Raw genomic sequence first — 72,089 nt, forward strand, 5'->3', positions numbered from 1 at the left:
AAGGTAGTCAGCAAGAGAGGCTGCGTATGAGGAGAAGGAGGGCTGCTCCGCAAACCAGTGCGTTACAGCCAGGAAACCATGAAAATCACGGGGCATTCTTTATGGATCCAAAGTGAGAAGCAACTGGCATGTGCCAGGGTGCTATGTTTTATAGCTAAATTCTGGGGCAGGCTGACTCACTGGGCATGTGCGCAGTGGGGCATAAAGGTAAGATTGCTTTGTGAGTGGGGAAAGATTGGGGGGTGAAAGGATGGGAGCTAGGGTGATCGGAATATGAAAGGATTATTGATGACTGTCAAGTACCGATTGATTGCAATATTGACAGCTGGCAGGAACTGGGAGGAGAGAGGGGAAGGAGAGTGAATGGGAAAATGGGATTAGTCTGCACTCAGACTACCCCAGATAAGGAATGCAAGGTGTAGAAGGGTTCTGAGTCTTTTGTTCTGAGTCTGAAGCCATTAGGCAGATCTTGATATGCTGGCCACCTTCTTGGGTATGCAAAAGTGTCCAGTAAGGCAGCCGTTCCAGAGGCGAGTTACATGCAGGAGGATACAGGAGGAATGTCCAAAAGTCGTTGTTTTATTGTGAAACCACATCCAAGATGGAGTTCAGGCCACTTCGTTTTTCTGGGTCCAAGTGCTGCTTGCCATATGCAGGGTGCTGCTGGCTCCCTACAGCGGGGTCCAGTGGGGTGTCTGAGGTGCTCCTATGTAGTGGAGTGTGGTGCGATGTGTCTCTCTGCATCCTATTAGGTCAGATAGCTTGGCCAGGTCTGCCAATAGTCCATATATGAAGGGGAACCGCCACAGGTAGATCTTGATGTTACAAGTAAAGGAGCTATAGCTAAACTGAATCTTAGTAAAGGGCCTGTTGCGCTCCTCCTCATTCCCTGATGGAGTTTATGGAAGTGCTGTTAGGGCTGGTCTATGGAGACAGTGAATGAGATGGCAAAGGGCCTTCGTGCGCTGTACCACGGCAGGAAGTAGTGGTGAAGGTAAACTCTTTGAATTCTTTCCCCTGAAAATAATCTACCATGCACAGAAACCAGGAAGAAGACCAGTCTGAAATTCTGTTCTAAGTTATCCAGTTTTTGTACATACAAGAATAGGGTATCCAGCTCTGGGTCGGGAAATTCCTGGAAATGTGAGGGCAGAGCCTTGGGAGAGTGGGCTTTGGCAGGGGAGCAACCTCGCTGAGGTATAATGCCGCAGAGTCCATCCTCCAAAGCAGCCATTTTCTCCAGGGAAACTGATCTCTATAGTCTGGAGACTAGATGTAAAATTACCGGTATTTTACTTGCATGCTAAAACTGCAGTCCAAGCTCTGCTCACGACCTGAGTTCAATCCCGACGGAAGTTGGTTTCAGGTAGCCGGCTCAAGGTTGACTCAGCCTTCCATCCTCCTGAGGTCGGTAAAATGAGTACCCAGCTTTCTGGGGGTAAAGGGGAGATGACTGGGGAAGGCACTGGCAAACCACCCCGTAAACAAAGTCTGCCTAGGAAACGTTGGGATGTGATGTCTCCCCATGGGTCAGAAATGACCCGGTGCTTGCACAGGGGACCTTTACCTTTTTAAAACTGGGCTAGAAAACAGTTGGGGACTGGTGGGGAAGGTAGAGAGAGTAAACCCTGGGGGCCTGATCCTCTATACCAGAGGTTCCCAAACTTTTCAGGCCACCGCCCCCTTGGTTCCACAAACTCAACCCCAGCGCCCCCTACCCTATCCTATAAACAGCATTATTCAAAATAGGGGTTTGCATGACTCACTAAAGAAGATAATGACAAAAAAATTTCAATTGCACATCTATTCAAAATCAATTGTTTATTAGTTGAAATTTATTCAACAAAACTGATGAACTTGATCCAGTGGTACCAGCTCTTCAAAGTCTGGGGAAATTTTTTTTTGATGGTTTCCACCAAATTTACCAGCATGGTGCCATAGCTTATTGTAAATTAGTGAACAACACAGTTGAAGGGGCCCACCACTAGCACCCCCCTGCTGCCCCCTTGCCTCTTAGTGCCCCCCTAGGTAATCCCTCTGCCCCCCCAGGGAGTGGTACTGCCCACTTTGGGAACCATTGCTCTACACTCTGGAAACAAAGGGCTGGATCCATTTAGCTTTTCCATAGGTGAAAAGGGAGACCTTTGACTACACACACAAAAAGCTGTGCTTGGGATCACGGAACCTGCATGAACAGAAAGCATGTGCGATGGGGGCTGTAGTAAGGAAGGAAATGAGGTCAGACTGAGTGAAAAGTCTGGCCGGGTCCAACCCAAAGCTCTGATTCCTGGGGCTGGCAGACATTTAGATCATCACTGTGATTACCAGTCACCTTCTGCTAGCGCCAGATTGTTGAACCAAAGGCAAAGCCTCTGCCTCAAATCAATCTTCAATTGATTACATTTGCTGACATCACTGTAATTGAAAAGGAGACAAACACACTAGCTATCAGAAACAAGGAACTAACTGGCTGGAAAGATTAGAGTGGACCAGCTTGAGAAATGGAAAATATTCCGGGCAAGCCCAGGGAGAATATATTCTCATCAGTGTTAGGGGGCGTGGCTGGGCTCTACTTTAAGGAAAGCTACAGGACATTCCAGTAGGTTGGTTCCCAGTTCATTCCAGCCCTGTAGTACTCTGTGGAACAGGCAAAACAGTAATGGAACAGAAAATTCCTTGTTTTCTTTAACCCTGACAAACTTAGTATACATCTGCACAGCCAGCAAGAAGAGAAGATGCAAAGAGGATTCTCAAGTGTTTATATGGCTGTGCTCCCAAAATCGGCATTTTTTCCCAAGCTGATCAACACAACAAACCTGCTTTTTAAAAATGTAAAGACAGCGTGAAAACTGGCTTTTCCTTAAATCCGACTGTAATGGAATGTGAAGCCTGCATTAACTCGAAAAGCAGTAGCCAATTTTTGTTTTCAAGCCTACGGGATGAGAGAGTGTCAGTGCAGCACATTATCCAGTGCTTTAGCCTCCAGGGGCCAGCTGGGAAGTCAAAATGGCCCTGGAGCAAGCCGAGGAGCCCGTATGGCAGGGTTGCCAACCTCCAGGTACTAGCTGGAGATCTCCTGCTATTACAACTGATCTCCAGCTGACAGATCAGTTCACCTGGAGAAAATGGCTGCTGTGGCAATTGGACTCGATGGCAATGAAGCCCCTCCCCTTCCCAAACCCCATCCTCCTCAGGCTCCACCCCAAAAATCTCCCACCGGGGGTGAAGAAGGACCTGGCAACCTATGGTGTCGCAAGCCAGCACTGCAGGGCTACTCAGCTCAAGGGTACCTGCAATGGGCATTGGCTCACCCACTGCTTCCTTTTGCACACTGGGGGCAATATGTAGGGTTGCCAGGTCCCTCTTTGCTATTGGCAGGAGGTTTTGGGGGCAGAGCCTGAGTAGGGCTGGGTTTGGAGAGGGGAGGGACTTCAATGCCATAGAGTCCAATTGCCCAAGCGGCCATTTTCTCCAGGTGAATTGATCTCTATCGGCTGGAGATCAGTTGTAATAGAAGGAGATCTCCAGCTAGTACCTCTAGGTTGGAAACCCTAGTAATATGGAAGGTGGCAAATGAAGAGTTGACCCCAATCCCCACTGCTGCTGAAGGGTCCAAGTAGGGCTATCATTACAACCTTCAGGTGGGGCCTGGAGTTCTCCCAGAATTGAAGCTGATGTACAGACTACAGAGATCCATTCCCCTGGAGAAAATGGCTGCTTCGGGGAGCGGACTGTATGGTGTACTACAGAGTCTAGGAAAAAACAAAGTACCTCTCCAAGCATCGCCTCCGCATCTCCAGGAATTTCCCAAATCAGAGTTAGCAACCCTAGGTCCATGCCACGTGGGGTGAAACGAGGCATGCTGGCAGCAGATCTATGTGTTTAAATATGGATTAGGCACAAACATGCAAAAAGGAAGGCAGGAGTTCATTTCTTAAATCAAAAATTGATATTTGAGTGAGGAGCACAGGGCCTCAAATGTGGGAAACAAAATAGAATCAAGCATGGTTGGAACATTTGGGCTAGGAGCATGAAATGAAGCAGGAGAGCAACTCACACAATTATGTAGAGACAACAAGTTGTTCATGGCAAGCACAGGTTTCAGGCAGCTGAGCAGATGATTGCATCTGTGGATATCACTGGATGGCCAATACAGAAATCAAATAGATTACGTAATTGGAAGCATCTACTCTGTATGGTCAGTTTCTATTTTATCTGGCATATTAGCCACAAATAAAATTTATTTAATCGGAAGCAGATGATTGAAAAGTTCTATTCTCTCCACTAAAACAAGATCAGGAGCTGATTGTGATACAGACCATGAACTGTTAATATCATGTGTGTGTTAAATGCCGTCAAGTTGCTTCCGACTCATGGCGACCCTATGAATTAATGTCCTCCAAAATGTCCTATCTTTGACAGCCTTGCTCAGGTCTTGCAAATTGAGGGCTGTGGCTTCCTTTATTGAGTCAATCCATCTCTTGTTACTATCATAAATCAGAATAAACCCGAAGAAAAACACCAAAACATTCATAGTGTCATAATGCAATCTAAACATTCCTGTAGAGTTTAAAGACCACATGAAGAACAGATTTGTATTACTAATTGGTTCTTGTAGGTTATCCGGGCTGTGTAACCGTGGTCTTGGAATTTTCTTTCCTGACGTTTCGCCAGCAACTGTGGCAGGCATCTTCAGAGTAGTAACACTGAAGGACAGTGTCTCTCAGTGTTAAGGGTGTAGGAAGAGTAATATATAGTCAGAAAGGGGTTGGGTTTGAGCTGAGTATTGTCCTGCAAAAGTATTGTCCTGTAAGTATCAAGATAATGTGCTAATGAGGGTATGGTATGTTAATATGGAACCATTGTATCCTGAAGTGATCTGTTAATGTGTGTAATCCAAAACTAATCTGTATGGCTATTGTTGAATGTTGTCTTTGTCTGGAGGTTTTTCAGGGCAGGAAGCCAAGCCTTATTCATTCTTAAACTCTCCTCTTTTCTGTTAAAGTTGTGCTGATGTTTATGAATTTCAATGGCTTCTCTGTGCAATCTGACAAAATAGTTGGTAGAATTGTCCAGTCTTTCAGTGTCTTATATTACTCTTCCTACACCCTTAACACTGAGAGACACTGTCCTTCAGTGTTACTACTCTGAAGATGCCTGCCACAGTTGCTGGCGAAACGTCAGGAAAGAAAATTCCAAGACCACGGTTACAGAGCCCGGATAACCTACAAGAACCAATGAACTCTGACCGTGAAAGCCTTCGACAATATTTTGTATTACTAAGTTCAAGTGAATGGGAAAGGAAACAATGAGGGGGGCCACAGAGTCGGCTGCTGCTGTTCAAGAAGGTATGAGTGCTCGTTTCCGGGTGCAGCTTCAGTCTTGCTCACCACGGGCTGCTGGCTTGCTACACACCACCTCCACCACCTCAGAGATTCATTGTGAGTTCGGCTGGGCACCAGGCAAGGAGGGGAAGGGGAACAGCCGCCATAAGCCTACAAGAGCTCACAACCCACTTCTGCAGCCTTTGTTTTTTGTTAAAAAAAACTTTCATTTTATTTTATTTGAGGGATACTGAAGGAAAAAAGGAATAAGGAACGGGGTAAACATTGGATATGTCTGTCTGTGGATCAGAATAATAAAAGAGAAAATTATAGCGTAAACCCAATAACTAATTTGTTAGTTAATTCAACAGACAATCTAACATAGCTTTGAATATATGGCAAAACATTTAATTTTCCATTCTACAATGTATATCATCCTGTAAATATTTTTGGCAATGCGTTCTTAATGTTTTGTCAACCTCGACCTCAAGCCTCTATGTACCTATAGAACAAATTCCCTTTGTCATTAAACAGATCAAGGGTCTCTTCATCTATGACATTCATCGTATGAGTCATTTTGGCCATGGTGGCATATTCCATCATTTTATCTCTCCACTCATCTATTTCTGGTAGAGATGTTTGCTTCCACCTTCTAGCTAGGATAACTCTGCTTCTGCAGGCTTTGCAATCCCTTTTGGGTCCTGACCCATAGGTTGGGAAATACTGCTCTAGATCACAAGGGGTGTTCCACGTCCCAACAGTTCCCTCAAACACAACAGGTACCCCTGACTGCTCTGAAGCATCCCTAGATCCTGACATTTGATCAGGCAACCTGAGTCAGGGCATTAGTCATTGATGTCTGTATTTGCAGTGCCAGCTCCTCGGGCTAAGTGATATTAGACTGTCCAGCCGGGCGAATTAACTTCACCATCTTCATTATCCCTGTTACAAATGCTTCCTTTGACAGCAGAAGCAACAGCAACATTCACTGGTCAATTTGATACAAACTTGATTTACACTGGAGAACTCAAGAGTCTGCAATGTTCCCTTGGCCCAGGTCGATGCCCTGATGGGTGCGAAAGCAGACAGCAATGCCACTCATTCATCATGCGTACTCCATTAGCCTTGGCGGGTTGCTTAATGGGAGCCAGACCTTTTTTCAGGGGCAGAATTCCACCTTAAAACCTGGAGGGAAATAATGTTTAAAGGAGTCTCTTTCTAGGCAAAGGAGTCTCTTTCTAGGCAAAGGGGGGTCACTTCGGATACTTGTAGTTTTCAGAGCACTTGCATTTGAGGCTTTCTACCAAGAAAGTCTCAATCAATGTTGTGTAGTAATTAGAGTGGTAGACTAGGGTCTGAGAGGCCCAGGTTCAAATGTCCCCTCAGCCATGGAAGCTTGCTGCATGACCTTGGACCAGTCCCTATCTCAGCCAAACCTGCCACACAGGGCTGTTATTGTGAGGATAAAACAGAGAAGGGGAGAATGATGTCATAAACTTCTGAATAAATAAATAATGCCTGGCAAATGGAAAGGCTAGGAAAGGCCTCTGCTGGAGATTCTGAAGCAAAATCATCAGGCATCACTTCTTAGCAGCCTTTCCTGGCCTTGCAGTACAAACCCACCTGAGCCTCTCTGCCATCTTCAGCCCCAGTTTTGCAGCGTTCCAATAAGAAGGATGTAGCTTCTGCCAGGCCAATCAGTTCATCCTGCTTCGAGCCCTTTAACTCTGCCTGGAATTTAGTTTGTCATCCTTCTGGTTTGTCCGCCCCCGGCACTTCCTGAATCCTGCCCTCCCTTTTGATCTTGCTACCTTACCCACCTCTTGGCTTACCCTGACACGTTGCCAGTCAGTCTTGCTTGACTAAGAATATATAAAGCAACTTTTAAAACAGGCTAACTGGCCCTGCCCTCTGCACCAATCTCTTTCTTTCTCTACTCCCAAGTAGATAGGGTTGCCAGGTCCCTCTTCACCACCAGCAGGAGGTTTTTGGGGCAGAGCCTGAGGAGGGTGGGGTTTGGGGGAGGGACTTCAGTGCCATAGAGTCCAATTGCCAAAGCAGCCCTTTTCTCCAGGTGAACTGATCTCTATCGGCTGGAGATCAGTTGTAATAGCGGGAGATCTCCAGATACTACCTTGAGGTTGGCAACCCTAAAAGTAGAGTGCATAGCTGAATCTGCAGGGCAGCCCTTTAGGGAATGTGTATGCCTCCTGATGGAGTTCAGGAGTGGTGGAGATTCACCCATTAGGCCCTGAAGATAAGTGGAAATATGGGACATCATCAGAGGAGCCTTGCTTTGTTCGCCTATTGTTTCCCCTACTCAGCATTGAGAATAGGGTGGTGGCCTTTGGAAATGAAGGAACCATAGCAAAGTCTGGAGCGCAGTATCAGCTATGTGACAGTGATTATTTGTTTGTTCTATCCATTTGTACTCCACCTTTCAGGGATGTGGAATGGTACAGCTTGATCTCGTCATAAGGTAAGCTTGATCAGTACTTGGAAGGGAGACCTCCAAGGAAGACTCTGCAGAGGAAGGCAATGGAAAACCACCTCTGCTTAATCACTAGCCTTGAAAGCCCCTTACTGGGGTCGCTATAAGTCAGCTGCGACTTGACGGTACTTTACATGCGCGCACACACCCCTTTCTCCCTTACGGGAACCCACATTGTTCTCCTCCATTTTATCCTCACAACAACCCTGTGAGGTAGGTTAGGCTGAGCGAGTGTGACTAGCCCAAGGTCATCCAGCAAGCTTCTGTGGCACTAATGGGGATTTCAACCTGGGTCTCCCAGACACTAGTCAGACACTCTTAACCACTACACCACACCGGCTTATTACATAATGAGCATTATTTAGAGCAGATACTACTTTAATTCTGTGGACCTACTTTTGCTTAAAAAGCACGTGACGCCTGCGATCCTCTGCATTTCCTTTCACCCCTTTTTAACATAGCAGGGCTGATTTCTGAGCAAACCACCCATGCTTAGCATCAGGGTATAAATATCTAAATTCTTGCCAACCTGCCTTTCACTATGAAGGTTTGTGGCAGAAGTGTTTCGCCATGCCAGTGCCCTTGTTGTTCTCCTACTTTTTCATGCACGGAAAAGAATTTGGTATGGAAATGTAAAGGGCCACAATTGAATTGCAATGCAAGAATCACTTTGGTTATACTCCCAGAGGAGAAAGTTTTGCAAAAGTATAAGAAGTTCCTCATGATGTAACCTAATTATAACTGTCCTTTAGAGTTTTCTTTCCCATAAGAACTTAACGTCTGTGAATAAAAATAGCGCTTGAAATCACTCCAGCCTCCCATAGAAGTCTTCAGAATAACTTTGGGTTGATACCTCTTTTCAGTGTTGTTTAAATTTCTCTCCTTCACAAAGGCTATTTTTGCATGGTCAGTTTTGATGCTCGCTTAAAGCTCTTTTTTAAAATGCGACTTTAAAAATGCCTATTCACGTTCCCGATGCAAAAGGAGAAATTCCACACACCCCACTCGCCTGCTCCTTGGTTCCTGTTTGCATAGCCATTAGCATGAGCATAGCTTACGCGCCTCTGTTGTTTTGCATGGTTCCTTGAGGGGGATTCTTCACGGCAAACACCAAAGGTCACATTAAATGGGCTCTTTAGTAATGTGAAGCCGGTATGTGCCAGCTTTGCAGTTGCTTCTGGAATGACAGTTCAGGTGAAAAATTTAAAAAAAATAAGCGGGGCAATTCAGCCTGGAACGCCCTGCTAATTACCATGCAAAAATAGAAAAGGCACTGTTTCTATGGCGCAAACAAGGATGCTGCTGCAGCTTTCTCTGCTGGTCTCCTTCCCGCCAGTCTTAACGCCCACTGTCTCCTGCCTTCTGTGGGACAAGACAAAAGACTCATTTGCTTCAGTCATTGGAGAAGAGGTCAGAGAGGAGGCACAGCTCTTGCATTATACGCAGAATCTCCCAGGTTCAATCCCCAGCCTCTCCCATACAGAGAATCTCAAGTAGCAGCAATTGGGAAAGGCTGTTCCTTATGTAAAGCTTTTAGGCAGTCTGTATCAGTTCATTCCATATAAGTAGTCATGTTTATTATTTATTTGTTTATCACTTTTATAGCCCACCCTCCCCGGCAAAGCTGGGCTCAGGGCAGCTCTCAACAAAATCATTTAACAATATAAGACATATAAGCAATTTAAAACAAATCATACAAATAATTGGTTAAAAACAGATTTAAAGCAGCCCCACAATCCTCATTAAATATAGAATGATAAAATAGCATATCAATGCCCAGACGTCTGGTATCTGAGCATAAACATACTGATGGCACCCATTGTGTGGTAAAATCTGGGTTTAGTAGGGCCTGTGGCCAGTCAGGCTGCCCTCTATAAAAAAGATAAAGGTCCCCTGTGCAAGCACCAGATCATTCCTGACCCATGGGGTGACATCACATCCTGATGTTTCCTAGGCAGACTTTGTTAATGGGGTGGTTTGCCAGTGCCTTCCCCAGTCATCTTCCCTTTACCCCCAGCAAGCTGGGTACTCATTTTACCAACCTCGGAAGGATGGAAGGCTGAGTCAACCTTGAGCCGGCCACCTGAAACCGACTTCCGTCGGGATCGAACTCAAGTCATGAGCAAAGATTGGACTGCAGGACTGCAGCTTACCACTCTGCACCATGGGGCCCTATATAATAAATAAAATAAGAAGATGGTAGAGATAGAAAAGCGGAGGGGTGGGGAGAGGTAGGGAGGGCAGCATAAACCGTAGCTGTCCTCAACCATATGCCTGGCCCTGAGGTCCAGAACTCCCTGTTGGTATCTAACAGCAAAATGAAATGGAAGTCCAAGGACACCTTAGAAACTAACAAAAAATATTCCGTAATAATAAGAATAGTAACAATAATATGTTTTATGTATACCCCACCCTCCCCCAGTTTATGAAGGAGGAATGTTTATGGAGGAATATGTTTTGTTAGATGCTAAGGAGCCACTGGATCCTGCTTTATTGTGCCAAAAGACAGCACTGAGACAGAAGGACCAACACCTTGGCTCAATGTAAACAGGTACATCTGTACAATGGAATGTGTGTGTGGGGGGGGAAAGAGTATGGTCACTTGATCCTCTGCTGCAGTGCAGTTAAAGAGACAGGGCAGTTCTCTGACTTGCAGCCTTAGCATAAATAAACTCACCACTGAATCAAGATCAGAGGCTATAAGATTTTATATAAATAGCCCAGTTACTTTGATATATAATATCCTTTCCTAAGGATTCTGAGATAAAGGGAACTAATTTTTCCCCATTTTCGGTAAGCTTTCCTGTCACTGTTGAGACATGGAATGTAGGGCCCTTATTTTTAATCTGGGCTATGACTGTGGGTAAAGCTCATTTGCTTATCTTGAATGAAATCTCTTAAGGCCTCACTTTAAATCCTTCCGAATTGTTGAGCGAAGAGAACCAAGCCCAGGATATGGGTAAAAGCTGGAAGGTTATAGTCTCTCTCTCTCTGGCTTTAAAATCTACGCAACAAACTGAATTGATAATTGCCCAGCTGTTCTGCTCAGAGGTTCTGAAAGACTTAAATGTCACACTATCCAATGGGGACTAGCTCGGAAGAAGAAATCTGTGCAGGATTTCAAGTCAATGAAATTGCAGGTTTCTTGCTGGCTGATAGCAGAATTTCACTAGCTGGCAATGATCATATCTGGGGCACTTTGTTTCGATAATTCATAATATTACCGTTGTCACCAAAGGAAGCTAATGTTTACCTGCAATATTATAGTTGCATTCTGGAAATTATACACTTATACCAGAACAAAGGAGCCCCGTGGTGCAGAGTGTTAAGCTGCAGCACTGCAGTCAAAAGCTCTGCTCACGACCTGAGTTCGATCCCGACGGAAGTCGGTTTCAGGTAGCCGGCTCAAAGTTGACTCAGCCTTCCATCCTTCCGAGGTCGGTCAAATGAGTACCCAGCTTGCTGGGGGTAAAGGGAAGATGACTGGGGAAGGCACTGGCAAACCACCCCGCAAACAAAGTCTGCCTAGAAAACGTGGGGATGTGACGTCTCCCCATGGGTCAGGAATGACCCGGTGCTTGCACAGGGGACCTTTACCTTTACCTTTTTTACCAGAACAAAGCATGGTGAGAGCAGCCCCTGGGTGGCAGATAGGGTTGCCAGGTCTCTCTTTGCCACTGGCAGGAGGTTTTTGGGGTGGAGCCTGAGGAGGGCGGGGTTTGGGGAGGGGAGGGACTTCAATGCCATAGAGCCCAATTGCCAAAGCAGCCATTTTCTCCAGGTGAACTGATCTCTATCGGCTGGAGACCAGTTGTTATAGCAGATCTCCAGCTAGTACCTGGAGGTTGGCAACCCTAGTGGCAGAGCCCCAAAGGATGCATTTCTTACATATAAGGATGTAGGAGACTGAGCATGAGAAAAAAGATCACCATACTCTAGCCCAGGGGTTCCCACCCTTTTTGAGCCTGTGGGCACCTTTGGAATTCTGACACAGGGTGGTGGGTGCAACCTCAAAATGGCTGCTGCAGGAGGCGGGGCCACGTACTCAGAGGAAGCCCAGTGCAGGAGGGGTGAGAGAGAATAAAACAGACACTATGGTGGCAGCTGCCGCTGAAACAATGTTATTTTAATCTGTGTAGCCGATCAGATCTTCAATGACCAACCAGAATTCCTGCTGGGTGAGAGCCCCAACCGCCCCCAACCACTTTCTAAAAACACTTCGATGCCAAAGAAGGTCAGCAGGAGCTATGGCACCCACAGGCACCACATTGAGGACCCTCTGCTCTAGCCCTCCTCATACAGCCTTTGCAGCATTCAGGTACCTGAGCTTCAGGGCCAGATTATGAGATGATGAGGTCCTAACCTGTGTCAGTTCCAAATGTACCACCAGGGAAAGCTGTAGTAGTGTAGCTGATTCAAACCTTGCTGGTTCTCTGTCTCACTCACCCAATCTCAGCTTACCAAGCAACAGGTCATGTGGTTGGTTTGCTGTGAGTAGAAGCCTCCACATGCTACCCTAACGTGGATGAAAATATTGGGTTGGATCCACTCAGGCTCTCTGCTAATGAAAAAAAATTAGGTGGAGGGGTCCCCTTTGACCACCAAAAAAAGCTATGCTGGGTATCCTGGACAATAGACATGTGGGACAGAGGTTGTAGTTAAGAGAGGAAATGAATGATAGCGAGTCAAAAAGCTGGCTGGATCCAACCCATTAAACTTTCAGAGTAGGAATGCTATAGAAGAAGGCTGCATTCAGACACAACGACAAACCATGATTTGTTATTACAGGAGCCTTGGAAGTCCCCTTTCACTGCCAATAGGCATAGTGATGGCCATGAGCATAAATGGCTTTGAAAGAGGGTTAGACAGATTCATGGAGAATAGGTCCATCAATGGCTACAAGCCACGTTGAGCAAAGAGGACCTCCATGTGCAGAGGCAGCATATCCAGTTCTAGGAGGCAACCTCAGCAGAAGGCCTCGGCCTTTATACCCTGTTGTTGGCCCTTCATAGCAACTGGTTGCCCACTGAGTGCAACAAGATGCTGGACCAGAAGAACCCCTAGTCTGATCCAGCAGGACTCTTATTTCAAATATAAGCCAAATAAATCTGTTCGCCTGTAAGGTGCCACAAGACACACTCTCTCTCTCTCTCCACATTTCTAGCTTGACCTTCAGTTTTGTACAAGTTGGGTATCAGCTGCAGACAACCTTTTGTACTCCATGCTTCATTAGTGCCTGACATCTTTTTCTTCCCTTTTCCACGTTCCATTCCACTCTTACCCCACTTATTCCATTCCACTCTTGTCCTCAGCAATTTTTTATGAATGAAATGCACAGGATGCTTACCATAAGAAATATTTTACTGATATTACATTGCAGAGACACTCCTTTCTGAGCCTCCAGGGTGTTGTGCTATGCAAAGTATGATATGTGTTTTCTCCCCCCACCACATTGCATTGTACATTTTTTAGACAAGGAGCCTCTTTGATGATGAAGCAAATGGATCGAGCTGGAAAAGTTGCCAGCTACTCAAACCCCCAACATGTGAGAAATGCTTCTCAATAGCAGTATTGAGAAGCATCAGCTGGCCAGCAAGTGAACACGTCTGCCAGAACAACCTGCAGCCGTCTGTCTTGATTAGGAACTACTTATGCCGTGAAATGGCTTTGTACAAGCTGCCCGGCCACGTGCCACCACTTGGCAAGCCGGCAACCCAAACAGTGGCGCATGATGTCTGCGGTTCAAGACGGTGCTACTGTCCTCATCATTTCAGCTACTGTAATAATCGTTTCACATTTGAGCAAAGATGTCATTATTGTTTGGATCTGATGGTTGTTTTTTTAAGACTACGCAGACGACTCAGTTTTAAAGGGACAAATTGTTGTGACTCAACTTTTGATGAAGGGAGGAGGGATGGACAAAATTAAGCTACCTGCAGCGCAATCACCTCTCATTTTCTTCTTCTTTTCCAAGTGAAAGATCTAATCCTCTGAAATTCATCAAATCAGTTTTAGAGAGAAATGATTGCCTACCTAGATAGTTCAGTTGAAATTCTAAGAGTGGCTTGGATCTTGCAATAAATTTTTGCTAATAGAATAATAGAGGTGGAAGGGATCATCAGGGTCAACTAGTCCAATTTTTTCTGTTGACATTTAATTGTCATTAAGCTGTTTTTTAAAAGTTGAAAAGCAAAGTAAAAACCTAATAAATAATATGATTGCCTCTATTTCCCCTCAAAACTGACTATCTCAACCCTTCACTGAATATTCTTGTAGTAGTTTCTCAGTGGTTTTTCTGAATACCTGGTGTCTGTATAGCTTCTCCATAATCAAAAGAGGAACAAAATTCAAGGATTTTACCATCAACCCTTTAGGCACAGCCTGAGAACTTAATAGCATGAATGTCAAAGGTTGCCAAGTACCGTATGTTTCCATGTATAAGACGCCCCCATGTATAAGACGATCCCTATTTTTTGAACCCAAAATTAAGAAATAAAAAATTTTGCTCCAAAACTGGGGCTCATCTTATACACAGGCAGCAAGTGGCAAACGGCCGGCTGGCGTTCAAACCAGTTGCTGCCCACCCCGCCGGGCTGGCTCTCTTCCCGCCCACCAGCTGTTGGGAGAGGGTGCAGGCCACCCTGCCAGAGTAGCCCCCAAGCCCGAAGGTAGGCCTCGGTCTGCCCAGAGCCCGTGCCCCCCTTACAACCTGCAGCTGGTAAAGAGGTTGCTGGCATCCACGGCCCAGCCGACAGAAGGCGCTGCATTCACCCTGCCTGGGGGGGGAGCGTCGACGCTTCCCCTTCAGGCAGGGTGAATGCAGCGCCTTCCGTCGGCCGGGCCGTGGATGCCAGCAACCTCTTTACCAGCTGCAAGGGCGACGTTTTCCGCGTGCGGTGAGGCCCGGAGGGGGCTGTGGGAGAGGGGAGCCCCGCTGACTGTACTGTTAGTTGCAAGGGGGGCGCGGGCTCTGGGCAGACCGAGGCCTACCTTCGGGCTTGGGGGCTACTCTGGCAGGGTGGCCCGCACCCTCTCCCAACAGCTGACAGGCGGGAAGAGAGCCAGCGGCAAAAGAGGCCTCTGGCCCTGGCTGGCCGGGCTTCAACCAGTTCTGCCCACCCCGCCTGTCAGCTGTCCGTGTATAAGACGACCCCCAATTTTGGATCACATTTTTTGGGGGGGAAAGATCGTCTTATACACGGAAAAATACGGTAGTTTCCAATCTCTGAATACCCAGGTAAGTGTCTGGGGCCTGTCATGTTTAAATACAATTCCTCTGAGATGGACTCCAGGAAAAAGATGGGTATGTTTTCCCACAAGACTCTTCCAATGCCCCCTTAGGTCGCTGAACCTGAAACAAAAGTAAAGCCTTTTTTTTAATGCTCACTTCCCATTCACTCGAAGAGTATTTGATGAGTTTTCGGCTGAGAGGTGCTGCTTCTCATTGACCGCTATTGTTCACACACTCCATGCACGATCCCTCAAGGACTTATTAGCTAAATTCTGTCAATACACTGCAGCCTCTTTCTGGGTCTCTATGGTTTCTGAGCTGCATTTGTGTACATCTTAGACACAAAGCAGAAAAAGAGGGAAGAATGACCTGAAAGGCTCCGTCAAGGAGAAAAAAAGATGGTACATGAAAAGCTCAGAATGTAGAATTCCTCATCTTTCTTTCCTAGCAGACTCTTGAGCAGCTTTGCTCTTATGCTTTACTGGCAACTATTTCCTTTGTACGGCTACCTCGTTTTGCCTTACCAGTTATTTGATCTTCTCCATGCCAGGCCCATGAAAAGCTAGAGGTGTTAAGTCAAGTTACTAGGGTTGCCAGCTCCAGGTTGGGAAATACCTGGAGATTTTGGGGGCGGAGCCTGAGGAGGATGGGGTTTGGGGAGGGGAGGGACTTCAATGCCATAGAGTCCAATTGCCAAAGTGGCCATTTTCTCCAAGGGAACTAATTTCTATCACCTGGAGATTAGTTGTAATAGCGGGAGATCTCCAGCCACCACCTGGAGGTTGGCAACTCTACAAGTAGAGTGCATAGCTGAATCTGCAGGGCAGCCCTTTAGGGAATGTGTATGCCTCCTGATGGAGTTCAGGAGTGGTGGAGATTCACCCATTAGGCCCTGAAGATAAGTGGAAATATGGGACATCATCAGAGGAGCATTGCTTTGTTCGTCTATTGTTTCCCCTACTCAGCATTGAGAAGAGGGTGGTGGCCTTTGGAAATGAAGGAACCATAGCAAAGTCTGGAGCGCAGTATCAGCTATGTGACAGTGATTATTTGTTTGTTTGTTCTATCCATTTGTACTCCACCTTTCTTCTTCCAACCACCTGGAGGTTGGCAACCCTACAGGTTACTCCCCCCAAAAAAATCCAGTCTGGCCTTCAGAAAATATAGCAGTTGCAACACCTATTGGAAGGAGATCAGCCCTGCAGAAGGCAAATAAGTCCTTTCTTAAGTAGTAATCACTTTCTGTTTTGTACCTTGAATCCTCTCTAATGTGGATGGTTTAATGACAAAGATAACCTTAAGGATGCCACTTGACAGCAAAAAATGAGATGTAAGAGTCCAAGAAGGGGAGGGGAGAGGAGAGAGAGAGGAAGGTTAGGCAAAGGGCCTCTCGCTCAACTGCATCACACAGTGGATTTATAAATATGTGCCATTTGGCTTGTCCTGGATTTTAGCTTTCATCATCTCCTGGTTTGTTCCCATAATCTGCCTTCCAGTGCTCTAGGGCTGCACCCTGCTGAGACTCTTGTCATTGTTTAGGGACTATTGCTTGGTGTTAAGATCATTCCCTTTCCTTCTTTGCTGAAAACAATGGGAAATTATTAAAGTGCAGCCACCTGGACAGGCACCTATTATTTATTTAACTGTATAAAAAGAGGAAGGAACTGGCAAACCACCTCTGTTAGTCTCTTGCCATGAAAACCCAAAAAAGGGGGTCGCCATGAGTCGGCTGCGACCTGACGGCACTTCACCCACACACACATAAAAATACTGACTTTCCACTTTAAAACGTCTTCCAAGTAGTTTATTTATTTATTTACTTTATTTACATTCTGCTCTTTCTGCCTTATGGACATGAGATATCGATATGATGACAACAGAACAAATGGCAGAATCAGCAGGAGGAACTCCAGTTGCTGTTCAAATATAATAAAGAAACAAAGGCTAATAACTATGAAAAGTTCAGACAAACAGGCTGGACTTAGCTCGGCCCTGAGGCCAGTCACACCCGGGATGGACTTCCAAAACCAGAGCACCACCACAGAAAGGGCTCTGCCTTTGGATTACTACCAGATGCACTTGCCAAGGGCACTCAGAGAAGGGCCTCAGAAGATCATAGTTTGCAGTAGGGTTGCCGGGTCCCTCTTTGTCACCAGCGGGAGGTTTCTGGGGCGAAGCCTGAGAAGGGCAGGGATTGGGGAGGGGAGGGACTTCAGTGCCAGAGTCCAATTGCCAAAGCAGCCATTTTCTCCAGGGGAACTGATCTCTATCGGCAGAAGATCAGTTGTAATACCAGGAGATCTCCATCTACTACCTGGAGGCTGGCAACCCTAGTTTGCAGGCAAGTCTATGGGAGAGAAGATGGTCTAGATAGCTGGGTCTCATATTGTTTAGAACCTTATAAGGTAAAACCAGCTGTTTGATTTGTACAGAAAGGAAGACAATGAAGAACTTTCAGGTCTGAAGTGATATGGTTACTGCTGCAAGCCCTATAAAACAGCCTAGTACTGTCATATTTTGGATCAAATGAAGTTTGCAAATACTTTGGAAGGGCAGAACCACATATAACAAATTGCAGTGATCAAGCACTAGCAAAGAGACACAAAGAAATAGGTTGCAGGTAGGAATAACTGTAGTAACACAAATTTCCTTTCACTTCAAGAAACGTGTTTATATGCCTGTAGCTAAATACAGGACTTTGGTCTCCTAAACTGCTGATCCATCACTTTTCCTGAACATTGAAATCTCCCAAACAGCTGGCTAACCAATTCTGAAGAATGCAGAGGAATCCTGATATGTGGTTTAATATTTCATCAGGCACCCTTCTTTGGTGAATACTGTGTGCCTACAGAAACTCACTTCATTTAAAAATCCAAAATTTGCAATGGTCATTAAGAAACTGGGCAAGAAATTAACCATTCTTAAACACCACATAATAATTTCCCAAGGGTTTCCCCCCACCCCCAATCTACAGTTCATACAATGGATTGGATCCTGAATTAAAACTCTGCTAACAGAAGAAAAGGGGTCGCTGCGACTTGAAGGCACCTCACACACACACACAACAGAAGGCATTTCTGTCAGTGGAATGGGAGTTCCTCACTCCCTCATCCCCACTGCAGCCCAAAATGATCCCTGCAGTGTGTTCCTGGAAAACAGGAGATATCCCCAGGCATAGCATGGGTGGAAGTTAAAGGTGTCCAGTAGGAGGGGAGAACTGACAAAAATTGGACTAGATGACCCTGATGATCCCTTCCACCTCTATTATTCTATTAGCAAAAACTTATTGCAAGATCCAAGGCACTCTTAGAATTTCAACTGAACTATCTAAGTAGGCAATCATTTCTCTCTAAAACTGATTTGATGAATTTCAGAGAATTAGATCTTTCACTTGGAAAAGAAGAAAAGGAGAGGTGATTTTTTTTAAAAAAGGGGATGTAACCCACATTTGGTCTAGGAGAAGACTGATTTTGCAATTTATCTGTTCAGGATTTTAGTCTGCCTTGTATATTACTGAGATATACATATACATATATATATATATATATATATATATATATATATATATATATATATATATATATATATATATATATATATCTTTCCCCCTTATTTTCACAACAACCTGGGAAGTAAGCTGTTTTATATGCAATGACTTAGTATGAAAACCACATGTAAACGTTCATGCCCAGGGCTCTCAGAACATTTTTCTTTGCTGTGTACACAAATTCATATGCACCAAAAAAAACAAAAAAAAACCATATATTTTTAAAATCAAATATGATATTCCACTTACAAATGTCATAGTGAAATTTCTACCGAAATCCTTGCCATGTAGGTATTTTATGAAATGCCAAATAGCCCTGTGTGGGTCACATCAGCCATGAATGGATTTCCTAAATGCCTAACTCCATTGGATCTTTAAAAAGGTAAGGGCCGCAAGAGAACCCAAGGAAAGTGACTTCTCCCATTCCTAGAGACAGCTTCTATCTTGGGGCTGTTCTGGATGGTCCTGGCCTTCACTACAGCTGACTTTAGTGGAGATAAAACAGATATGCATACTTGAGTTGATCAGTGAGCGGAAACACAGGGAAGTCTGTTACCAGTTTAAAAATGGAAGTTAGACCACCCCCATCCCCAGACAAAAGGCTTTCCTATCCCTGATCTAGCTTATAATTGCAACCTTGCTTCAGCACAAACAACCAAATGCTCTTTGAGCTTCCCAGTTTCCTTGCGATCGACTCTCTGCTCTGAACCTTGTTCTTTGCCCTCTCCTTAACTCTGTTACATTGTTACCTGCATAAATAGCTTTTATTTGCATATGTGACACATTATTGGCTATAAAGCATTATGAAATCCCTTTAAACCTGATGGTACAAACACTATGCCACAGACTCTGACCCACCTCCAATACTACAGACACTTCTGAACGATACTTTCGCAAGCCGCATTGTGTAACGGAACCATTTGTAATAACATATTATTTACTGCTCTCTATCTGCTACATACTAGTTTATCGGCAGGCAAGCTAACATGTTCATTTGTACTCAAATGGTTACAGGTAGAATCCTGGCAAACTTATCAAGATTTTAAAACAATAAAATTAAAAAATAACTGTTTAACTGAGAAATCAAACTTCATCTGACAGACAATGACTTTCGTAGCCAATTTTGGTCAAAATCCAGCTCAGACTTAAGCGTATTCAACCTCAAATAATTCGATGGGACCTAAATGTGCAAAAAAGAGCACTGGATTGAAGTCTGTGTCTTTTCCAGTGGCTGTTTATCTTCCCTGCCCAGTTCTGTTAATTTTGACTGGCATAAGAGTTAAAAATCAGTGGTTTTCACATACCAGGCTAAGAAATGATGTTACTCATGAGTGTGTGTGTGGAGGGGGAGTGGCTAGGAGCCAATTCAGATTTGTGTGTGTCTGTGTGTATGTGTATACACACTGTGTTACACATAAACAGGTCCCACTTTCACTAAGCTGGAAAAGTCTGTAGGAATTAAGTCTTGGGAGTGACACTGGCCTGAACGATGTGTTTGTAAAGTGCCATCACGTCGCAGTCAACTTATGGCAACCCAGTAGGGTTTTCAAGAGAAGAGGCTAACAGAGGTGGTTTGTCATTGTCTTCCTCTGCATAGCGATCCTGGTATTCCTTAGTGGTCTCTCATCCAAATACTAACCAGGGCCAACCCTGCTTAGCTTCCGAGATCTGATGAGATCAGGCTAGCTGGGGCCATCCTGGTCAGGGCAACCTGAATGATATTCACCTTCAAATACAATCATGAGGATCCGCACTGTTCTTCCACATGGGTCCTGCAACCCTGGAAGGCAGAAAAAGCTACAGCTATAAAGATGAATATGGGCAAACTACACCTTCTGTACACTTAGCGGCAGGAAACTGCCCAGTGTGTGGGATGCCCAAATATTTTGTGCCTGTTTTTTTTGCATGGCTGCAATTGAGAAAACCATTTGGGGAGTCCCCCAACTCAGGCTCTGTTGTCTCCAGAGTCTCAAGAGCCAATGTTCCCCCTTTCCAGTCCGACTGATTTTACCTTACACATACCTACTAATTAACAGTCCCCTTAATATACTGAAGGGGCAGGGGAGACACTGTGCGGGGGAGGGGAGAACTGAGGGGCTAGCCTTGATTTAAAAGAAGTCAGGTTGTTTATAACCCACAGCCTCTTTAACAAAATGTAGGAACATGCAGAGAGGGATAAAAGAATTTAAGGAAAAGCTATTGTTATATGAGTGTTCTCTTGCTAAACCCGGACAGAGTGGGAGCGTTATACCGAAAAGAAAAAAAAGTGAAGTGGATTTTTATTTTTTTGCTGAGGAGAGAAGAGGGGTCAAATGTTGCTGAGCCCATCATTGGCACTGTTAAGTGGGCACCAGTGACATTTGCAAAAGCATAATCAACACGATAATCGTTGCTAATTGGTGCTATTTGCTGGGAGAATCACATTTCCCAGCGACTCAATCTTGTGCATGGGGTACTAGCAACATGCTGCATCCTAGTGTCACAAGCATTTCCCCAGGCAAGGATGCCTGAATTCCCTGCCACAAAGACCAACTGTGCACTGTTCATTTTAAAAAACCCAAACCAAAACAGACAGCTTCTGGAAATGCCTTAAAGGAAGTATCATTCTGATACTGTCTACTGCAAAATAAACTGTATGGGCAATGCAGCCAAAGGCTGTGGTCACAAAGCACTTGGAGAGGGCAGCATGTTTGGCTCAAAACCATTACTTTTACTTCCAGATAAATTCATTTAAGACTGATGTGCAAGTCTAATAAAGGCAAGTTTTGTCCTAAAATCTAGGTAGTTGGGTTGCTAATAGGAACTGCTGATAAGAAAACTGCAAATTGTGATAAAGTCCTAGTTTGCCGCATTATAGATATAGATTATACCTTTTAGATGTGAGCTATCTTGGAAAATGCAACAATTCCAATGTGGAGCCATGTAAAAATAGCATGGGAGCTCTTCAGCTTTTGAAGCACAATCCCATGTTCAACTGGACCTCCTTCCAGGTAAGCATGCACAGCCTTAAAGTTTTCCACATCATATACGTGAATGCACATGGTGTCATTTCTATGGCTTTTGTAGTTGACGAATCTGTTTGTGAACATTTGAAATATGTTCTAATACAGAAGCAAGTTTATTTATATTTACATAATTAATTTAATGTAGCACATGTTCTGTTTCTACATGCACCACAGTAAAATAGACAAACAAGTTACACAATACATGGTCAATATCAATGTACTAAAATAACAGGAAACCCGAAAAACATTTATCCATGTAAATTACTTTTGGTTGTAGAAAGACCCTTTGCAGTGGCCCAACAAGATAAGATGCTGGTTATCTGTCAATCTTTATTTAAAAACAGCCACTGGGGAGGGCTAGTCTGAACTGGGGGCAATGGCAGGGGGGCAGGAGGATTAAATCCTTTCCTTTCATATCGCTTCCCTGACAGAAATCCAGTCTCTCTCCAAACTGCTGATAACACAAGTAGGAGAAAAGGTGAGTTGCTTGGCTTTCCCAACCCCCACTACAGGGGTCATAACTGTTGCACCTAAGTACTTTAAAAGTATGAGTAAAATGCAACCTCCTTGCCTTTTCTGGTTTGCTTCCTTACTGAAATATGTCTAGACCATTTTCTTCACTCAATGAATGTAGATCCATTTTGGAAAAGGGGAACAGGCACAAAATTCAAATGTCACCTTTGCATTTTGCCCACATTATGGTGGTCTTAATTGCTTGCCATTACATGGACCAATTTCATCAGGTTGCAGCATGAATCCTCATATTTCTAAATGCTGTAAACTCTTTGGTTGCCGTGACTTACTATACCCATTTAGGGAGGTGAAAGGACACCTGGACTACATTTGATTGTTTCTAAATATGACTGCTGTTCAAGATCTGTGTTATAAGTTTAATGATGCCCATTGTGTGCATTATCATTGAACAAAGTCAGAAAGCATTTATTGCTGACACAATGTGGGGGTATTTGAGCTACCGGCACAGGATCCTCCCCATAAGTCAGTCAAGTCCAATGTTGATGTTTATGTTACTTTGTCTGACAGGGCTTACTAACCTTTTCTTTAATAAGAGCTACTTCCGAGTAATGAAAAATATCCCAAGCTACTGGCATGTTACCAAGTGTTCTTCTGCCCCAGAAACAGAATATGGACGAGCAAAAGCACCAGAAATGAAGATATCATCTAAGCAGCACAGAGTAAAATTCTGCATTCGCAGCAGCAACAGAGCATTCACTCTGCAGGGGCCCACATTTGCTTACCTTAGCCCCCTCAGGCAGTTATTCTACCTCCCCCAGAGGGCTTTTCCCTTAAAATCAGTAGGTGGAGCCTACAGAGATATGTCAATTACCTATTTGTTTTTAAAAGTTTGGGGAAGCTAGGGCCAGGAGAATGGAACTGATGTTGGCAGACTTGCAAAAATCTGTACCTTCCCATTCACACTGCACACACACACACACACACACACTTTGCTCTTCCCCCAAAAATCATATCAAACTGGGTTTGGCAAAGACTGGAGAAAAATAGGGGGTAATCAGTATAATAAACTGTTATGGGGTGACATATGTGGATTTTTTAACCTTCACTGGACAAACATTTTTTTCCTTCTAATCTGAAGTACTGCACACTGGAACAGAAAAAAATAGATTTCCAATGTGTGTATATGAGATTGACATGCCAAGGTGATAGAACTTCTCCATAATTTTCTCATTTTTCCATATACTGAAAATGCCCAGTCTACTGGTAAAGGAAATTATCAGTTGGTTTGGTATATCACTGAGCTTATGACCTTGTTTGTAAAAAAGAAGCTGATATTGTGAGAAACTGACAAAGTGATTGTGCCATTAATTTTCAATAAACGGCCCATAAACATTAATATTCACCTCAGCAAGCAGTACTTGCAATACACTTTTAATCTGACAACATTCTCAAATTGCCCATGATGGTGCTTCTTTGCTTAGCCGTTTCCCGCCTAATCTTCTTCACAACCTGAATCACAGGTGGTACATGTTTACTTTAATCTTCTCTGCAGGCTTGTCATACCACCTTGCCAACACCTTTCTCATAAATCAATAGGCATTCTCTTTTGAAAGTTTCAACTTAATCACTAGAAAATGTGAGAAAATTCTTTTATGCAGCCTGCTGATATTTATACTTCGTGGGCCTTCATCCCCAGCAAAGTGTGTGATCTCTGCTTTCTATGTTTCAGTCAGGTCCACCATTTTGAATGCTGTGAGCAAAGTCCATTCATTATTTTCATAAGACACGACATATACATTATTTATTCAGCAAAAGCTCCTCTTTCACATAACTTAACTGTGTCACTATTTCAAGCTAAGTCACTTCCTTGAACTTGTTGTGAGCATTTTGTTTGATTTTTCATTGCCAGAGGTATTTTGTCTCCAGAACTCATCTTTTTGTTTAAAACATTTATATCCCACTTTTCCAGCCAGGCAGCTCCTATTGTTTGAGTGTACATTGTCTTGACTATGTTGAAAGCTATAATTTTAACAGTGCAATCCTAAACAGAGTTATGCCCTTGTAAGTTCATTGAGGTCATATCTCATAGAATGGTGTGACTCTGCTTATGACTGCACTGGAAACTTAATATTTGCATACACAAAAATACATTTCTTATTGTGCATGGGTCTGACAATTCTCACAATGGTGTGCTGATGTTTACTTCCTCTTCTCCCTAAGTTGGGTTGGGTTGTACAATATATATATATTGTACTGTTTAATTTTCTGGTGAATAAATGTTAATTTCCATACCATCATGGCTTTGTAAAAGTTGATGGGTAACAGATTAATATTTCTGAAATATCTGACTGGTAACAGTACAGCTTTACATTCTCTCTCTTAATATAAATTGAGACAATGGACCTTAACACAGGGCCAGTGTCTATATACAATTTGTTTCTCACACTGCCATCCCTCAAAGCAAATTCACTGACTAGCTTGAAGCATTTTGGTGCCTTCAGCATTATTGCCTTTAGTTTCAGAAGATTATGACACCAAAAAAGCAATGTGAACAAGAGACATTAACAGCATGTCTTTTAAATATTTGCTTAAACACTAAAAGACAACCCATTAATAATGTTTTAAAAGAATGCATAAAGTATTATTTAAACGTGGATTCAATCAATAAAAGAAGCCATGACCTTCAGTTAGCAAGGCCTGAGCAAGGCTGTTAATGATAGGACATTTTGGAGGTAATTAATTCATTGGGTTGCCATAAGGCGGAAACAACATGAGGGCATGTAACACAGAGAAACATATTTTCATGTTCACAAGCTGATTCCTTGACCTCAAAAATCACAGAAACACCAATTTTTTGCCACCGAGTCACAGCTGATTTATGGCGACCCCCCATAGGGTTTTCAAGACAAGAGACTTTGGAGGTGGTTTGCCATTGCCTGCCTCCTTATCACGACCTTGGTTTTCCTTGGAGGACACCCATCCAAATACTAGCCAGGGTTAGGGATGAGAGTGTGTGACCTGCCCAAGGTCAGCCAGCAAGCTTCCATGGTGCAAGTGGGGATTTGGGCCAGGTCCTAGTCTGACACCTTAGCTACTGCACCACGATGGCTCTCAGCAACACCATAAAGATATGGAAAGGTTTAAATAAGAATGAAAACAGGCAACAGGCCATATTGCAATCTGTGGATTTTCAAAAAGATATGGAAATTGAGTGTAAAAGAACCTGGGGCCAGGTTATCTGAAGGACCACCTGATCCCCCGTCATCCTGGAAACAAAATAAGACTATTAAACACTGTTAATTAAAATCCAGCATTGAAAACACTGAGCATCTTAACATGAATTTAACATTTTCCATGCTAGAAGCACACTATAAAAATGGCCTTAAAAGATCAACCCCTTAATTAAAACCCTGGGTAAACCGAACTGTTTGGATCTGGCGCCTAAGCACCAAGCGGAAGGGCATCCCACAGGCAATATACCACTACCGAAAAACCCTGTGTACACCACCTGCCTCACATCTTTAGGCCAGGATCCAGCAGGACCCTCCAGGGGCAGTGCAATCCCTGGCTGTTTTATAAACCACCTTGGAAACAGAGGTGGAAAAGCCAAGTGTAAACCTTAATTCATTTGTTTACTTGACCATCCACCTTTCTGGTTGAGACCTAAGGGGAATTACAGAGCTAGCAAACCAATCCAATAAAGACCAGACATACAATGAAAGTGGATCACACAATGAAAGAACCATGAAATAAAAGCAGTAGAATATAATCCACTGAAGAACAGTTGGTTTTTATATGCATTCTTTCTCTACCACTTACAGTGCATTCCTAAGGAGTGTTACTCCAGTCTAAGCCCACTGAAATGAATGATCTTAGACTGGAGTAATTCTTAGGAATGCACTGTTCAGGAAGAATCAAACCAGTTTACAATCACCTTCCCTTCCCCTCCCCACAACAGACACCCCGTGAGGTAGGTGGGGCTGAGACAGCTCTAAGAGAGCTGTGACTAGCCCAAGGTCACCCAACAGTTGGCTTCATGTGTAGGAGAGGGGAAACCAACATGGTTCACCAGATTAACGTGTGGATGAGTGGGGAATCAAACCCAGTTCTCCAGATTATAGAGTCCACTTCTCCAAACCACCGCTCATAACCACTCCACGGTGGCTCTCCACTGGATTTCATGCCTAACATTCTCACGAGTAAAACTACCACCTCTTCCAACCCTAGTGGGCCTTCCTAACACAAGTTGGGGGCCCCTCCTTCTCAAAAATATCACTTCTAGCACCCTCATCTGAAGGACTTGAAACGAGGCAGCCTGGGAACTTCCTCCGTGGCCTTGAATGACTGAGACTTGGCTCGAGGCCTTAGAGGGCTGGAACCTGGAGAGAGGATATTGGAACTGTGCTCGTGGGGCTGAGGGGCGCCGGGTCGTGTTCCTCTCGCTTGCTGGTTAGGCTGAGGAAGGGGGGGGTGGGGTGGAACTACAGTTCTTCACCTACGGGAAAAGGTACAAGGCGAGGCAGAAGGAGGGAACCGTTGAGCGCCCCCACCCTTATGCGGGACCTGGGGCGGAAGCGTCGGGGCGGCGCGCAGCCCCTCCCTTCCAACCGCCTTGCAGCCGGCCGTGGCTGTGGAGAGCGAGCGCGAGGCGCGCCTCTCCCGCATGCGCGAGACAACACGCTCTGCAGTAGTGGGCGGGCAGGGTTCTGTGCGCGCGCTCCCCTAGTCGGAAGCGAGGGAAACAGTGGGACTAGGCGTGTCCAAAGGGGGGCGCGCGCGCCATACGGCACGAGCGCCCGGAGCGCGCTGGCCCCTGCCGTGCTTCGCCTGCGGCGGTTGGTGCAGCCGTAGCCTTGGTGGGTCCGACAGGGACGGGAGGAGCAGGAGGAGGAGGAGGGGGGATGGGCGGGAGAGACGGGGAGGAGTGTAGGCGCAGGCGCGCGCCCGGGCTCGGTTGCCATGGCGCCGTTTGACGTCACGGGCTCTGTGTTGCCCGTGCGTTGCGACGCGGTGATTGGCGGAGACCCCGTGTGTGGCGCTTGGGTGAGCCAGAGCGAGGCTGCAGCGGAGCGAGCCGCGATATAGGCACAGTCCGCGCCGGTCCCCCGCCTAGAGACACTCGTACCGTCCACCCTGCAGGTAACGGCCTCCTGCTGCTGGCCCGCGTTTCCTGTCCGGGGGGGGGGGGAGCTCCGCGGGCTGGGGCGCCTTTGAAAGGGGGGCGGCGGCGGCGGCCAGAGGTTGAAAGGGGAAGAAGGAGCGGCGGCGTCGGCGTCGAAGCGGTTGCTCGCCGCCCTCCCCCTCCCTTCCGAGGGCAGCACAAGGGCGGCTCCCAGCCCCGCGCTGGACGAGGCGGCCTGGCGGGAAGCGCCATTCATTTCCCTCGCCGCGGCCGGGGGGGGGGAGGGGGCTCAATTTCCCTTCTCGCCCCCCTCCGGCACACGCAGGTGCGGCCGGCCCCACCTGCACCGCCCGCTCCCGCGCTCGCTGTGTGGAAGGGGGAGGTCGGCGTGAGGGGAGGGGGAGGGAGGAAGCGGGGGGGGGCGAGGTGGGCAAGGCGGAGGGGGGAGAGAGAGAGAGACCGACCGACCTTTCTCTTCCTCCGGCAGGTGAAGCGCCGGGGCGGCGCCCCTTGTGCCGCGGGCGGGGTGGGGAGCGCCGCGGGGGCCGATTCTCGCGGTGAGGGAAGGAAGATGGAGGTGGTGGGGGGGGCGAGGAGGAGGAGGAAGAGAGCGAAGGTTCCTCTTAAAAAGGCGACGCTACCTGTGCGGCAGACATGATGTGGGGGGGGGAGGAGGAGGAGGAAGTGCAACCACCGACCTTCAACTTCTCCCCCAACCCCCCCCCGGTGCTTCTCCCCCCCCCCCAACAGTCAGAATTCGCCCTCCAAATAGATCTCCAAGGGAAGCAGGCGGTGGCGGCGGCTGTGGAGGAGGGCTTAAAAGGAGCGCTGCCATGTGAGGGTGGGAGGGAGGAGCGCCATGTTGGGCAGGAGGGTGGCTTTTTCTTTTCCCCCCCTCCTTCCCTTCCCCCCCCCGCTTTCCGCCTCGCTCGGCGGCGGCCTCTCGGCCTCGCCCGGCTGGCGGGAGGCGGCCGCGGGGCCTTTCTGGGTGTGGCTTCCCGCCGGGGAGCGGCGCCGGCGAACCGGTGCGAGCCGCCGCCAACGCCGCATTGGGGGGTGGGGATCGGAGGGGGGGAGGGGGCGGGGATCGGAGGGGGGGGAGGGGGAGGGGGCGGCCGCCTTAAAGCACCGGCAGCCCTCCCTGTGCGGCGGGGGTGGGGAAGGAGGAGGAGAGGGGCGCCGCGACCCGAGGCTCCCTTAGGGCGGTGACGGCGCCGCAGGGCAAGGCAGGTGGGCGGGTGTGCCTCCTCTCTCTCTCTCTCTCTCTCTCTCTCCCCCCCCCCCCCGCTGCGAGGCGCCTCCGCCCGGCCTTCCCCTTTTTTCTTCGGTTCTGTGTCGGGGCGGAGATGCTGCATCCTCCTCCCGGGGCGGAGGTGAAGGAAAAAAAGGGGGGGCCGGCTTAACGCGCGCAGAAGTGGGCTGGGCTCCGACACGGATCCGCCATGACAAAGAGCCCAGACGAGGCGCTTCGTGTCTCGGGAGCCGGGCGGTTGCGGCGCTGGGAGGGGCGACGGCGAGGGAGAGTCTGGCCCGGGCTGGCCTTTTTCTCTCCACCCTGCTTTTCCTTCTCTCGCCCACACGTTATCGGCTTCACGCTCGTACCCGGCCGCCCCCCCCCCCCCCGCTCCTTCTCTCTGCCCAGCCATCTTTGCAGCCGTGCCAGCTGCGGCAACACACCCGTGGCTGCCTGTGCCAGAGTGCAGCAGCAGCAGCACCATTTTATACCATCAAGTCGCAGTTTTCTACTGTACGGGAAGACGGTTCTCCTGGATTGCACACAAGTCGCCCTCCGCTCAGGGAAAAGAAAAAACCCAAGACCCTCCCTGCAGGCCTACAGATGTTTCCCCTTGCAAATCTGATGGCATTAAATCACTAAGCAATTATAGCTTCAATTTTGCAATGTGGGCTCTTCCCAGATGTGTATTGCATTATTGATGAGGAATCACTGAAGCTGTAGCTGCTTTTTAAAATGCTTCCTGGTCTTTGCATAGCCAGGGTGAAGGGCCCTATGAAGCAGATTTAATGCAACTGGTTTGAAAATTGCACCTTGGCTCTTAACTAATGTCAATTTCTGTTGAAATTGGTGAGACTTACACCTTCACCTTAACACATGTTCTTTGCAGTAAGCCTTACTGATTCAGTTACGAAGCAGTTCAATCATTTGGTTTCAAACCTAGTGCAATCTGATACAGATGAATGTTTCTGAGCGCACTATGTTAGACAAGAGAACATGAAGTTTTTGAAAGAGAAAGGGGTGACTTGTGGTAACACAATACGCTTTTCTGAAACAAATTTTAAAGGTTGTGAAATTTCCAGAATGCCTTGAATTCTTAAAACAGCCATTTCCTAATCATTAGTCACTTGAAATAAAGGACTGAGAAGAAGAGCCCAAGAAAAGATAGTTGACTTATTGTGGTCCAAGTCCATGACAGATGTAGAAACAAAGGTTTCAGTCCTGCACAAACCTTGGGATAAGTCTTACTAAAATTAGTGGCCTTCGCTCCCAGGTAAATGAGTGCAAGGTTCCTGCAAAAAAGTGTACCTCCATACCTTGCTGACAGACAAATTGAATTAGAAACACTTAGGACAGATATCTAAGTAATATCTTACTATTTTTCATTCTCTAGATAAAACAGCATGGATAAAAACGAGCTGGTGCAGAAAGCCAAACTGGCTGAGCAGGCTGAAAGATATGATGACATGGCAGCCTGCATGAAGTCTGTGACTGAGCAAGGAGCAGAATTGTCCAACGAGGAGAGGAATCTTCTCTCTGTCGCTTACAAAAATGTTGTAGGAGCACGTAGGTCATCTTGGAGGGTTGTCTCGAGTATTGAACAAAAGACGGAAGGTGCTGAGAAAAAACAGCAGATGGCTCGAGAATACAGAGAGAAAATTGAGACTGAACTAAGAGACATCTGCAATGATGTGCTGGTGAGAATTGAGTAACTTATTTCATTTTATTAATCAGGGATACACAAGTGTTGAATCGTTGACACGTTGCGATAATCAAATAGGTGTCCATACAAAATACATCTAAATCTATTGCTCAGTCGTCTTTGGAAAATGAAATTACGGGCTGATCTCTCAAACCTTTTACCTGTATCTCTTATCTGTGTAGCAGAAATTTTCTATCTAGACACATTTATATCTTTTTTTTTTAACTTTTATATTCTGTGTTCCCATTAATTTGTTGCAAGAGGTCTTTTATGGCCAGTTAGCAATTGGAAGGAACAAAAAACAAAACCTCCAGCTTAATCTTCTTTTGCTATCTGCATACTGTAGATTCTAGAGGGTGCTGGCATGTACTTTGTGAGGTTGTAGTTTTCACTATAGAAAGCAGGCCCCTCCCTGGATAAGATGATGTAATGTTAACTATGACTCACCCATGCAGAACATGCTGGGAGAGGGAGGAGAGGAGGTAGCACTGCCAGGGGCTAACGTTAAGCAAAAGTTGCTGTGGCTTGAAACTGCTAAAGTAAGCACTCCTGGTAGTTCTACTATAACTTTGCAATATATTTTTTGATTAATCAAATCACACTTAAAAGAAAACCTGGTAATGTAAACTCCTCCCCCCTTTAAATCATTTTAATTTGTTACCCTATTGATGCACCAGTTAACTTATAGCTAGTTTTTTCTGTTCTTGGATGATATAGCCTATTAGAAATAATGGCTGTATTTCAGCAAGAACTTTAAATACCAGTCCTTTTTGATGCTTTTGGTCAAATGATACTAGCTTAATGACCTTGTCCTTTTGTGTGTGTGTGTGTGTAAAGTGCCATCAAGTCGCAGTCAACTTATGGCGATCCCTTATGGGGTTTTCAAGGCAAGAGACTAACAGAGGTGGTTTGCCAGTGCCTTCCTCTGCACAGCAACCCTGGTATTCCTTGGTGGTCTCCCAGTCAAATACTAACCAGGGCTGACCCTTCTTAGCTTCTGAGATCTGACGAGATCAGGCTAGCCTGAGCCATCCAGGTCAGGGCCCTTTTTTGTATAGAGCTGTACAAATACCTGCTTAGATATCTTAAACTCATTTGATTTGAGCACTGAACGTGTTCATATGAAGGACCTTAAACACTGATGAGCAGATGCTTCAGTTCACACTAGCAAGCTGCTGTGGCATTGTGGTTGAGAAATTTGTGGGGGGGGGGCACGTATTAAGAAATTTGTTGTAGACTGTTGCTTCTTTATGCCTTTGTGTCCAGCTCAACTTTCTCAGGTTTTTCCCTTGACACCATGGTATCCCCAAGTGGAGCATTCCTTTTACCCTTATACAAGTGAAGTTTCCTAAGCATTTCACTTACATGGAAGAAGATAAGGAGATCAGGGGTATTCAAGGCTTCCCCTAACAGCCTTATCAATCAAAGCCTGTTTACTTGTTCCCTTAATTGCCAGGAGAGGAGTGGGAAGTCTCCAATCCACTGACCTCTTTTCCATCCATTGCTGACACCATTACATCATTTACTCTTCGAAACCTTGCGTTTAATCCTGTTTCTCTAGGCAGATTCAGAGCTAGATAAGGAATGGCTCTCCCCTGCTCTAAGTTTGTGTGCGTGATTGCTTTTTGTGGTATAGAAGGGGAGGTCTGCAACCCCTCCCCCTTTCACTGTAGCAGCGAAGGGGCAAGTGCATCACTTTCTGCATAAGAGAATAACAGAAATTCACTAATAATTGAAGGAAGTAAACATCTGAAATAGAAGGCACCATTGAAGTGCAGGAGAAACCGGGCCTGGTGATTTGGTTGGTTTATTCCACTACTGGTCATAGTAGATTGGATATTGCTCCCAGGTTTACGGACACTGTATTCCTTCAGACCATACTGGTTGACAAGTTCAGTCACTGCAGTCATACAGACACAGTAGCTGCATGCAGCATAAGGTGCTGATTCATATTATTGGAGCCTCCACGCAATTTCAGTACAAGTACAGATTTTGCTGAAATCATCCTGAAGTGGCAGCGTTGGTAGGGGGGTGTTGGGTGAAGATAGGGTATACTGATCTAGACCATCATGGTAAACAGATAAATTTCCTGGCCACACGCATAATAACAGTTTACACACATTAGTTAGTAATTAAATAGGAAGAATACTATCAAGGAACATAATCCAAAACCTGTATCCTAACTGTTTGCATACTTTTGTACTACAGCATGATATCTTCTTAGGTTTATGGACCTCGCAAAATGGCTGGGTTTTTTTTGTTGTTGGTTTGTTTTTTGCTGTCTACATGCACTTGGATTGACACTTCGGCAACATGGACACAATCCAGTGTAGAGCTAATGTGTCTTGGCCTTTTTGATATTAGCGGACTTAAGGATGTTTTAACTTTTTGCTGGACTTTGACCTGAGTGTGTAAACTTTCCAAAAGATAAAAGCTGGTGGTTATTAGGAGAACAGTATCCAAAGATGGCTTTCCATCTGTGTGTGGATACATTTTCACATTATCCTTTCTGCTGCATATTTGCGTTTTGCTGTCCACAGTTGGTGACGATTCCCTGGTCACCCGAAAAAAGAATTTTAGCAAACTTGGTAGGGATCTGCCCTTTTTCTGCTGGTGGAACTCTGAGGTATACTAGCAGAAGATGACTTCTGGATTTAACCCAGTATTTGCATCTTATGGATAAAGCATCCATATTTTTGATCTTAAATATTCATAATTTACTACAATATATTTATCACCATGTTATATGATAATACTGCTTTGGGTCAAGAGGCACACATTTTCCCCCCATGACTCTTACATAGAAAAGCATGCTTAAACTCTGAATGGAGTTTTAAGGGCTTGTTGTTCAGGTTTCATTTTAGATCATTTCTAGAGACATTGAACTTTTAAAAATAAGATTAGATTATCATTTTTGTTGGCAGAAAATAGTTGCAGTTTCTGGCCTTGTGAGAACAAGCCATTTACCATTCAAAACAGGGAGTGTAAAATCTACCAGGAAATCAAGGCTTTTGGTCTTCAATTTTAAAAGTGTTTCCTTTTGGTAGTTGGATGTTGTGATCAATCAAAGATTTGATTAGGTATTTTGATAGGAATTGGGGGGATTTTTGGGCAGTTCTTCTATATCAGTCTAGTTACTCATGGAAACTTTACAAAGCAGACAGATCACATGGAGAGATCATTCTCTGGTTCCTGCATCACATAAAGTAGAATCATGGGAAATCCTAGGTGACGACTTAGTGCTAGCGTTCCTGTTCGGAGATGCATGCTCACTCTTGTACTCACTAACAGATAAAATGAAATGATAAACTACTGCCTATGTAACAGCAGTCTTGATATATCATGGAACTTGTCTATAGTCAGTCATACCAGCTTAAAACAAGTGTTACCTATTCTTCCAAATACAGTTGTTAATTTAAATTAATGTAATTTTGCATGATGTAGCCTTTTGAACCATTCCAAAAATTAGAGTAGGATTCTGGGCATTTGTATCAATACATGGTACTTCTGGGTACCAGTTTCAAAAAGGTGTGGCTTTTTTCCCCCAAAGAAAGTCAAGTTTTTACTACTAGTTGGTAGTATTTGTTAAAATATGCTGGAAAGCTTCTAATGCTTCCATTTAGGTGGAAACACAGTAGGCAAGATGAGAAATTTGTTCAGGTGGACTTCAGATCTGCCTATATTTTCAGGCCCAGCTTAGGCTTTTGGCCACTTGGGATTTACGATATTAACAGACTTGGATCCAGACTATCTTTTCCACTCACCTGCACCACTTCTGTCAGCGGAACAGAAAGTATCTGCCTCCCCTCCGCATCCCAGTGATCTGCCCCAAATGCTGCTGCTTTTGAACGGGGACCACAAGGAACAGCATGAGGGTGAAATCGGGTCTGCAGCAGGATGTGGGAATCGTTGGAAATTGCCTGAATGATACAATTAATATAGATCTAACCCTATGTTCTTGCTCCTTATAAATTATGAATCTTAAAGGGATAGAGTTTAACTATATTTGGGCTATCCGTGTAGGGTAGCTCTTTGATTGTAAATGTGTTTTACTCATATATTAGTGCCATTCAAGTTGTAGACTTACCTGCAGACAAATTGATTAAGTTTAAATACTAAAGTATTAGTATGTTCATACAACTAGTAGTGGTATTTCTATTATTCACGGTCTTTGCCTTAAGTCATATCAGTTGCTCTGTGTTCTCTACATAAACTGTGTTGAAATATGTAAAATTAGTGCTTGGTTGGTTTGTGTGTGGGTGTGTGTGTGTGCCAGTGCTCATATAAGGTTGTGCCTATTTCCACCAATTCTCCCCTCAGGACTTGGGAGAGCCCTGAAAAAAAGGTGCCGGTACTCAATATGGGTGAGTACCATCACAAAAAAAGCTTTGCTTATAATAGTGGTCTAGGAAGGACTAGACAACATAATAGAGAAAATACAGAAGGACAAAGCATGGTTTCTTAACTACACTGTGTACACAATTTTTAAACTTTGCAAATAGACCGGGTTGCCATAAGTCACCTGTGACTTGACAGCAAAAGAAAAAGAAAAAAAAGAGTGCAGTTACAGAAGACAGGCCTGAGAGACAAGCTAGCCAAGATGCTAGTAGATCTGTGAATTTTTTCTCCCATGTGTTCAAGGTTGGGGGTGGAATTCAGGCCAGGGCTATGTGAAGGGTTTCATTCTGATCCCTGCTCGATTTTCCTACCTCAGAGGTCTTCCCACACACCACTTTTTGCCTATGTTACCTGGTTGCCCAACAGAGCAAATAGGAGATGGGGGTGAGGACATGTTTGAGGTTTAAAAGCCCACGCTGCTCCTGCTTATTGATCTAAACCACTCTGGTGATCAGTCTACAGATATGGTGTCTCATTTTTCCTTTTGCTGAAAAAATGTCTTCAATATTGAGATTAAATTCATTAATGTTGCTTTGCCAAACCATCATATTGGTATAGACATTCAGCATTATTTGCTTCATTTATATATTCTTACATTGTTCTCGTCTCCATTTTATCCTCACAACAACCTTGTGAGGAAGGTTAGGCTTGGTGTGTGTTGATTGGTTTGATGGGCTACTGATGTTGATGTTGTTCAGACAATATATCACAGATCACTTGAACTAGTGAGATGTGTTCTTTAAACTAGATATGGTTACTTGCTTAAGTGTCCTTTTCTAATATTTGTCCCATGCTAGCTTGGTGTAGTGGTTAAGAGCGGTGGTTTGGAGTGGTGGAGTCTGATCTGGTGAACTGGGTTGGTTTCCCCACTCCTACACATGAAGCCAGTTGGGTGACCTTGGGTTAGTCACAGCTCTCTCAGCCCCACCTACCTCACAGGGTGTCTGTTGTGGGGAGGGGAAAGAAAAGTGATTGTAAGCCGGTTTGATTCTTCCTTAAGTGGTAGAGGAAGTTGGCATATAAAGCCCAGCTCTTCTTCATGCTGTGAGACAGATTAGCAAGTATCTAAATGTATGGTCCACAGAATAGTCAGAATAGACTGACTGCTGAATTATAACTAATAATGAAGCTCAAGACTATACATTCTCCTGGACTTAATAGAGACCTGAGATTGATGCCTCATTACTATTGCTGCTTTTTCCACGCCTACTACCCCTCTGCATATCACAACTAATCCAATCACGCCCGCTAATGTCATTTACCTGCTATTGACATTTACATGCTATTGCCATTGGGTGTCTGAATTCACTCTTCTCTATTTAAGGATAGATCGACTCACAGTCTAGCTGTATCTGAAGAAGTGAGCTGTGACTCAAGAAATGTAGGGGCATCCCATTCCATGGAGAAAATAAAACAATGTAAAATAGGGGAAATTCCCCCTTACAAAACAGCAAAACTGCGCCACCAAAAAAAGGTGGAGTACCCATGCTGCCAGGGGTACTAGAGGGCGTTCCCAGGGCAAAAGGGGTTAGGATGCTGTCTAAAGGTCGATCCGCCCCCTGGAACACCCCTCTCCCCCCATGTCAGCAAGGGCTCCCATTTCTGGGATTTTGCTCCCGGCATGGCTGTGCCAGCCCTGCACAGTGGTGTGGCTTACCGATGCCAGCATGAATGCCCTTTGTGTGTGTAAAGTGCAATCAAGTCGCAGCCGACTTATGGCAACCCCTTTTGGGGTTTTCATGGCAAGAGACTAACAGAGGTGGTTTGCCAGTGCCTTCCTCTGCACAGCAATCCTGGTATTCCTTGGTGGTCTCCCATCCAAATACTAACCAGGACTGATTCTGCTTAGCTTCTGAGATCTAATGAGATCAGGCTAGCCTGGGCCATCTAGGTCAGGGCATGAATGCCCTTTATCCCAGGATAAATGGGCACTTAAATCAGCGTGGGGTCATGCCAGCGTAGGATCATGCCAGATTCGCGGGGGGCCCCCCCATTTCAGGATTGTGCTCTTAGTCTTTTAAGGTGCTACTGGACTCTTACTCTTTTCTACCAGGTCAGAATAGTCAGCTTTAAGTAGTGTTTCAAGAATCAAGTGTTTCTATTTTCTTTCAGTATACAAAAGAATAACAAATAATGATTGTTAAAAGTTTTAGAAAAAAAGCTGTGTTATTTTGATGTATTTGGGAGGAGTGATAACCTTTAAGGAACAATGGTTCTTGTAGGTTGTCCGGGCTGTGTAACCGTGGTCTTGGTATTTTCTTTCCTGACGTTTCGCCCGCAGCTGTGGCAGGCATCTTCAGAGGAGTAACACTGAAGGACAAGTTCATGCATTTTATGAACTTTAAGGAACAAGTTCATGCATTTTTATCCTTGGCTTACTACAGTTAATGAGCAATTGATCTCTTTGGGACAAGTGAAGTGTTCTAATTTGTCAGAAGGGACAAAGAACATTAACACTGCAATTCACTTTCAATAGTATAATTACTGAAATCCCCAGATAATGTCTATTAATGCATTGTTAGCCTCTGCATATGGAAAACCTGAACGCTTAAAAAGGTTGGCTAAAAATTTCAGGCAGATTCTTTCAATTTAACAGATCAGTTGAAGATTGTGAAGAAACCTTACAGGAAGCAGCTTGCTGGAAAAATCTGTTTCAGTCACCTGCAAAATTATACCTTAAGCGGGGGGGACGGACACCTCCAAAGTCATATCTGCTAGATCTGAACTACTTCCTAAAGTCAAGGATGTAATTTGATAATCTAGGTTATTTTCTAAATTGACAGAAGTATGTATTTTATGATTAGGCAGCATGTTACGTTTCTCCTTCCTAATATTTTGGTAAGAAAAGATCTGGCCACTGTGGTGCGTAACCTGGTTACCGCAGTGTGCTGTATGTGGGGTTGCTCTTGAAAAGTGTTCAGAAAGTTTATTTGATGCAGAATGCTGGAGTGGGTCATAGATACCATATCACTCCAGTCTTAGCCTACCATATCACTGCAGTCTTAGCCTATCTACACTGGCTCCCAGTCTTTTCTGGCACAATTCAAGGTGCTGGGTGTTGACCTTTAAAGCTCTGAATAGTTTGGGGCCAACATACCTGAAAGACTTTGAGATTAACTGACCACTGCCATCATATTCTGAGGCCCTGCTTCAAGTGCCCCCACCTTCTGAGATTAGGCAGGTGGCAACCCAGGAGATGGTCTTCTTGGTTAGGCACCTATGGCCATCTTCTGCCAGTGAGTGAAGACTTTTTGTTTTCATTTGGATTCCCTCAGTGATACTTCCTTCCTGCCCATTGTTTTAATTGTTTTTGTTTTTGGTGGGTATTTTAGATCTGGTTTTAAATCATTTTAATGATTTGTTTTTGTTAATTTTAATGGGTTTTAAGATCTGAATAAATGTAGAATAAATCACTATTAGTTGAGGGGATAAAATGGTGCTGGGAAGGAGGAAACGATGCTGTTACAAATAAACCTGTGACTGAGAAGTTCTTCAGAGTGGAATGAAAAGCTAGTTTAGGACAAAGCTGAGAGAGTCCATGTTAGCTAGAATGGAAGCTCAAGGACAGCTTTAGAATACCAATGGAAAGATCCGGGACAGCTTTAGAACACCAGCAAATGAAATAGAGGTGCTAAGGTAATAATGCAGGAGAGTGCCTCCTGCTGCCATTATTTTTGGTAATACACTGTCAATGGAAATGTGATAATGGCACATAGCTCTGTCATTACATCAGTGTGATTTTTAGGATATGGCCTGTAATATGTGTTTGGGCTTCATATTGGGTTTCATATTGTGTTCTCTCATAGTGTAAGCATCATTATAAATGGAAAGTACATTAGGAGAAATAGATTGGCTTTTATTTGTATGCTAAAAGCAGAAGGCAATTGTGTAAGTAGGCAAGCTTAGCTCAACAGGAGAAAGCTAGTAAGAATCAAGTCCTGTTCTTTTAAAGCTGGGTTTAGAAAAGCTTCAAGTTTTCAGCTTGACTTCTGCATTAATAAAGTGCATTATAGAACAGGGGTCAACAGCCTTTCATAACTGAAGAGCCACATTGTGATGAAACAAGTGATCAACAAAGAGCCTGTATAAAAGAGCCTGTTTGCATATTTGAGAATATACAACTTAACACTGGATGTTGAGAGTCGTTTATTATGAAGTTTCCCATATGAGCTCTGAATAATTAATTAATATACAGGAGCACCCAGCACAATTATTTTGGTGCACTGGCATAAACCTGCACATGGCTCACACTTGGATTATTGGCAGCTGTTCACCTCTGTCATTTCCCTTTCACTAAGGGAAATCATCTCATAGAAGCTCTTTGGTCCCATAATAATCTTTGCTTCCCATTCCCTTCACATTCTGATTAGTATAGCATTCTACCTACATCTCCAATATAAAAAAGCCTTCAGATATTTCATCTTCTTTTTTAAAGAGCCATAGGTTGCAAACCTCTGTCATTAGGGTTTGTCAACTCCAGCTTGGAAAATCCCTGGAGATTTGAGGTTGGCATTTGGGGAAAGGGAGAGAGCAGGGCTATGATGCCACAGAATCCACCCACTAAAGCAGCCCTTTTCTCCATGGGAACTGACCTCTCTAGTCTGGAGATTTATAAGTCTAGGAGGATCTCTGGGCCCCACCTGGAAGTTGGCAACCCTGACTGTTATGGAAGAGTCATGTGCTAAAGTCACAAGTGAGGAGATTGGATGCAGTATGGCTTATTTAACAACTGTGAACAAATTGCTGACAGTCTTTTGATTGTTCACGGGAAAGTGGCCCATCAGTTGAATCAACCATAAGAGTGCACATGTTCTTATCTGCGCTCAAGAAAATCATCTAACTTGGGGCAATAAATATGCAGTCAGTGGGATTTCCAGCATAGAGTAGGCCCTTCATTTAACAATGTTCTTCCATGTCTTTAAGGTACCAGGAGAGGTTGGTCAGATCTTAATATTTTGAATTTTAATTATTTAACAGTGTAAAAATAGGTTCAAAAATATTGCCAGAAATGCTTTGTATCTGAATAAAATAGTAAGGTTGGAGCCTGTTGTCTTTTCTACTGGCGAGAGGTTATAACCACCCAAAAGGTGCTGGGGATTGATTGTAGGACCCACATGGAAAAAGCCACATGGGACAGAGAATGCAGTGAGGATGGGAATTTGCTAAGATGAATGGAAAAGTACATAGGATATTACTCTTTAGTTACCTGACACTAGTCTTCAAAGAAAGGTTTTATACATTTTCTCTGTAAGGGAGTTTCCTTTTTGTAATACTTGTCAAAGTTGGCTGTAGAGAGTAGATGCTAATACAGAGGGGGCATTGTTCTAGCACTGTTGACTTCACCTTAACAAGGAGGCATGCCAGTATCATCTGCTTGCTCTCTTTCCTGGTTCTCCCTAAATCTGCCAGGTATGGAGGAGCTCAGGATGTGTATGTCTGTACCCCCCATAAGCTGCTTCACTCCTGCACATGTCTCCCACTGTTACTTTGGATGTTGACGGGAGACACACAGGTTAAGGGTCTCTGTGTTCAATTGTTAAGTTTTGCTCTTAAAATGTAGTTCTTGTGACTGGTAAGAAAAATTGGAACGCGAATAAGAAATTATTTAAGTACATTAGGAGCAGGAAACCAGCTAGGGAAGCAGTGGGACCATAGGATAACAATGGGAATAAAGGAACACTAAGGGAGGATAAAGCAATTGCTGAGAAACTAAATGAATTCTTCTCATTCATCTGTCTCCACTGTTGAAGATATAGGGCAGATACCTTTTCCAGAACAGATGTTTTGGGGAGGGGAGAATGAGGAACTGGGGCAAATTATGGTAACAAGGCAGGAAGTTCTAGAATGTCTAGACAAACTGCAAACTAACAAGTCACCGGGACCAGATGGTATTCATCCTAGAGTTTTTCAAGAACTCAAATGGGAAATTGCTGAATTTCTAACAGTGATATGTAATGTCCCTAAGATCAGCCTCTGTACCAGAGGACTAGAGAATGGCCAATGTAACACCCATTTATTAAAAAAAAAAAAAAAGGTTCCGGGGGGACCCAGGAAATTACAGGCCAGTTAGCTTAACATCTGTTCCAGGTAAATTGATGGAAAGCATTATTAAAGATAGCCTTGTCAAGCATATAGAAGGGCAAGCCCTGCTGAGCAAAAACTACCATGGTTTCTACAAAGGTAGCTCCTGTCTCACTAACCTTTTAGAGTTTTTTGAAAGTGTCAGTAAGCATGTGGACAGAAAGGACCCTATGGGCATTGTGTATTTAGATTTCCAAAAGGCTTTTGACAAAGTTCCCCACCAAAGACTGCTAAGCAAACTACATAGACATGGGATAAGAAGACAAGTCCTCATATGGATTGAGTGTGGCTGAAAAATAGCAAAAGAAAAATAGAGAGTAGGAATCAATGGAGGGATGTGAGCAGTGGGGTCCCTCAGGGATCTGTGTTGGGATCGGTGCTTTTCAACCTGTTAATCAGTGACCTGGAGCTGGGAGTGAGCAGTAAGGTGGCCAAGTTTGCAGATGACACCAAATTATTTAGGGTGGTTAAAACAAAATCAGACTGTGAAGGGCTCCAAAAGGATCTCTCCAAACTGGAGGAATGGGCAATAAAATGGCAAATGATATTCAGTGTGAGTAAGTGTAAAGTGATGCACATTGGGGTAAAAAATGCCAACCACATATACACTGATGGGATCTGTGCTGGCAGTGACAGACCAAAAATGAGATATCAGGGTGATAGTGGATAGTTTGATGAAGATGTCAACCTAGTGTGCGGCTGCTGTGAAAAAGGCAAATTCCATGCTGGCCATAATTAGACAAGGAATAGAGAATAAAACTGCTATCATACTGCCCTTGTACAAATCTATGGTGAGACCACACTTGGAATACTGTGTACAGTTCTGGTCACCACACCTAAAAGATATTGCAGAACTTGAAGGTGCAGAAAAGAGCAACCAAAATGATCAGGGGGATAGTGCAACTGCCCTATGAGGAGCTGTTAAAACGCTTAGGACTCTTTAGCTTGGAAAGAAGACTGTTAAGGGGAGACACCATAGAGGTCTGTAAAATTATGTATGGTATGGAGAGAGTGGACAGGGAGAAGCTTTTCTCCCTCATAATACTAGAACACAGGGACATCTGCTGAAGCTGGAAGGTGAGAGATTCAAAACAGATAAAAGGAAATATTTCTTCACACAACACATTGTCAAATTGTGGAATTCCCTGCCCCACGATGTGGTGATGGCTGCCAACTTGCAAGGCTTTAAGAGGGGAGTGGACATGTTCATGGAGGATAGGGTTATCAATGGCTACTAGTCAAAATGAATACTAGTCATGCTGCATACCTATTCTCTCTAGTATCAGAGGAGCATGCCCATTATATTAGGTACTGTGGAACACAGGCAGGATGCTGCTGCAAGCACCTTGTTTTTGTGGTCTTTCTAGAGGCACCTGGTTGGCCACTGTGTGAACAGACAGGCTGGACTTGATGGACCTGGGTCTGATCCACCAGGGCTTTTCTTATGTACTTATGAATGTGGTGTTCTTTGATTGTAGATTGGAGTGCTGTCCACAGGTAGTAAGTGCTGATCCACCATTGTAGAGGCATATTGTTGGACATACATATTTCATAAATTCTGGTTCTGTAATTAGGCAAATCCTACAGAACCTATTGCAGTGAATAAAGGTTTCAGAAGGAAGTCTGCAGAAGCCTGTGTGTGTGTTCTCTAATCCATTTTAAAGAGCCTGTGCATAGTTTGACAGAATGTGAGGTGCCAGTTAGTATTCATTATCTCCTCCCTATTCAGTTTTAGTCCAGATTCCATCATGGCTCCTTATGTCTTTCACTTGTCCATGTTTTACTGTGTAAACCCTGTTGTATCATTCACTATGTTCTCATTCTGCCTAAACACTTCTTTATTGTGCTAGGCTTGAGTTTCAAAAAATCAGTATAGCCAAGGCCACATCATTTTACCCTTGTGTAATTAATGGATATAATGAGCTTTCCAAAGCCTTTGGGGGGACCCCTAGTTCTTTGCATAGTACTGAGGAGTTGATGTGGTATTCTGCATATTGTACTACTCAGCTTCACTTGCTGAAAAATTGTCTACTTTTGCTGTTGCTAGGGTGGATAATCAGTGATTTTTTTCAAAAAGGACGTTTTATGTAAGTCAGATTTTTAAAAAATAAAATGCATTTTGAGGAAAATACCTATCTAGGTTTCTATTTAAGGTACATTATATTCCAAAGCTTATTCATCATGAAATGAGAACTAGTTTTTAATTATGTAGCATGAGGCTGTATATTCATTTTTGGTAAATAAATTCCATTAACCCATTCACAATGTCAAGCTCTTCCAGAGGTTTCTGTAAGATTATTTTGGGCAGTTTTTCTGTCTAGAAAATATTATCACAAATGCTTGATTTTGCAGTTCTCAAAACAGAATTTGTGTCTGTAGATATTATGCTCTTCTTCACAGCAAAAATGTTATAAAAAAAACATACAGTTGAGAAAAAGACCTTAATCCCATTGTTCCTTTGCAAATCTATGTACACAGAATCAACCCTTTACCTCTTAAGTGCTAAGATTCAAGAAGTTCAATGAATAGAAGATTGTTTGGAGTGGAATAGATCTGCACAAGGAGCTAAGTGTGAGAATGGAGAGGCAGATAGTAAAAATGAAAGTGAAACCTTTAGAACAGAATACTCCACAAGTCTTTATATAGAAAATCATGATTTAAATCTAGTCTTACTGACTAGTGATTTAAATCAGATCTACCCTGGCTGTTGCACTTAATTGTTTGGTGCAAGTTGGTCAAAGCTGTGCTACGTGTACTTTAAATTCATTTGCTGTTTTTCTATAGGTGTGCTTTTCAAATTATTTTATGCTCTGTGAGGGTTATTTTCCTAATCTGTGCTGTTCAAATAGTTGAAGCTTTTCTTTGATGTCACATATTGCAAGAGGTCTCCTCACTGTTGATGTGGGCATCTTTTTTTGTGAGAGTTTTTTGTAGAAGAGGATGAGAGTGTGAAAGCTAGTCTACTTTTTCATCCAGGCAGTGTTAGAACACCACCAGGATAGCTTATATAGGTTATCAGTTGGAAGGAGCACTTTTTAAAGATCCTGGCAGGTCTTCACAAGCCCCACTCTATGTATGTGCATCTTCAGAGGGGCAGTGGGTAGCAACCAGAGACAGGGGTTTTCAGGTAATGACACCTCATTTGTGGGGTGCCTGCCCCCTTGAGGCTCACCTGGCACCTACATGGATTTTGTTTAGGCATCAGGCCAGAGTGTTTCTGTTTACCCTGGCTTTTAATTGTTTGATTTTTTTAAAAACATGTTTGTAGCCTGTAGACTGTTTAAAGCTATCTGTGGTTGGCTTTTATGATTTATGTTTTTATGCTGGGCTGAGGCCTTTTATTATTGGATTTTATCTTTCAATGTTTTTATTTTATTTTATTTTGTTAGCTGTCTCAGGCAGGTTCCTGGAGAAGATGGCAAATAAATGTTCTAAATAATAAATCTGCAGCTACCTAAAAAGAAAAGCTGTACTAACTTTGATTGGATGAGAATGTGAGTTAAATAGGGTTAGACTTCTTCAGCTAAATATATGATCAGCTCTTAAGTGGTAGTTGATCTTACTGAAAGGCTTAGTTGGTATTGCTGGCACCAGGTTTCATACAGGAAAATGATCAACTTGGTGTATTTGGTAGCAACTACCCTTTTAGCACCTTCTGTGCCTACCCCTTAAACTGCTTGTTAAAAATTCTATCCACTGGTTCTTAGGAGTACCTTCTGAGAAGAGGATTTGAGTTCTGGTAGGCATGCGTGTGTGCCACAGGATTGCATGCTGTAAGAATTGCACATTAGCCCACTTGCAAATTGACAGTGAAGGCATAATAATATTCAGGTTGTCTAACTCTTATTCCAGCGATCAGTGGCTAGATCGGGGGTTCCTAGCCTTTTTGAGCCTGTGGGCACCTGTGCAATTTTGAGAAAGGATGGTGAGCACCACCCTAAAAAAAAAAAAAAAGGCTGCCTCTGGAGGAGGGGCCAAATGAAATACCTCCCTGTTGACACCTCCTAGGAAGGAGGAAATCCTGAAGGGGAGTAGACCCACACACTGACTAAGGAAAACCCAAGTGCTTATCAGTCTTCCTGATTATTCAGTGGAAACCCCTTTCATTTGAAAGAGGGCAGCCAGTAACAAGACCTGCCATACAGTAGCACTGGCCACTTTCTGGAGAGCTCAGTGGGCACTAAGAGAAGTACTGGTGGGTGCCACGGGTGCCACATTGGGGAACCTTGGGCTAGATATGAATTTAATGCAAAAGTGCTAGAAAGTTGGGAAAAACACACTAAATCTTTTTCTAATAGCCAGCTGTTGCATCTTAATTGCGCCTTTTTATCATAAAACTAAGTCACTTCAATTCTTTTGTATTTGACAATTTGCAAGCAAGCTGATCATGCTAAAAGTAGTTGAATGCCTCAGTGCTTCCATGACTATCACCTTACACAGGGTTTGATCTAGACTAAATTTCCTATCAGGACCAGAGCTTTCCTGCCTCTCCCCTCCCACTGATCTTTGTAAAATGCCGCTCCCAGGGGATTGGGGACTCTGAAGAGTAAGGTGGGGGCTGTCTCCAACAAGAAAAGAGAAATTTGGCATAAATTGCCAGTTTAGTGTGGCTCCAACCCATGGAGGATGCAAGAGTTCTAGAGGTCCTTCAGACATTACCATAGCTACTTGAGAAGCATTATTCTGGGTGAGGTTTCTCTAGCTGGAATAATGTGTGCAGCTATCCCAGCTACTTTGAGCCTTATCCATTGCATAGGTCCTAAAAACAGAATTAATACCTCACTGGAAAGGGAGGGGTGCTGATTCTGTGATCAGTCCCAGCCCATGTGATTGTTTAATATCATCATTACTCAGTGTGTCCAGGATACAGCTCATGAAAAAGCAGCCGCTGACTAAGTTTCTTTTGAAGAGGTTGGTACTTAGCTACAGCAATAAGAATGAGTGCATGAATTATCTTCTAAAGGTTAGATATTCACACTGTGGGCAGCTACTTAAAGTATCTGGCAGGGGTGTCAAACATAAGGCCCAAGGGACGGATCTGGCCCCTTGAGAGCTCTTATCCTGCTCATGAGCCAGCCAAGGCAGCCACCCAACCCCCCACTCTCAATCTGGGCTGGCAAGGCATGGCCCAGCTCGGCTAAGAGACAATGATGTCATATCCAGCCCTCATAACAATTTAGTTCGACACCCCTGGTCTGTGGGGTGATAGGATGAAACATCAATGGGTTTATGATACTTATCCAGTTAACAAATCTGATATTAGAATGGCTGGCACCTGAAGGGGCGGGCTTATGGTAAGTCTTCTAAATAGAATGGGCTAGGGAGGAATTTAAGAGACTAGAATTATAAACAGTGGTCTTCAGGAGATATTAGAATCATAGAGTTGGAAGGGACCACCAGGGCCATCAAGTCCAACCCCCTGCACAATGCAGGAAATTCACAACTACCTCCCCCCTCCACACCCCTAGTGACCAGAAGTTGGCCAAGATGCCCTCCCTCTCATCATCTGCCTAAGGTCACAGAATCATCATTGCTGACAGATGGCCATCTAACCTCTTCTTAAAAACCTCCAGGGAAGGAGAGCTTACCACCTCCTGAGGAAGCCTGTTCCACTGAGGAACCTCTCTAACTGTTAGAAAATTCTTCCTAGTGTCTAGACGGAAACTCTTCTGATTTAATTTCAACCCGTTGGTTCTGGTCCAACTTTCTTGAGCAACAGAAAACAACTCGGCACCCTCCTCTATATGACGATCCCTTCAAGTACTTGAACATGGTTATTATATCTCCTCTCAGTCTTCTCCTCTTCGATAATAACAATAAAATTTCAAAACAGTAACAATTAATTGCACATTACTCAAAATCAAATTAAAACTTTTAAGTTGAAATTTATTCAACAAAACTGATGAACTTGATCCAGTGGTATCAGCTCTTCCAAGTCTGGAATTTTTTTTTGATGGTTTCCACCAAATTTGCCAGCATGGTGCCATAGCTTGATCTATTGTATAGTAGTGAACAACACAGTTGAAGGGGCCCACCTCTAGTGCCCCCCTGCTGCCCTCTTGCCTCTTAGTGCCCCCCTAGGTAATCCCACCGCCCCCCAGGAAGTGGTACTGCCCACTTTGCGAAGCACTGTTCTAAAGCAATTCCAAGCTATCACTCTGTAGTAAGCGTTAGTCTTTTAGGGCTTTAAAAAGCACATGGAGCCATGTTCCTTACTTTTCATTCCCTGTCCCTGCTTAATAGCTTACGCTACACCATCTAAAGCAGGGGTGGGGAACCTTTTTCCTGCCAAGGGCCATTTGCGCATTTATAACATATTTCGGGGGCCATACCAGGTGTAGATCTCCCAGTGGGGGGGGGAGGCTAGGGTTGCCAGGTCTCCAGCCACCACCTGGAGGTTGGCAACCCCAGGGGAGGCCACCCAGAGAAGGCCTGCAGGGCGCCCCCATTCCCCCCTCCCAGGTGGGAGGGCAGCCAGCGGTGGGCCCCAGAAAACGAGGCGCCAGGGGGGCGCAGCCCACAGTCGATTGGCAAGGGAGGAAGGAAAACAGAGAAAGAGGAAAAGGGAGGGAGGGAGAAAGAGAGAGAAAGGAAGAAAGAAATGGAGAGAGGGGGAGAAAGAAAGAAAAGGACAGAGGGAAAGAAAAAAAAGGACGGAGGGAGACAAAGAAAGAGACAGAAAAAGAGGGAGGAAGAGAGGGAGAGAAAGGAGAGTGACAGAAAAAGAGGGAGAGAGAAAAACCTCCCCACACACACACACACACACACGCACATGCCGGCCTGCGCGACCGGGCCCCAGCCACCCCACCTCCCCCGCCCACACACACACACCCAGCGGCGCACAAAGCACCAAGCAACCGGGCCCCAGTCTTCGTGCACCTCCCCCCCCCCAGAGTCCATAAAAGCCCTCCCCAAGCCCAATTGGTTCTGCATGCATGCTCTGCTGCCAGGAGCCGCCAGCCTCTCTCCCCCCCCCCCGCTGCTCAGCAGTCGACAGGCAGCGAGAGGGGCTTACAATGTGCCGCAGCATTCCTGCACACCGCAGCTGTAGGGGGCAGCCTTGGGGGAAGAGTCCCTCCCCCTCCCCTCTCGCCGACCAACAACCAACAGTCAGTGAGAGGAGGACCAAAGGGCGCTACAAGGGCGCTGTAAGCCGTGGCCCCAGGAACACCCTCGGGGAGGGCCACCCTGCGCCCCACCTCCGCAGCAGGGTTCCCGGAGCTCCCGAGGGCCACAAAAAATGTCCTCGGGGGCCACATACGGCCCCCGGGCCTGAGGTTCCCCACCCCTGATCTAAAGTAGTAGCATAGAATCGGGTTGCCAAATAGGCATTAATACTGCTGCTTGTATTTGTGCTAAAACACATGTAAAAGAAAAACGCATTTGTCTTGATTGTGTGGGAAGTGATTGTGGTTGTGGCCTTTGTGGTGTAATCATGTGTGTAAATAGCTATTTGTACAGCAAGAATTCTCTGTGAACGAGCAGGGAAAGGTAAATTGGTTTTGAGTTCTTCAGGCCACAAATGTTTAACTTGAGCAAGCTTAAATGCGCAGGCAGCTAGTGTAAAAAATAATATAGGGTTTTTTTTGGCAAGGTTAGTCTATCCGCAGCTTTCAGAAATAAAAGCCATGTAATACCTTCTTAGACCAACCAAAATAACAGCTGCCTACTTTTGTCTACAGGTTTCAAGATGCTGTAAACTGTAGGAATGATTTCTTAGGGTACCACTGATTGGAAATTTTCCCTAGAATATAACAGGCTACCTTGTCATTGTGTATAGCATGCTGACCCTCTTTATTTTCAATTTTAGTCTCTTTTGGAAAAGTTCTTGATTCCGAATGCTTCGCAAGCAGAAAGCAAAGTTTTCTATTTGAAAATGAAAGGAGATTACTACCGTTACTTGGCTGAGGTTGCCGCTGGTGATGACAAGAAAGGTACAGTGCATTGATTTCTTAGTATCAAACTTGTAGTGAATATGTGTGGAATGGGATAATTCAGTGTGTGGGGCGGGGGGAATGATACTGAAATGCTGTGTTTTGGATCAGAAAACTGCTGCTTTAAAAGCACTGATACAAAGAGTAAGTTCTCATTGGCGAATGAATAAGCACGGTCCTCTTTTGAAAGCTACATTGAATAGCTGAGCTGTAACAATTCAGCACAACACTTTGAAATGTTGCATACACTATTCCTGGTATATTCCAGTCACATATGATCATCCTTTAAAGTAACTTATTCCACATCATAGGCAAGTATGTGTGACATAAAGTACCACAATAACCATACAATCAATAGAAAAACCACACCACTGTATAAATACAACCAATTATATGGATAAATGAAACCCCTAATTAAAGCCTTCTGCAAACGATACCAAGTACTGTCAGCAACCTAAACTGGGCAATAGTCCAAGGTGTTCGATGAAGGTCTAAACACCACGCAGTTGCATAAATATTTTGTAGAAACGGGTAATCCAAAACATAGTTCACAGATGTGTTCTTAATCAGTGATGTGGTCCGCATTAGAAGACACTGACGGATGACAATTGTCCCGGACCAAGTCGTTTTGTGCACCATCACTTCTTCAGCTACTATGTGGATATATTCCATATAATAATGGCTCAGAATTGGAACAGGGCGTATTCTAACATCTCTCTGTAAGCCAAGGTTTTCTAACAAGCTTATCACTTAGCAATGAGACCAGAAATATAGTCCTCTATTGAGAGAAATACCTAATATGATGACAGAATAATACCAGACACACAACAGAACTAAATACCAGATTGCCCACATTTAAGTGCTCACTAGCAGTTGTGCAAGAAGATGCTTTCCCATTCTGTCATCTCCCTGTACTCCCACTGAATGTGTACTTCCCTCATCTTCCTGCTGATACCTGCTTTTGGGGGTTAAATTGCTAGAGGAGAATGTTGTCAGAATAGTATTCACAGGCTGGAATTGCAAGCAGCATCATTTGCAGTTCCTCTTGTACCTCTGGCTACTGGCTGATAATCCTGCAAAGAGGAATGCGCTCTTCTTGGATTTCACTGAGAGGTAAAACCTGTGTATGGGCTGGACCACTGACTGCAGGAATGATTAAAGCTCTTCCATACAAATAATTCTCACCACAAAGAAAACTAAAACGCCTATAAGAAGACTTTTAAGCCAAGCTTTCTCCCTGGCATGGATTTGGGGTGGGGCGCAACTGGGCCCCTTTTCTAAAAACAGCTTACTTACCCATTTTCTCTAGAGAACACAGCTGTTAGGTGTTGAGTAAGGGAGGGCTGTGAAACCACTACAATCTCCCCCAGTTACAGTAGAGTGGTGGGAGATACCCTGTGCCCATGAACATTGGGATGGTCTGAGCATTAGTCTTTTTGTGACATAGCTTAGAGGAGGGTGATGTTCAGCTTTGAGGTGTGATGCATCTTCCCTCTCTCCCCCCCCTCTCTCGCCTTGCCTTTCTAGTTACAAGAATGGAGTTTAGGTTCATATTTGAGTGTTTACCTAGCATCCTGAGGTAGAATCTTAAAAGGTATTGAGAAGACAAGTGGTGTTCTTCTGCCCTTCCTGTAATTTTCTCTGATTTTTTGTTGATGTTGTTGGGAGTGCTGTGCAAACGTACCCTTTCATTCATGTCATCAGGACAGAGTGATTTCCTGAGTCGTGTTACTACATACTTATGCTGATGTGCTGTGATTGAATCAGAAACCTGTTCTCCAGTGTGGCTGTGGAGGACAGACAAGGTGGGGCAATTTCCCCAACATCTCAGTTGACGTCTGTTTGAGAATATTTGAAAGTATTTACTTATAGCTGTTTTGCTGTTGCAAGTTTACACTGATGGGGTCGATGAAACTTGGCTATGGAGGATGAGAGAATCCTGGCAGAGCTGGATACGCCAATCATAGAGTTGGAAGGAGCCATACAGGCCATCTAGTCCAACCCCCTGCTTAATGCAGTATCAGCCTAGAGCACCCCTGACAAGTGTTTGTCATGCCCCCAATTCTGCCTATTTCTTCCCTAGCATGCCTTCATAGTTTATGCTGATATGGCAGTTTTACTGACTCATTAATAACAGATTACTTGTTCTAGCAGCACCCAACTGCGTAAGGATCAGTAGCAAAATCTGTTAAAGCCAAATATTTTTCTTACAGCCACAGCTACTTTTAGCCTTATTGGCGTGTTTGTGTTATGCTTTTACACAACATAATTACCGTCTTAGAAAAAGGCTAAGATAAATGAGCCAAGGTCCGACCTTGGCTCCAATAAGGATAAACCATCCCCTTTCCATCAACGAGTACCTCTGGGTCTCACTTCTCCAAATGTCCAACTTACTTTTTTCTTACAAAAACTAAAAAAAATTATGCTGTCTAAAGGAAACCCAAATGCATGATCAGAGCCACCTTGTTGTCAAGGTGTAGAAATACAACTGTCAGTCTTGGTTTAATTGTTAGTACCAGTTTGGAAGAGGAGTAGCTGGGAAGGCAGGCACAAGGAAGTATCATTTGCCTGCTTTACCCCACAGGTGAGCTGCAAACTGGGTAGCTGTTCTAAGTACTGTTGCAGTATTTTCATTCTTCTTGGCATCATTATGTTACTTTTTAAAACAAAAGGTAGTTGTGACCTCGATTATTCTGTTCACAAACAGGGCACTCTAATTTGTTGGCCGTGACAGCAGACTATTGGGGTGCCTTATACTAGAGCAGAACTTAATTTTGTTTAGCGTGTTCAGAAAGCTGCCTCCCTTCCTCCCCCATTTTGTCACCCTTGAAATACTTATTTATTACTTTGCACTCTCTGTGTGTCACACTGAGCTTTCCACCTGCACAGAGTTTCAATTTTGAAATTTCTAGAGTTGATGTTCAGGCACAAAAACACAAAACCTAGAAAACAGTAGCATCAAAGCATTATCAAAGCCTGGCAGTACCATAGTTAAGCAAAAAAAAAAAACACCACCTTATTTTACAATGCAAATTGAATGTTCTTTTTAAAAGGCCCATTTTTAAGCAACAGACAAAACTCAACTGGTGATAATGCCATGCAAACACCCAGGAAGAGCTAGGCTTCTTAAACGTTTCCCACTTACAACCACTTTTCACACGAGAAATTTTTACACGACCCCGGGTATATAGGTATACAAACCAAACATTTACTGGTAATAAATCATAAAGAAAATTATTTTAAAATTTTACCATTTATTAAAGACGAAAGCAATTTTTTTGTGAGTCCCACATTCACATTCGCGACCCACAGTTTAAGCAGCTTTGTTCTAGAGCAGGGGTCCCCAAAGTTATCTAGCCTGCAGGAACCTGTGAAATTATGACACGGCATGGTGGGCGCAGCACAAAATGGCTGCTGCAGGGGAGGAGCCATCCACAAAATGATTGCCACAGTTCTACTTCAGTCACACAGTTAAGATTCTTGTGCTGTGCTTGCAGCTGCTGCCAAAGCAACATTTTTTAAAGGCCATCAAATCTTCAGTAGCCATTCAGAAGCCTTGCTGGGCAAAAGCCCTACTTGTCCCCGCCCACTTCCTAAAAACACTTGATGGGCACCAGGGCATCCACAGGCACCACATTGGAGACCCCTGTTATAGAGACATGGCCCCTTCCTTTGATCATCCAGTATACGTCTGACAGTGTGGGGTATATGGACCTCAGATCTGCTTGCCCAGGCCAATCTGTATGGAAGATAATGATTCTCTGGCCACAGGTGACTTCGGATGTACAGGTCACAACCAGCATTTTGTTGGCTGCAGAAACTTAATTGGCAACCTGTATAGAAGCAATAAAATTGCAGTAGCTTGCTCATGGAGGCCTGTATCAACCAGCTGCTTGGGCATTGTATTTTCCTACCAGTTTTAGCTTCCAAACACACTTCAAAAGTAGCCCCATATACAGTATGATGCTGTAGTTTAGTATGAATATGAACAAGACATTAATAACCATAGGCAGATCTGATGGAAGAGGGTGCAGCAGAATGCAAGAGTGGTCCTCATCTTGGTCTGTCACACTTAGCTAAGACTCCCTTCAGCATATATGTGCAATTAAGATCTTTTTGCCCTGATTCATTGCTTTGGTTTTTGTTACCGTGAATTCACCAGTTGGGTCCTTCCGAGTTCCTCACAATCCCCTTGTGTTTTTACTATCGTGAACAATTTAGTGTAGTTGGCAGGCTTCATTACCTCACTATTCACCTTGAGTCCCAGATCATTTATTCCAAAACAGATCCCTTGAGGACCCCAGTGCTCACTTCCCTACACTGCAAAAAGTGTCTGTTGTTCCCATCTTCTATCTTAACCAGTTAAGTTTTTGTTGATTGTCCTGATAATTTTATCAGCATGCTCTTCAAATTCCTTTTTTTTTTACCATACTACTGTCTTGTTTCTTTTGCCAAAATTCATGTTACCTTAGTTTCCCTTATTGGTGCTTGCGGAGGTAACATTGTTTCTACCCTTTCTGATCAGCAAGAAAAGTAATATTAAAGCATCCTGAAGACATATGACTTTCCATTTAACTAATCTAATCCCTTCATCTTTCTGGGTTCTACTTTTGAAATTTAATGTGGCTATGGTGAACTTTCTAGGCACATGTATGTTGAATTTTATACCCCCATGATTACTATTGCCTTGAAACACTTTACCTCCTGCACCGAATTTCAGGTATTACTTAGGACAGTGATGGCGAACCTTTTAGAGACCGAGTGCCCAAACTGCAACCGAAAACCCACTTATTTATCGCCGAGTGCCAATGCGGCAATTTAACCTGAATACCACCCCCAGAGGGGGCCCAGAGGGAGAGGCTAGGGTTGCCAAGTTCCTCTTCGCCATGAGTGGGAGGTTTTTGGGGTGGCGCCTGAGGAGGGCGGGATTTGGGGAAGGACTTCAGTGCCATAGAGTCCAATTGCCATAGAGGTAATTTTTTCCAGGGGAACTGATCTCTATTGGTTGGAGATCACCTGGGGCGGGGCAGAGCCAGAAAGGCCAGCGGCTTGGAGGAACCGCGTGTGCCGGCAGAGAGGGCTACGCGTGCCGGAAGTGGCACGCGTGCCATAGGTTCGCCAACACGGACTTAGGATGATTCCTGGGGCCCCCAGTCAGATCTACAATTAAGTGTCCTCAGGTACAGTGTTCGTGTCTAGAAATATCCTCTGTCATTATTTGAGCATTTACACAATCAGTGTGAGGATAATTGGAAGTCCTCCCACCCACTCCATTATTACAACATGGTCTACTTCAGTAGCCTTTCAGATCTCTTGCTCCACCCTTGGACCACCCTCAACATTGGTCAAGAGAGCGATTGGTGCAGTCCGAGCACTTAAGTATATTTTCAGGCCTTGGTGTTTCCACTGACACCAGTTGTGTGTGGGAGTGAGTTCCTCCTATGCATTCTAGTTTTACTTTGTCCCCTCTTGTAGAGAGCTTCACCACCACTAGCACAGTCTTCCCTATCCTTCCTGTTCAGTTTATAACAATGGATTAGTGTATTCCACTGACTTTTCCCCATTCTACCTAGTTTCAGATATGACCTCTACAGGTTTGCCTTTTTCTAGTACTAAGCATTCCAGTTCCATCTTCACACAGAGGCATTCCCCTCTGTTTTAAAATGCCTTAATGGTATATAGCTTTTCCTTCAGCTTTGTTCTAGATGGAGGTCATTTGATCACTCATCCATTACTTTTGCTTTATCCCACTAAGATGATTTGACAAGCTAACCGTCAACCTTGGGAGGTGAATTTCCCAAACAAGAGGCTCCTCCATTCCTATTGACTTTCCTCATGGATCCATTTAAATGCTGTCCTGCAACCTTTTAACATTAAACTTCAGTGGGTCTAGTTCCCAATTGGTTCAGGTGCAGCCAATCCCTTATATACAGTCTTGGCTTTTACCAAAATGTTGACCAGCTTGGAACTAATCTGAACCCCTTCTCCTGATGGCACTTGATTTTCACAGTGAGCATCTTCATTTGTCTGCCAGTGCCCTGGCAGTCCTAGAATTTAAAACCTTACATGGCAGCCTAAATAGAGCTTCTAGGACCCCCTGCCAATATGTCAACATGTACCACAGCAACTTGCTCCTCTGCTGCACTACCTAAGACCTTATTTATACAAGATGTGACATCCACAACCTTCATGACAGGCAGGCAGATCACCAAGCAGTCGTCTTTTGACTTATCAGATTGCCCACTACTAAGAGCCCCCTCCCATCAGAGGCATATCCTTGATGCAAGAGGTCACCTGTTCATCATCCAAAGAATAGGTTCCAGTCTTTCAATATGATGACTTCCTCCATTGAGATCATCATTTTCCATGACAGCACTCCTGCTGCTAGCATAGGAGCATCAACAAATGTTTCCATGTATCAGTTTTTCCAGGTCAGCCTCCTCAGCTTCAAGGGATTGTGCCATTCCCAGAGAGCCAGGAGCATGTTGCACCAAGGGCATGTTGCACCAAGGGCACTCCCCAAGTCAGAAGGCAGGCAGCCATACATCTGGCATCAACACAAAATACTAGAAAGTCCCCTGCTTGCTTTTTCCATTGTTTGTTCTACTTGCAGTTAATATTTAAATATAAATGGATAGCATTCGCCACCACCTGACACAGATGCTTAACATCCCTGACTTCTGATACTTTCTGGTTGGAGCTGACACTTCACTGCTGGGGCACCCTTTTGATCATATGCTGTCCTGGCCCTTCCAGCGGAGGGAGCATCCTTTACCTCCTTCAGTGCTTTAAGGGCTGCCTGAAACTCCTGTGTTGTAATGCTACTTGAGAAGTACCCGCTGATCTTCAGAGATGGGAATAACAAGAAGCCCATTGAGCTTGTGGTGATCTCTGGTGTTTTCAAGCGGAAGCTACTGGAAGGGTGTACAGATGAGCTGCATCCTCCGGAGTCCTCATGGTGCACCAAGATACAAGTTTAACCCCTTATTTCTTATTTCAAACATTTCTGCCAAACCAGTATCTCTTGTTTCAGCTGAGGTTGGACAGTTGCTGGTTCAGGAGCAGTTATCCTACTCCCAGCCTGTTTTTCTGTTAATGGCCGCGCAATGTGTCAGTTTTCTGCAGGGTAATTATTGAATGTTCTTTAAGATGAGGCTGCTGTTAGGTTTGAGGCTGAAAACTGGCTATGTACTAGAAATTAGCATCTCATGAATATAGTGGACTGTATTCTACCAGTCCAGTTAGCTAAGTATGCAGGTAGCCCTTGGAGGAAGGCTCCTTCCACAGGAGAACAAGCTTCTTTACCCAGGGGAAGGCTGCATGCTTAGCTGAGTGTAACATACAATCCATTAATGATTGTAAAAAAATTGTTAAAATTGTAATGTGCTTAAGTTATCCAATTAAATTCTTAGTTTTGGTATCAGTGTTTAGTTCAGCATAACCTTTACTGTCTTAATTTTGCTTTCAGTATTTGTAAGTATGGCATGTACATAAATGTACTCTTGGAGAATGTACTCTTGGAGAATGCTTCTTACAACTTCTAAAACATCTTTTTCCAAAGCTTTGTTGATCTTGCCTTGTGAATTGATCTGTGTTCAACACATTACAATCAACAATTGCTAACTTACTGTTGCTCTTTTGGTCTTTCAAGGGATAGTGGACCAGTCGCAACAGGCGTATCAAGAAGCCTTTGAAATCAGCAAAAAAGAGATGCAGCCAACACATCCTATCAGATTAGGTCTGGCTCTAAACTTCTCCGTGTTCTATTATGAGATCCTGAATTCTCCGGAGAAAGCCTGTTCCCTTGCAAAGACTGTAAGTTAAGAGTCTGATTATTACATTAATATATAAACAGTGCTAGTAAGTTTTACATGTTTAAATGTCCTGTTTTTAATCATAGGCTTTTGATGAAGCCATTGCTGAACTTGATACGTTAAGCGAAGAGTCATACAAAGACAGCACGCTAATAATGCAGTTACTGAGAGACAATTTGACAGTAAGTATGTGAATAACCTGTGCTTAAGCAAAGCAGTAATCATCTTAGTGATTCCAGTTGGAGTGCAGTATTGACTAGGTACTTTAGTCCTAATTTATTAGGCAACCATGGGTTAAATAAAAAAAAATTAGACGGAATTAACTAAGTAAATATGGTTTTTGCATCATTCAACTGTATGGTGGTGGTGGAATGTGCCACCCAGCCGCATACAATTTTGGGTGACCCTTTAAGGGTTGTCAAGGCAAGACACATTCAGAGGTGGTTTGCCATTGCCTGCCTATGCATAGTAACCCTGGGCTTTCTTGGTGGTCTCCCATCCAAGTACTAACCAGGGCTGACCCTACATAGCTTCTGAGAATTCACCAGATTAGGCTAGTTTGGGCCACTCAGGTCAATAAATTCCTTATCTCAAAAATGCATAGGTTTTTTAGCGACTACTGAGATGTATGCTTGATTATTCACACTAGTTCTAAAGCTTTAATTGATAACACATGGTTGTGTTTTTCTTAAACAGTTGTGGACATCGGACACCCAGGGAGACGAAGCTGAAGCGGGAGAAGGAGGGGAGAATTAACCAGCCTTCCAATTTGTCTGCCTCATTCTAAAATTTACACAGTAGACCATTTGTCATCCATGCTGTCCCACAAATAGTTTTTGTTTACGATTTATGACAGGTTTATGTTACTTCTATTTGGATTTCTATATTTCCCATGTGGTTTTATGTTTAATATTAGGGGAATAGAGCCAGTTAACATTTGGGGAATTTTTGTTCATCCAAGGTGGCCAATATAGGGATGTGGAATTTTTATAAAAGTTTTACATGTTTGGCATAGTACTCTTGGTACTTTGTGGCTTCCCACAAAAGCCAACATTAAACAGCTTCCTATGTTGAGCAAAGAGAAAACTGCTTGCCTATTGGTCTGTCACAGTGGTTAAAAAGGGATGATTGGTTGCAGCCACACAGGTGCAATGAATGTGGGTACTTCAAAGCTGGAACACATAGTAGAGGACAATATTGTCTCATGGATATTGCATGTCAATCATGTGAAATCTATGGAAACTATGGACAAGTATACATCTTTGATTGCAGCTGAAAAGTGTTCCTTAAGGTGGTTTGCTAACCCAATGAATTTTCTTTAGGGAAGGGCAGAAACGGTTCACATTCCATTACTTGTAAAGTTTCCTGCTGTTGCTTTCATTATTTTTGCTACACAATTTATTTGTATTTAAATGGTTTAGGCAACCTAAGAACAAATGTACAAGTAAAGATGCAGTAAAAATGAATGCTTGATATCCATAATTACACTGTATATCGAGCACAGCAGTAAAACAAAAACCCATGTATTTAACTTTTTTAGGGTTTTGCTTTTGTGATTTTTTTTGATACTTTGCCTAACATGCATGTGCTGTAAAAATAGTTAACAGGGAAATAACTTGAGATGATGGCTAGCTTTGTTTAATGTCTCCTGAAAAATTTTCATGAACAATCTAAGCATAACTGTTAAGAACATGTGTATTAAGTTGATGTAAGTGGAATAAAAGTTTTATGAATGGACTTTTCAACTACCTTCTCAGTAGCTTTCATGTACATCTGGCGTTCTCTTCAGAATACCTTGTCAGGCTTTATGTTCACCTATCACTTTAAGTTTGGTGCCTGAAGTTGTCTGTATCCATCTCCTCCTGAAAAATCTTTGGTAAGAACATTTCCCAGGTCTGAGAGTCAGCCTGCTGTCTTCTTAACTGCTTTGGCACGGGCTGGAGAAGTACTGACAAAGAGCTGAGAGAAGCTGATGTAATTGTGTTTTGTGGAATCTGAACCACCCCTACCCCCACGTCCCCGTCTTTCATATTGCCCGCCACGCTGATTTCTGACTTATTTGAATCCCTAGCAACCAACACTAAAAAGGGCATGAGCTGCCACGTTTACTTGTAAGCCTGTGTGCAAAAAGTTCAAGAACTGAACATGCTTGCTCACAAATTAGCCACAGCCAGGCCAGCCGCTCCATATATGCACCTACCGTTTGGTATGCATTTTGCTAGTAAGCTGGGGGTTTGAAGCACTTCATTTTAAAAGAACAGTGTAAATGTCTCAGTGGTAGCTGCAGGGATACACAGAGGTTTCAATGTCTGCTGATGGAGGGGATTTCTGTCCCAGGAGTACAACATCCTTTCCCCTCCTGCTGTGGCCCCAGAATGCCCTCCAGTGGTGCTTTTGGGGAGCAGGCAACCCCCAGGAATAGCATGAGAAGGCAATCAACCATAAATCACCTGCACCCCTTTGTCTTTAGAAATCCTATGGGGGATCCTACTCATAGTTGCCCTTAAGTATATTCCGCCACAAGAGGTGTACTACATGTATGCACTTTACTTCCTTGCCAAAACCAGTGTCAAATTGACCTAAACAGAACCACCTGCTTCTTGCATACTTGCTGGCTTTCAGTATTCATGAGGACTCCTCCTTGACCTTTCTATTAAGTATACAATTTTATTTCTCTTGCAACTGAAAATTTAGCCTGTAATGAACTTCCAATAAGCTATACTCTTGTTCTTTAGGGCTAAAACAATATGGAATTTGATGTTACATATTTTTTTACAGAAGAAGAGTTGGTTTTTATATGCCGACTTGCTCTACCACTTAAGGAAGAATCAAACCAGCTTAAAATCACCTTCCTTCCCCTCCCCACAATAGACACCCTGTGAGGTAGGTGGGGCTGAGAGAGCTCTAAAAGAATTGTGACTAGCCCAAGGTCACCCAGCTGGCTTCTTGAACAAGCAAAAGGGATTTAAAAGTGATCTTGCAGAGTCTCGTGCTAGATTTTTTCCAGTTTAACCTCACATTCTGAGGATCTAAAATATCAAATGACTGTTCATATGCACTTGTCTGAACTAATCTAACTAAACTACTGGATTCTGGGCCAGCCACCAGAGGTGCCTTAATCACTGCGGGACTTGCATTACCATTCACGAGTAGTTGGATACTCTATTGCTGAAGGTCTAGCTACTTTTGAGTTTTTTGTAAACTAGTCACAGCTGCTGTTGGAAGTTGAACATCCCACCAATAGCAATTTGAAAACTTCACATAATACAGTTCTATGATCCAGGCTATTAAAGGGCAGAAAGGAGATTAAACCTGTGGCCAAAAGTTTTGAAGGGCACAATAACAAGCAATGAAGTAGAAGTCACACCAGTGAAAGCTGAATATAACCAGCAGTGAAGTATCATTACCAAGACTGTATTGGGTTTCATTAATAGAAAAATCACAACGGAGGCATGGAAGATATTTCTTCCGCACATGACACAGATGTAAACTACTTTGGAGTACTGTGTTCTAGTTGCTACATGACAGAGGCTGGAAAGAATTCAAAAGTCCAGGAACAAAAGTTATTCAAAGTCTGACATCAGTGGAGCAGTAGAGCTGGGTTTAAATGGCATCTGCAGTTACTACCTGATGAAAATGTTGACAAACCTGCAAGGCAGACACCTCAGGCCTGCTACCCTGGGAAATGAAGTAAATGAGCAGTCTCTGGGCAGTTGCTGCTATATTTGCCCCCCTGTGTGATGCAAGACAATACATATGATGTTTAGTTAGGCTCTGCATCTTTTTTGGGTGGGGGAAGTTCCCTTCAAGCATACCAATGCAAAATACACCTGAAATGATTAGTGCCTAGAAATTATCTCTAGGTTGGAGTGTGAAACTACAGCTCTTTGGCAAGGAAATTCTTAGCCGTGCAGAGGATTTTGAGGTGGCTGTGACTTTCTGCCTGTGACTTTCTTTGGTTACTGGTATGCAAAGCAGTGATAGGAATGGATGTGAGGCTGCATTTTCTACTGAACCTTGTGGTTCTACCTGAATGCTTTTACTGGTAGAAAACTGGCTCTTTATAACCACTGGGCTATTTTCGCATGGTAAGGATATGCTGGGTAAAGCGCTGGGTTGGGATTTGCAAACCTGTTTCCATGTTGGTGAGGGTGGTCTTAGCCTTCAACTTTGAGAGACCATTAAAGAGCTGATACAATGTCATCTTTATTTTATTTATGAGATTAGAATTCCACCCTTCTACAAAAGTACTCAGTATTGTAACAACCCAATAGCCTCTTCCCTGTGCTGTCAGTGTAGTCCTGGCCTCTCAGTGCTCATAGGCTGTTTCTTGAACATGGAAAAGGGCAATGTCTGAATCTAGTTTAGTTACCAGGTGACCATCTGGGGCAGTGCTCCTAGTTGTAAGGCTTTCAAGACTTTTTTTAAAAAAATCATACCATAAGTGTGCCCAGTTGTTAATCATTTTCTGAAGTGGTCCAGATGCTTTTCAATAGCAGCTCTGGCAGTGTTCCAGAATTTGTGTGTGTGTGTGTGCAATCAAGTCACAGCCGACCTGTGGCAACCCCGTAGGGTTTTCAAGGCAAGAGACATTCAGAGGTGTCTTGCCACTGCCTGCCTCCATATGGGCTTGGAGAGTTCAGAGAGAACTGTGACTGGCCCAAGGTCACCTAGCAGGCTTCATGTGGAGGAGTGGGGAATCAAATCCGGGTCTGCTGCTCTTAACCACTACACCACACTGGCTCTTACACAAATACTTAATCACTGGGCAGCTGCACTTCCTAGCCTCCCTACCTACAACACCTATTTCAGTACAGGTATTGGGCAGTGCATGTGGCACCATAGGTGATGGCTGGCACCACCTCCATGTTTGCTGTTTACGTTAAATCCTAATTTAAGATGCTCAGAACTCCCTATTAAGGAATAGTATGGGGCCAAATAAATAATGATGGGGCTGGATCAGTGTAAGCAAAAGTATGCTTTTTAAAAAAGGGACCAGGAGGCTTTTCCCTAGTTTTGTGTTGATAAAGCTCCGCCTTAGGCATCTTAAATCTGGCCTGAACGTGAAATAACTTGATGCTGCAACCTCTAGCAATGAATTTAGGACCCAGTTTAGGAACAGCAAATTCTGGACCTTAACCTACTTGTGTTGCCGAGTCCCACGGGATTCTTTCGACAGCATGATGCCAGAAGGTCGTGTTGCAGTGGAAAATGTCATGACTCCACTTTACTGAGTGATAGCTCAAGCAGCTGCTGCTGCATTTATCCTAGTGATAAATAAGACAAAGCTATTTTGTTTGATCGTTCTGTAAACGTCCTCTGAAATTCCACTCTCTGTTTGCAAACAAATTTACAATGGAGCTGTTTTGATTTGCCTTTGAAGGTAGAGAAGTGCATAGTTAAATCACAACTGACCTGTTATCCATCCAGGAAAAAGGAAGGGAGGCAGGATGTACTCCTTGCATGTCTCATTTCTGATCTACATGTAAAATCTTGACTTTTGACACTTTTAGGAATTTAGATACAATGTGTCCTTCCCAAATGCCTCTATATCTTTAAGAATGAAAAGCAACCCCACATGAAGCTGCATTGTACTGAATCAGACCCTTGGTCCCTCAAAGTTAGTATTGTCTACTCAGACTGGCCGTAGCTCTCTGGGGTCTCAGGCTGAAGTCTTGCACATCACCTACTTGCCTAGTCCCTTTAACTGGAGATGCCGGGGATTGAACCTGGGACCTTCTGCATGCCAAGCAGATGCTCTACCACTGAGCCACAGCTGAGCATCAAAAAGGTCTTACACATCACCTACTTGCCTAGTCCCTTTAACTGGAAATGCTGGGGATTGAACCTGGGACATTCTGCATACCAAGCAGATGCTCTACCACTGGGAAAGTGAGAAGAAAGCAGGAAAAGGGGGCTTTCAGGAAAAGGATGGGGAAAATGATATGCCAGTCCTTTTGGGTCCCCTACTTTTAAAATATATATAATCATTCCTATTGCTTTCTTGGCCCATCTGAATAAGTAAGATGGTACAGTATTTGAAATCAACTCGGCTTGAAGTTTAATGTTAAGGGGTGACTAACCTTGCCAAAAGTCTCTTGAGCTGAGTTATTTGGTTAAAAAGCTGAGCAAATGCTCACTTCTATTCTTGAACTGCAAATAGTAGCTGGTGTCAGTGCCTTCCAGCAATTAGGATTACATAATTGTTCTTCAGCTCTGAGCAATAGCGAGTTGTGGTATTTCCATCAAGCCGAACAGACGTTTCTATTAGGTAACTGGGCAAGGCTTGTCCAATCCTGACGTGGGCCTTGGAAACTATTAGCCCCAACTGAAACAGGGAAAGGCGAGAGGCTGCTACACAGATAGGTTTTCCTGGATTCCACACTATATTGCAAGAGCCGCATTTCATTCATCTTGACTGTACAGGCACTGTGATTTGTATATCTTGAGTGCTTTCACAAGAAGAACTAGGCTGCACAAACCACAGGTCATCTAGTAAAGCTATTCCTAGAATGTACCACTTTATCCTGCAGGTATATAAATGAATGCACCTCTGTATTTAAAAAAAAATCTGCACATGATCAGAGACAATGATTCCAGTCTAACATTCCTGATAAGTCAGTTATCAAAATGTGAGTGGATTTTTATTACAGGAGAGTGACCAAAACAGATCTATGTGTGGTCTGAAATGGTACAGCCCCAAAACAGCTGCTTCATGATCTGTTCTTTGCTTCTTTCTTTACCCAGAGTAGCTGCATCTGTGTATGCAGTCCTCACTCACAGACTTTCCAATTTATTTACTTTTTTTTCTGCTTAAAAGCTATGTTGCAACCTGGTTGTTTGGACAGGAAAAGAAGACAGGGCAGGCAGGGTAAGAGGCCTTGTGCTAGCTCCACTCATACTTTAAAAAATGTAATTCCATTTAGGCCTTCATTCCTGGTTATAAGATTCCTTGCCACTCTAGTTGGGCAGATAGGTAGCCTACTGGAGTGAGTTTGGCTGGCTTGGTAAGTGTGACTGAGTGGTCAGGGCCTTCCCTGGGCTTAGAAGAGCATAACTCTGCTTCAGACGGCATGTGGATGTTCTTTAATAATCATGGATGGCTCCTGCATGGGCAAGTCTTTTGCAGGGCTGGGGTTTCAGGCCAGGAGAGAGAAAGGGGGTTACCGCACTTTGTATTCCCAGCGATTCCCAGTATTAAGAGTTTGAAAATGTTATAAAAAAAACATCGCTTTAAAAGGGTTTTTGGATACCACAGCTTATAAATGGTTGGAAGACGTCTTCACAGCTAAAGGGGCCAAACAAAGTGCGAACAGTATTTTTTATAACGTTTTCAAACTCTTAATACACTGGTGGGAATACATAGAAAGTGCGAACAGTATTTTTTATAACATTTTCAAACTCTTAATACATCTCTGGGAATACAAGTGCGGTAACAGCCAAAGAGTGCTCAAGGGTGGGGGTTTTTTAGTTCCAGTAGCTGTCGAGGAATCTGTTGCAAGCCTGCAGAAGTTTCTGTTACTTTCCAGAGGAAAAGCTGTGGCAGTCTGTGGCAGCAAAAGTATTTTAGAGGGGTGACTATGTTAATGTGCTGCTGCAAAAATAAAACAGAAGTCCAGGGGCACCTTAAAGAATAACAAAATCTATTCCTGCACAAGCTGTCATAAGTCAGACCTTACTTCTTCAGGTGCATATGGAGTGCATAATTGTGTGTGTGTGTGTGTGTGTGTTAAAGTGCCGTCAAGTCACCTCCGACATATGCAACCCTATGAATTAATGCCCTTCAGAAGTTCCCATCGTTAACAACCTTGCTCAAGTCATGCAAACCAAAGGCTGTGGCTTCATTTATGAGTCAATCTATCTCATGTTGGGCCCTCCTCATTTCCTACTGCCTTCAACTTTTCCTAGCATTATTGTCTTTTCCAGGGACCCTTGTCTTCTCATAATCATGTTACAGACACCTTTCTTTCCACAAGTTATCACTTTGATATTAAGCCCTGACGAACATGAACTTGGCTTGTTGCTGGGTTTGTGCCATATGTGGTCCTCGTTCCTCTTCCCTCGTTGTGTGAGGAATCACACAGGCTAACTAGAGCTACAGTGCAATCCTAAACAGAGCTACGCCCTTCTAAACCCATGGATTTGGTGGTGGAAAGCACCATTAAGTCACAGCTGATTTATGGCGACCCCATAGGGTTTTCAAGACAACAGACATGGAGAGGTAGTTTGCAATTGCCTGCCTCTGCGTGGCAACCCTGGACTTCCTTGGTGGAAGTACTAACCAGGGCTGACCCTACTTATCTTCCGAGATCTGACAAGATCAGATTAGCTCAGGCCATCCAGGTTGTGATCTAGAAGGGTGTAGTTGTTTAGAATTGCACTATTAGTTCCCCTTCCCCCAACTATGATTCTAAGGGCACTTTCACACATCCTGAATAATGCACTTTCAATGCACTTTAACGATCGTTTGCAATTGGATTTTGCCGTTTCACACAGTAAAATCCAGCTGCAAAGTGGATTAAAAGTGCATTATTCAGGATGTGTGATAGGTCCCTAAGTGTCTCTTATTTAGAACTGGGGAGGGGCTAACACCACTTAACATGCAGGTCTGTATTTATACATCACAAATAACTAAAGGTACAATGCAGTTCTAAATATAAATTGACTTCAGTGGGTTTAGGAGTGTATACTCGGTTGTGGATTGGGCTGCCTATGGAAGAAGCGAGACGTTCACACGTGCCTGGTTCATGCAAATCCCGGTTTGAATCCTTAAAAGTGATGTCTGAATGCAGAGTGTTAGGTTAAGGCATTAATTCTCTCCTTGCACCTTTATTCTTCATTGTGTCTTCGTCCCATCTCCCTCATTCTGATATACTGAAGGAGTGCAGTCGCCTTCCCTTTTGCCTCTCTAAAACAAAATGGGGCCAATGAGTCACATCTGAACTGGATCCAACCCGTATCAATACACCTTTGAATAAGTTCCATCTCTTGGAAGAAACAAGATCTAAACTTAAGTATGTTCTTGACAATTGCAGGTAATTGGAGAACATTATGAATAATTTTTCCAAAGTTTTTGGCTCGCACCCAAGAGTTAATATGATTAAGATCACTTTTCATGATAGTAAGAAAGCTTTTAGATTTGTCAAGCAAATCGCTTCCTGTTCTTTTCCCCAGCAACCTTTGCAGCTCTCTACACGTTATTTTGACAAAAGAAGGGTATGTGTGGTGTTTTTTTATATATATACCATCTAGGTAAGAAACCTTCTTCCACATTTTTATAATCATATTTTATTTCCACACATGATGGAGAAGCTTTTTGGTTCTGCATAGCCTTTTAGGATTTCCTGCCCCAAACCCAGTACTAAATTACAGCACTTCAGAAGGAATCTAACGCTGTATTCAGCCTTGCCCCCCTACCTCTGTGGAACTATTAGCATTTCCATTTCTGGCCACTGATGTGTGTTACTCAGCCGCCTGTAACCCCCCTTCTCCCAAATTTTCACAGTTCTGCATAGTTTTAAGCACATGGCTCCCATTAAAGAAAATCAACAAGAGCCAGGAAAAAAAATTCCAGGCACCCACATCCTTCCTTGGATATGGGAAACCTACAAAGGGGTGCGGGAATAAACAGGAAATTCTCCCACCAAAACCAGAGTTGCCCTGAATATCTAACTCTTTCATCCCTTGGCCATTATTTTTTACCATCATCCACATCATCTTCTGATACATCCATCCACATGGGGTTGCCAAATTCCAGGTGAGGCCTGGAGGTTTCCCAGAATTACAACTCACATCCAGACCACAGAGATCTGTTGCCCTGGAGAAAATCACAGCTTTGGAGGCTGGACTCAATGGCATTATTCCCTGCTATGGTCCCTCCTTTTCTCCAAACCCAGCCCTCCATAGGCTCCAACCCCAAATATCCAGGGATTTCCCAACCCAGGGCTGGCAACCTTACATCAGCAAGGGACATATGGCTCATAATGGTCCTGATCCAGCTGTCCCTCCCCTCTAGCTCACCCACTCTCCACTTTCTGGACCAAATTCTGATCTCAGAACTATTTTAAACAAAATGCTGAGGCATGACTCCTGTCTTCCAGATGGACTTTGTTTCTCTCTTTCCCTGTGGGCTGAGACAAACAATCTGATGTAATATGGCTTTTGGGGTTTCTTTTGGAGGGGGTTTAACTCAAAATCTCTCGTGAAAATGCCTCCTCTCCTGTAACCTGAACATGAACTCTAGACCACCAGAGATAGCTTCATTGCTGCCCTAAGTTCTAAAAGCGGAGGATATACAGTCAAGTTGCAAATACCAGAATAAGTTTATTTTGCATCTGTTTCTTTAAAAAAAAAACAATAAGCTGTGGCTGAAGAAGTGAAGGGGGGTGATGCTAAAGGGGCATGGTCAAAGGGGAAGGGAAACATTAAGAACAATAATACCTGCAAGTGGGGTCCCCCCACTGCTTGTTTGTGCAGAACCAACCTGTGCAGCCATTTTAAAGCTATGAGGTGCTTTTTAATAGACAGGCCAGTGGGTTAGGAAAGTGAGCCCTACCCCTTTTCTCCTGTTTCATCACATACACCCTGTCCGATCAGCTTCTCTTCCCCCCCCCCACTAATAGCAAATGCATCCAACTGAAACCAAGTGACCAATATCTCAGGAAGGAAGTGATGGGCCAGGACGTCCTGTCCACCAAGCAACCCTACTTTCACTTCCAAACTCTTCTTTCAGAAGATTTAGTGTTCCTTCCTCTCCCCATCTACTTTAGCCTTGGTCCTTGTGCCTTTACCACCTTCTAGTAAGCACTCTGTGTGTGTGTGCCTGCCTGTGAAGCACATGCCCAACAGTCTGACCACGCTCTCCAGCAGGTCTGTATAATTTGTGACTCACCAAGCTAGGAGGACTTTCATTCATAGGGTCGCCATGAGTCGGAAGTGACTTGACAGCACTTAACACACACGCACACAAGCTAAACACAGCCTGCCCGCCTGCCATTCATGCAGGGTGGCCCACCAAGGTTGTTTCTAGTTGCCTGTACAGCAGAAAATACCTGATGAGGCGCAGTGCATGGCTGGTAAGGTGCTTTTACCTGGATAGGTCACAAGTTGGTTCAGGGCAACAGAATGCCACAGAATCCACCTTCCAAACCTGCCATTTTCTACAGAGGAACTGGATTCTGTCACCTGGAGATCAGACTAGTGGGAACTATCAAGCCACCACCTGGAGGTTGGCAACCCCAGTTGGGAGATCAGATCCTGTAAGCTGAGCAGGGGCCAAATTCAGAGTGGGGGAGGGAGAGGGGAGGCTTTTAACTCTTTCCCGCCCATATGGCTTGCCTAATAGAAACCAAGCCTGCTCCCTCTGCCGCCCCCCTGTCTTTTTGCATGTTTTCACACACACCCCGCCCCCATAGCTAATAACAGGACTGTCCTGTGTGTGCATCTGGGTGGCGTGGGAGGGGGGTCAGTTTCGATCAGTAAAACCATCCGAGGGATCCATCTCCCACATGCAGTTCCCTTTCTTCTGAATGGGGCGACTCCTTAAGTCATTTATGCACTGGAGGTTTTGCCTTAGATTTGCCGCTCTCTAGATGCACGTTTTCCCCATCCGAATTCTCAACACTCTGCATGGGGGGCTTATTTGGCCATTTTTGCATAATAAATAGCAGCACATTCCAGGCTGAATTGCCCCGCATATTTCTTTGAATTTTTCACGCTGAACCGTCATTCCAGAAGTGACTGCGAAGCTGGCGCGTATCAGCTTTGCATTACAAAAGAGCCCATTTAACGCGACCTTTGGTGTTTGCCCCGAAGAATCCCACTCAAGGAACAATGCAAAACAACCGAGGCACCTTAGCTATGCACGTGCTAATGGCTCTGCAAACAGGAACAAAGGAGCAGGCGAGTGGGGGGAGCGGAACTCCCCTTTTGCCTCGGGACCGTGAAAAGGCATTTTTAAAGTCGCATTTTTTTAAAAAAAGCTTTGAGCGAGCATCAAAATTGACCATGCAAAAATGGACTTTGGGGGATTTTTCAAGGTAGATTTTGCTTCTCTTTTGCCGGGGAGCAAAAAAAACCCCCGATGTAAATTTGTTTTTCATGGCAGCGGATTTTCCCCCTCTATCCCCAAGCTGTTTGTTTTTCATGGGGAAAAACACACACTATTCGGCAACGGTAACCTCTGCTCCCTTGTCCTTCCCCTTCCATTCCGCTCGTGCCTGACCGCCCCCAACTCCGCCCACCCCTGTCCACTTTGCCCATGCTGCTGCTTCGGTCCATCTGGCCACTAGATGTCGCTCCCTCTCTGGTTTTTTTCTGGCTGTGGCTGCTTTCTGGCTCCCCGAAGGTCCTATCCCTTGCACAGAGGATGGCCCCTTTTGGAGGTGGAGTCTATGTGAGGTTGCCAACCTCCATGTACTAGCTGTAGATCTCCTGCTACTACAAGTGCTCTCCAGGCAGCAGAAATCAGTCCATCTGGTGATAATGGTTGCTTTGTAAGGTGGACTGTGTGTCTTTACACTCCAAACCCCGCCCTCCTCAGGCTCCAGCCCATCTCCAGGTATTTCCCAGCCTGCAGCCTAGCCTACCTCACAGACTTGTTGTGACAATGAAAGGGAGAATTGCTGTATGCCCTAGGCACGGTTGCAAACCTCCAGGTGATGGCTGGAGATCCCCTGCTATTAAAAATGATCTCCAGGTGACAGAGGACAGTTCCCCTGGAGAAAAGGGCCGCTTTGGGAACTGGACTCTATGGCATTGAGGTCCCCTCCCCTCTCCAAACCCCGCCCTACCCCGCTCAAGTTTGCATGAGCAACCAACTCTCCACCTGTCTCTCGCCCTCGCTCTTGAACTCTGGATGAGCTTCCAAAATTAAGTGGGGGGGGGTTGGTCCCGGGAAGGAATGGGTCAACTCCTCAGATAATCTCTATTTATGGGTGTCCTTTAAAATCCGTGCTGTTGCCATAGACCGAGTTACAAATAGAACAGGGGCCAATTTATGATTTTTAAATGACAACTATCCCGACATCCGGAAGGTTCCCCAGGCATTCAAGATGAGGCATTTACATCACAATGCTCAGGCGGCAAGTTCTGACTTCCGCAATCGCTGAGGAGGCCCTCTTGGTGCTTGACTGCAGTTGGCATTCTGCACCCCCACCCAAGTGCCCATGGTCGCTTGGTCCAAGGCAGCGAAATTACTCCAAAATTTATTAAGTTTGACCAGACCCAAGAAGGAATAATTTCTGTGAACAGCGAGGAAAGTGTTCGTATAGACCTCCTATGGCAGTGATGGCGAACCTTTTAGAGATCGAGTGCCCAAACTGCAACCCAAAACCCACTTATTTATCGCCAAGTGCCAATACGGCAATTTAACCTGAATACTGAGGTTTTAGTTTAGAAAAAACAACTCACACATTCACGTATTTTGCTTTAAAAGAAAAACACAATAACAGAGCTTTCAATGATACAGGCAACTTTTTATTGAAAGGTAAAAGTTTGCATTTGGCATGCATCTCTCCAGGGATATAAAAACCAACTCTTCTTCTTCGCACTCAATGCAAGAATATAAAATTGCACCCCCTCCACTATACATAGTAGTTATGTTGGTAAAAACGTCAATACAAAGAGTAATAACAACTACACAAGGTTTATTTCAGTTATGACTTTTCCTGCACCCCTCGGCTTTGTACACCAAGTGCCCTTGTTACATGTCTAGGAGTTTCCTCCCCCCCCCCCACAATATGGAATCCTACATTTATTGATTCATGGCTGCGAGCCGCAAAACCCGTCCGCCATTGACCAAATGGGGGCATGTGACCTGGCAGCTCAAATCCGCCAGCAATCAAGCGGGACTTTTGAAACAAAGGAAATAAATGAAAATAGTAACTCAAGGCTGACCAATCCCTATGCCTTGGAGTGCAGTCAGAAGACTGAGCAAGGAAGTGATACCTGCTGGCCGCCGCACAAATCGCAGCAAAAGGGGCGGTGTTTTCAACAAAGCATGAAACTCCCCCAGCCAATCACTGTTCTTGTGGGAGGGGAAAGGAGACGTCATGGGCAGGGGCAAATGAACCGAAGCAAACAGTTTTTCATGGAGCTCTGAGCCAAAAACTGCGCAGCAACAGGAAAGAACGGCGCAAAAGTGGTTTGACTTGCTGCAATTATAACGCGGCTTTAATTGCTCAATCCGGAAAAATTTGGAGCTGCCATGAATAATCCAAAATTTGCACTGACGCAAATCAGATTTCAAACCGCTTCAAAGCTCTGTGAAAAATCGACCTTTCAGTTTTGATGATTCGGATGGGGAGCACGTGCATCTAGAGAGCGGCAAATCCAAGGCAAAATCTCCCAACTTTAAATGCCCCTCTACTCGCTTTTGAAACAGGCCCTCAGGCTCCGACCGCGGCTCTTACTGTTGAGGGGAGGGAGCCTGAAGGGACGAGCCCTGTTCTTGAATCAACCCCAAATTCAAGCGGGGGGGCCGCTAGGAATCCCGGACCAACTGGCGGAAGGCACGTACGAGCCAGCGCAGCAGAGGAGGAAGGCCTGGGCTCAAGGGCCCCGGCGGCTGGGGAGGCCTTGCAAAGAGCAGCCCGGCCCGTCAGGCCCACGAGGGACCCCTCAGCCCGGCTGCTGCCCCCGCCGCCACTGGCCACTTCTTCCTGGCGCCGGGATGGGAGCAGAGCAGCCGGCAGCCAGACACGGGAAACGCTCTGCTGCCCCTCGGCTGCTGCTGGGCAGGGCAGAGCCTACAGACAGAGTTGCGGGCCGCCAAGGCCAAGATGGTTTTAAATGGGTTTTTTTTTAATGCATTTTATTTTAAACGCAGAAATGAAACAGGGTCAAGAAGCCACCTCAGTCCAAAAGCCCCATACTTTTAAAAAAATGAGAATGTTTCATACGGGAAGAAAAAGATGAGATTTCTGTCTTCAAGGGGCTATTTACTAAATTCCCATCACCGCAAACGCAACAGATCTCCCTCATAAGTATATAAATAAGAAAACACTGGGCTGTCTACCACATCAGTATCGCTAAACCGATATAAAAATAAATATTTTCTTGGTGATATTAATCAAGGACCATTAATGTGCAACCAACTTCTAGGGAGCCAGTCGTGATTTTCAGGGCAAGAATAACAGAAATGGTTTGCCATTGCCTGCCTCTGCATAACAACCCCAAGTCTTCTTTGGTGGTCTCCCATCCCCATCCGAGTGGTAATCAGGATCCACCCCGCTTAGCTTCCAAGCTTCTGGGCGTTTCAGGCTAGCTTCTTCATTAGGGACGTGAATATATGTTATAAAAATAACCCTTCACAACGATAGGAACCTGTTGGTCTTGTTCACCTATTATTCTGACCAATTATTACTGTCACTAATTTATACCCCTCTTCTAATCTGCAAAGTGCTTTATATTTCCTGCTTTTTTTGCCTTATAAGAGGACAGGAAGGCTGGCTGAGCTCTCACTCTGCAGCATAAAATCTTTTATTTCCTCTCTCATTCTTCTCTGAAGAAGTACACATATGACACACATGAAACTGCCATATACTGAACCAGACCATCAGTCTATTGTGGTCAGTATTGTCTGCTCAGACTGGCAGCGGCTTTCCAGGGTCTCAGGCAGAGGTCTTTCACATCACCTACTACCTCAACTTTTAAACTGGAGGTGCCAGGGATTTGAACTTAGGATCTTCTGCATGCAAAGCAGAGGCTCTTCCACTGAGCCACAGCCTTTCC

At 44.4% G+C, this 72,089-nt stretch overlaps 1 protein-coding gene across 1 annotated transcript; it reads left to right on the forward strand.

The window, feature by feature from the left end:
* Window positions 1-27,066: 27,066 nt before the first annotated feature.
* YWHAZ (tyrosine 3-monooxygenase/tryptophan 5-monooxygenase activation protein zeta) lies at window positions 27,067-58,094 on the forward strand. Its single transcript, XM_056854250.1, has 6 exons — window positions 27,067-27,211; window positions 29,822-30,125; window positions 48,420-48,543; window positions 56,195-56,358; window positions 56,444-56,539; window positions 57,054-58,094. The coding sequence occupies exons 2-6, from the start codon at window positions 29,832-29,834 to the stop codon at window positions 57,111-57,113; spliced, it is 738 nt and encodes a 245-aa protein (XP_056710228.1). The 5' UTR covers window positions 27,067-27,211; window positions 29,822-29,831; the 3' UTR covers window positions 57,114-58,094.
* Window positions 58,095-72,089: the final 13,995 nt, after the last annotated feature.

This window comes from Euleptes europaea, chromosome 8 (genome assembly GCF_029931775.1).
Source record: "Euleptes europaea isolate rEulEur1 chromosome 8, rEulEur1.hap1, whole genome shotgun sequence".
Classification (NCBI taxonomy): domain Eukaryota; kingdom Metazoa; phylum Chordata; class Lepidosauria; order Squamata; family Sphaerodactylidae; genus Euleptes; species Euleptes europaea.

What these genes read in the sequence shown, in the direction of transcription:
- YWHAZ (XM_056854250.1), top strand. Translation starts at nt 29,832, where the DNA reads ATGGATAAAAACGAGCTGGTGCAGAAAGCCAAACTGGCTGAGCAGGCT. An exon ending in CCTGTTCCCTTGCAAAGACT is followed by an intron (nt 56,359 to 56,443) that starts GTAAGTTAAGAG and finishes TTTTAATCATAG; the next exon opens with GCTTTTGATGAAGCCATTGC. An exon ending in TACTGAGAGACAATTTGACA is followed by an intron (nt 56,540 to 57,053) that starts GTAAGTATGTGA and finishes TTTCTTAAACAG; the next exon opens with TTGTGGACATCGGACACCCA.